At 44.8% G+C, this 72,089-nt stretch overlaps 1 non-coding gene across 1 annotated transcript; it reads left to right on the forward strand.

The window, feature by feature from the left end:
- The first annotated feature begins 678 nt into the window (after positions 1-678).
- On the forward strand, positions 679-782 carry LOC150010703 (U6 spliceosomal RNA). Its single transcript, XR_016511435.1, has one exon. It is a non-coding gene; the product is annotated as a U6 spliceosomal RNA (small nuclear RNA).
- Positions 783-72,089: the final 71,307 nt, after the last annotated feature.

Raw genomic sequence — 72,089 nt, forward strand, 5'->3', positions numbered from 1 at the left:
GTGATAGGACCCTCAGTATCTTGAAATACACTCTTACCTCAGGTCCCACATCAAACCCAACCAAACTGAGGTCAGTCAAGACTCAATGGGGATGGGGAAGTAGAGGGCCCTGGCCTTGAGCAAGAAAAAAGAGGAAATGGTGAGGGTGTATGTAAGAAACCTGGAGCCCCACTCAGATCCAAGTGAAAACTGACCTACCTAGGCACCTCTGGGAGACCCATGTGGGGATTCTGCTAGACCTGTATAGGCACCATGGTCAGGTTGCATCTGAAAAGAACCCATTCCGTGGGAAAGAAAGCCTAGGCAAAAGCTATTGGCCCAGCCCACAGATTTGAGGGAGGGGAGGCAGACTCTGATTTCAGTGTGGGATTTGTTGTTTGCAATGGCTGGTCCCTCAGCCAGCCCATGGATTCAGGACAGAGTTCTACAGAGAGCAGAGCTGGTAAGAGAAAGGTAAATTCGTGTGTCCTCATTAAGAGTCAGGCTCCGAGGCCAGGCAGCCCGAGCCAAGTCTTGCTGCCCCCTCTTAATACCCGTGTGACCTGTAGAAGTTACGTGACTTACCTTGGGTGCATTGTATTATGGGATCAAAAAAAAGAAGAATGATTTTGTGATTTACTGATCCTATCATTCTCATATCCTTGGCATGGAAGTAAGGAGATTCAAAAGTAAGGTGGAGTGCTCGCTTCGGCAGCACATATACTAAAATTGGAACGATACAGAGATTAGCATGGCCCCTGCGCAAGGATGACACGCAAATTCGTGAAGCGTTCCATATTTTTTTACAAGATTACAAAGGGTCCTAATATTTGAGGGGGAGGGGGATAGTTAATTTTTACGAACCAGGGGTATGGACTTGGGGGGGATTGCTGGGGGAGGGGGGTGCTGGGTGGAGGGGAGCAAGGGGGAGAAAATTGGAACTGTTGTAACAATATAATCAATAAAAAACATTAAAAAAAAAAGTAAGGTGGAAGAAATCGTAAAAATCCATAGTTGAATTTGAATATGAAGTATAAATAAGTATTCATAATGTACTTTATATTTACAAAAGAAAAGAGCTACTTCTGAGATTTATTTGCTGAAAAGGCCTAGAAGCAATCACTAACACAAGAGAAATAAATATCTCTCACACCCAGAGAGTGTTTTTGAAATATCATTTCCTACTGAAAGGAACCAGGGCTACTTGGAGAAGTGTTTGGTTGCAGGACTGGCACAAGAAATTTATAAGGTGAGACTAGCTAGGAACCTAGCAAAGACTCGGGGTCATGACAAAGGACCCAGGGGCCGGTGGGGAAGAAGCCCCCACAACCAAGTTTGGGGAAATCTGAGCATCATCAGTAGGGTAATAACTACCATGCATAGAAACACACCAACTATATTTAAATCCATGAGGTATATAATAGTATTAAAACTAACCAGTTACCACTGGAGAATGCTAGAGAACTCATTCATTATTTTGAAAACCAAAAACATTAAAGCAAAGCAATCAAGCATTTAACCTGTCCTTCCTAGAATCACTGTGCCGCTGAAGAACCAGAGTTGATGTAGGGAGTTTCTCATTATAGAATTATCCCAGCCAATAAAGAGCGATGACAGAATTAGAATGTCGCCATTTTGCAATCCCTAATATATTAATGGATGTACATATGCATCGATCCTCAATGGCTCCTAATATCACAAAGAACTATAGAAATAGAGAGGGTACAGAGAGAGAGAGAGACAGACAGGCAGACAGACAGAGAGATACAGAGAACCAACCACTATGTGCTAGAAGAACACAACACCACCTATGAAGTATTATTAACCGCCCCTCCAAATGAACTTGAATCTGATCAAGCTCCTAGATTCAACTGCCAATTTATAGGAAATACAACAGAGAGACATATTAAAGGACACCAAGGGGATGTAATCAGCAAAACCCAGACTGGGGAAGCCCCACAGGGCAAACAGCCTGGTTTCTTGCATGATTAAATTGCAAGAGGAAAAAAGGAGAAACTATAGAAAAAAGAAATTTAAGAGACAAGTCAACCAACCACGAAGTATGAACCTTTTGTGGATCCTGATTTAAATAAATAAACTGTTGAAAAACTATGACACCTATGAGACAAGTGGAAATTTGAACACTGACTTGATGGTATTAAGAAATCATTATTAATTTCTTCCAGAGGTGATAATTCTATGGATATATTTTTTCCCAAGGAGAGTTCTATCTGATGCATCCTTGTCTCAGACGCATGCTGAAATATTTACAACTCTGCAGTTGAACTCTGAATAGTGTTGGTCACTGGGCTTCACTGGGGATGATGGTGCCTGGCCAATACCAGGGTAGTCGGGAGATGCCCCATCAAAGATGGCAGACGCCTAGAACTCTGGGTGGCCCACGGCGTCATCTAGTGGCAGAGCCCTTTACCCTTAGCATGTTTAATTCCTCAGTTTCTTGGGTAGCATCTTAAGGATGCTAGAGATCCTGTATGCACAGCTGGAATACAATCAGGTTAACTGGGATTATTACGTGTAACATCAGTCTTCTATATGCTCAGGTTGGTAAGGTCAACAGGAAGTCAGGGGCTTACTACTTACAAAAAGGTAACAATCTCTTCCACCATCCTGGAAGGACTTTCTAGAGTCAAGTTTCTTGGCAGCTTTCCATGGAGAGAACCCAGTGACTTCTTCTATTAAGGATCATTTAAGGACTTCCAGCCAAGATGGAGGCCTAGACAGACACACTGTGTCTCCCTCCACAACTAAGAAGGAAGACAACTACCCCAAAACTAGAAACAACCAGAAGTTCCAGACCATCACAATAATCTCCACCCCACCATTACCCACTGTGAAACCCAGGCCCTGAGGTATTCCAATGGCCACCACTATTCAGGGTTCAACTACAACACCATTGTAAATATTTCGCTGTGCATCTGAGAAAAGGAGGCATGAGATAAGAGCTCTCCTTGTAAAAAATATATACATATCTATAATAGAACTATCACTCCCAAAAGATACTCAAATCATTAGTCATCGGAGAAATGCAAAGCAAAACCACAATTGAAATACCACTTTATACCCACTGGGATGGCTATAGTCAGGAAGACAGATAACAGGTGTTGGTGAGAATATGAAAAAGTTCGAGCCCTCGTACATTGCTGCTGGGAATGTAAAATGGCGCAGCCGCTTTGGCAAACAGTCCGGCAGTTCCTCAAAACATTACATCGAGACTTACCACATAACTCAGCAACTCCACTCCTAGGTATTTACACAAGGGAATTAAAAACATGTCCACACCAAAATTTGTATGCAGCCAGGGCAGCATTATCATAATAGCAAAAAATGGAAACAGCCCAAATGTCCATCAACTGGTAAATGGAAAAATAAAACACGCTATATACATAAAATGAACTATTATTCAGGCAAAAAAAGAAATGAAGTACTGATTCATGCTACAATGTGGATGAATCTTGAAAACATTACACTAAGTAAAAGAAGACAAACACAAAAGCCACATATTGTATCCATTTATATGAAATGTCCACAATAGGCAAAATTCAGAGAGAAAATAGATCAGGGGTTGCCTGGGCCTTGGGGGAGGGGAAACAGGAAGTGACTGCTAATGGGCATGGAGTTCCTTTTAGGCAAGATGAAAATGTTCTGGCATTCAATAGTGGTGATAGTGGCAAAACCTGTGAACATAATCAAAGCCACTGATTTGTGCACTTTAAAATATGTATGTATGTACTTCCAGCCAAGATGGAGGTGCAGACAGACACGCTGCATCTCCCTCCACAACTAAGAAGGAAAACAACTACCTCAAAACTAGAAACAATCAGAAATTCCAGAAAATCAAACTGTATGGAAGTCCAGCAAACAAAGATATAAAGAAGAGATACTCATCCAGAGAGGTAGGAGGGGCGGAGCCAGGGCAGAGAGGACTCGGTGTGGTGGTGGCAGCAGTGTCAGGCCGGCAGAAAGCACAGTCACACGTTTTAAAGAGTCAGGAGGGACACCTGGGGAGCGCTCCCAGCTCCTCACCAGACTGCGCAGCTCACGGTCCCAGCACCAGGGAAAATCAAGCCTCATTGCTTCTGACTGTGCAGACCAGTGGGGTTGGGGTGGAGGCAGAAACTGCCAGTCTCAGCAGAGTCCGCTTGTTTAAAGGGCCCCCACGGTCCTAGAACGTCTGCAGACCCACCCACTCTGGGAACGACGGCCAGGGCAGCAGCTAGAGGGGCGCTAGTCCCATACAGAAGTGGGAGAAGTGCCTGGAAAAGGGGCGAGTGCTGGACAGGTGGCATTGTTCCCTCTCAGACCCCTCCCCCACATACAGCGCCACAACGTGGTGAAACAGGTCGCCCTGTACTGATGAATCCCTAAGGCTCCACCCTTTACAATGTAACAGGAGCAACAGCTCTACCTGGGACACGGAGGCAAACACACACAGGAGCCTGTCAAGATGAGGAGACAACGTCTGGCCAAGATGGAGGCCTAGACTGACACACTCTGTCTCCCTCCACAACTAAGAAGGCGTGCTGGAGCTTGAACTAGAGTGGAAAATTTTTGCAAAACCTCCATGGTGACAGTTGCCCCCAAACAAGTCATGTATCAGCCAAGCGTGGGTAGCAACTACCCCAGCAAGCAACCCAGAATATGGGTTTATACTATATAAGCAGCTTTGTACTGAGGCTCAGGGCTACTCCCTTGAATCCCTGCGTGGAGTGAGAGTGGGTAGTCGCTGGCCAGCTAATAAAGGCTCTTTAAATGCTAATTTGGTTGTCTCCGACCATTTGGTTCTCACACTTGGTCCACAGGACCCTCAATCTCCTCGGTGCTTCAGCAGAGGGGACTTGCCTGTATCTTAAGGAAAAGTGTTGTTTCACAAGAATAAAACTAATGTCCATTCTAAACATCCTCTTCAATAGGAAAAGAAAAGAAATAATCAGGTAGGCTGCTATAAGAATATGAAAAAGCAAGCATCCTCCCAGTCAGAGAATTGTCCCAGTCTAACAAAAGTTTCCCAGTATAGACCCTGAATGGGATAACAGGCCGGAGGATAGGGCTCAGATGAAAGACCTTAGAAGCCTCATCATCAGGGTAATCAAGGAGTCCATTTCCCAAGCACAGAATGTCTCCAAGGCATTCAAAATACAGCTCCATCAGCATTCCTACAGAATCTCAAGGACCAGATAAGGGAGTATTCTGGTCTAAATCCAGAGAATGCTGTAGGACAGGGACTCTTAAAAGTCACCGTTGTAACAGAAACTGGGCAAATATTTGTAAAAAATTACAAAAGGTAAATGAATGGGCCAAATAGAACAATTAAAAAAACTCCTCAGGAAAACTCAGAAAGTGTATGTTAAAAAAAGGAAGAAGAAGCAGGAACTTCAAAAAGCTGCATAATATCTCTGCAAATCTAGGAACTTTAAGCTGTCAAATACTAAGTTTAAATACAGCCCTTCACTGTGTGGAAAAAAACAAGAATTGGAAGCATGTTATGGGTAAATCTAAAAAAGTAAAGGGTATTTAGAAAGTTTGTGAAAATTACAAAAAGTCTAAGGAAAGTTGTAATAATAAAAAGGAAAGTTATGGAAGTTTTAAACCTGGGAAAAGGAAACCTCAGCTGCTTGTGTCCTAATTTTATAAAAGCGTACCTTCATCTGTTCTGTTGTAGAATTCTCTGTATCTGTTTTGACCAATAAGATCTAGGAAAGGTTGTCTTTAAACCAGTTGGCAAAAATTCCTTTTGCCACCCAGGACCCAGGAAGGGTCATTCAGGGCTGCTACATGCTCCAGCCTGGGCAAGTGAACATGTCTCTGCCAAGGGCACGTGTCTCTAGAAGGCCAGTAGACATACTGGAGAAAAAGGGCCTAGCTATCTATATTTTAAATTATTGCTCTGTATATACTCTGAAAGGAAAAAATTAAGGTTTCCCAGGGAAATTTAAAACTTCACATAAAAAAAGAAAACCAGGAAAAGTGTAAGGTGTGTAAATAAAGGTTTGTAAAAGGTATATAAAAGGTTTGTTAAAAGTTGGTAAAAGTTCTAAAAAATTGTATAGTTTTAATAATCAAAAGTATAAAGCATAGAAATGCAATTTTAGTGAATATTAGAAGGACACGGATTTTCCTTCACACTGTATATTTTTCTCCCTACCTAATCCCTCCAGAATTTGGCAATCTAGAAAAGGAAGTAATAACATTAGGTTTCTTTGCATAAAACTAAGAAGACCAGTTGTGAATAAAGGTATTGTTAACCAAGACTTTGACTGGAATGACATACCTGGAGGAGGCATGCTTAGGCTCTGGTTGTTACCAAAAATCCCTAAGGAACTGGACTTGACTTTTAAAGCTAAAAGAAGCCCAAAAGGAAAAAGCCTGATACCCTAGTTGGTTGTGTGGTTCATGGCAATCTTTCTAGGGAAGGAACGAAGGTTGCTTCCCTGATAGATGGCTAGGAGGAACCTTAAGGCACAATGGAAAACTTAAAGGACTTGTAAAAAGCATGGGTTTTACAGGCAAGGCCAAATAGCAGGAGTGCAGCTCAGCTTCTGTGCCCAGAGGGCAAACTGAAGGTCAACCTGAAGGTTCTTTGTGTAAATTCCAGCAAAGCAGACTTAAAAAATTTATGTAATCAATTGCTGCTCTTGTTGTTTTTATGCAAATGAACAGGCTAAATTAAAACTGGACTTAATGCAGTCCCTTTAATAACAAGGAGGGTAATCTTAAGAAGAAAAATCATGATTTGAGGAAAATCACAATACTCAGTGGTAGACCATAAACTAGTGCAGCTAACTGTGTCTGTAAGTTTATTTTTATTTAAAGTGTGTTTTCATTTAAAAGTTAAACCAGGTCTGTGACATTATCAAAAATGCTTAATTTACAGGCAAAAAGAATATGAAGTGCCTTGCAACTAAATGTCTTCCCAATAAGACAGTCTCTTAAATTTAGAGACTGGTTTGTGAATTGTATTGTATAAATTAACATGTGTGGTCTTTCTGTTTTCATAGGGCATAAGCCAATAGTCTCATTACCCGAGTGATTGTCTGTACATATAGGCCTCACTCAAGAAGCCCATCTGCATGGCTGCCTCCTGAGACTCAACGGTTTGGCTGAACTAGTGGTTGGGTTGGTAAAGTATAGGGTAGTCTATAGGCTTCACTTTAAAACTGGTTTCTCTCTTTTCTATCCTAATGGCTTAGACAGAAAGGGCCCAGAGGTCTGAGAGGGGGTGAAATCCTAAAATATTCCCCTCAGCCCAAGCTAAGTATAGTGGGCAAAAGGGTTTTGGACAGGTGTGACATGCCCTGCACACCTTCCTCCAAAGAAGCCATTCCTTTTCCTAATGTGGGATATTGAAAAATTAATCCCTGCCTTTTGTCATATAGTGGTTGTGGGTTAAATTATGCCTTTTAACCCTGTTGTCAAATCTATTGTCTCCAGAATACGACAAGGATGCCAGCTTGTCCAACAGCGTCAGCCCTTGGAAACCGAGCATGCCACTGCCCAGGACAGCTAACTGACCTGGACTCTGCAAAATCCTTCCCCATGTGGGAAGGCCACTCTCCCCTCCACCCCCACTCTTATTAAAGATTCCTAGACCGAAGGGAAGGTAGGACAACGACCATGTCCAGCTTGAAGCAGCTAGAAAAGCACGAGACCTTCGCCCATTGTCCTCTATAAAATAAAGGGTCTTAAGTCTAAGGAAGGGAATTGTACAGAGGCTTCATTCCATAAGGGCCTAGAAAAGTTTTGGTCCTAAGGTCGCAATATCGCCCTTTAAACACCCAGGACTCAAGGATTTGAATCCCCAAATAAAACCAGTGGGGAATGTGCTGGAGCTTGAACTAGAGTGGAAAAGTTTTGCAAAACCCCATGGTGACAGCTGCCCACACACAAGTACAGAATGTTAGTTTTGTGGCTGCAAACCCCACGGAGACAGTTGCCCCCAAATAAGTCATGTATCAGCCAAGTGTAGGTAGCAACTACCCCAGCTAGCAACGGTTGTCTTGTGCTACTACCCCAGCTAGCAACCCACGATAAAGGTTTACACTATATAAGCAGCTTTGTACTAAGGCTCAGGGTTACTCACTTGAATCCCTGCGTAGAGTGAGAGTGGGTAGTGTCTGGCTGGCTAATAAAGGCTCTTTAAATGCTAATTTGGTTGTCTCCGACCATTTGGTTCTCACACTTGGTCCATAACAGGAGGAATACAACTACCGCAAAACCAGAAATAACCAGAAGTTCCAGAAAATAAATGGAAGTCTAACATATGAAGTTATAAAAAAGTGGTGCTCGTCTGGATGGTAAGAGGGACATAAGCCGAGGCGGAGAGGTCAAGCTGTGCTGGCAGTGGCAGCAGCAGTAACAGCGGAGGGACGGCGGTAAGCACAGACACCTATATTTCAGGGGAAGCAAGAAGCCCCTAGGGAGCACCCCCGGCTGCAGACCAGACCGGTCAGCTTGCGATTCCAATGCCAGGGAAGGCAGACCCCCATTGCCTTGGACTGTGAGGCCCAGAGGGGGTGGGGACAGAGGAGGAGGCTCCCAGTCTCTCAGTGGAGAGTGAACAGCAAGAATCCATCTTGAACCCCCGCCCCTACACAAAACACCACAGCGTGGTGAGAAGGGTTGCCCAGTTGTGACAAGTGCATGGGGCTCCGCTCCCTATAGCGTAGGAGGTGTGACAGCCCCACCCAGGAAGCAAAGGTAAACACAAAATGGTCAGGATGGCACAGATCATGACAGAGATCCCGGTGACACAGCTGACCAGACAGCAAATATCTAATTTAACGAAACAGCAGATAGGAAATCTTTCTGAGGCACAGTTCAGAGCTTTGGTTATAAAAATGCTTACAGACCTAATAGCAGATCTTAAATAAGATGGGGAAGGAATGAAGGCTAGTCCTGCTGAAATGGATGAAAACATATATGAGACAAGTGGTGAGGGCAAGAAAACCAGGTATCAAATCAACAAATTGGAACATGGGGAAGGAACAAACAGTCGACCAGTGCAGAGAGAGGAAACGAAAAGTGGGGAAAATGAGGAGAGGCTCAGAAACCTATGGGACAGCTATAAGCGGGCCAACATCCAAATCATAGGGTTGCCAGAAGGTGAAGAATTAAAACTAGAAATTGAAAAATTATGTGAAAAAATAATGAAGCAGAACTTCCCTAACTTGGGGAAGGAAATAAGACTTACAGGTCCAGGAAGCACAGAGAGTTCCAAAACAACTGGACCCAGGGAGACCCACACCAAGACACATTATAATCAAAATGTCAAAAATTAAGGATAAAGAGAGAATCTTAAAAGCAGCAAGAGAGAAGAAGAGAATTACGTACAAAGGGGTCCCAATAAGACTATCAGCTAATTTCTCAAAAGAAACTCTGCAGGCAAGAAGGGACTGGCAAGAAATATTCAAAGTGATGAAAAGCAAAAACCTACAACCATGATTACTCTATCCAGCGAAGTTGTCATTCAGAATAGAAGGGCAGAGAAAGTGCTTCCAGGACAAAGTAAAACTGAAGGAGTTCATCAGATCCAAACCACTGTTATATGAAATGTTAAAGGGACTTGCTTAGGAGAAGGAGGATCAAAACTATGAACATTAAAATGAAAACTGTATCACAACAACCAACAACAGAAGCTAGGGAACCAAAACAAAGGCAGACTAAGTAGGCAACAGGAGTGGGAAAAGAACTATAGGTATGGGGAACATTATGGGGGGAGGTCAGTGGGGAGGGAGAAGGGGGGAAAGGGAGGGAGATGGTACAGGAGTTAGGAAGCATAGTAGGAGGGAGTGGAGTAGACAGGAAGATGTTGAGAAGAACTATATGCACAACCAATGGGCATGGACTAAGGGGGGGGGACAATGGAAAGGAGGTGGGGTCACTGGGTGGAGGGGAACAAAGGGAAAAGAAATTGGGACAACTATAACAGCATAATCAATAAAGCATATTAAGAAACAAAATAAAATAATGTATGTAAATCATTTATTTTTTAAAAAAGCTGATAAAAAGTCATCCAAGATTCTAATGCAAACAATCAGTCTCTTGCTCCCTGTTCCAACCCCACTGACCATGTTTCATCCCAGCCTGACACACCAGAGTCCCTCATGAGAGGAATTTTGCCATCCAACTCTGCTGCTGAGGGGGTATCTGCCATTTTTTTACCATGTGACTCTGGGGAGGAGGCACCACCCTTCAATTTAACCAGATCAAGGAGGCCCTGGAATACCCACAGGCTGGCATCAGAGCAGTTCTTGAGCCGTTCAGTGGGTGGACATCAGGAGGAAGCAGCAATGATACAAAAGCCAAGGGGGACAGTCAGAGGAGAGCGAAAAGAGTGGGCAGCCAAGAGGCTGTTGTCCTTTCCAATGGCTTCAGCGGCTCCATGAGCTGTCCTCAAAGCCCTACTCTTGGATCCCTGCGGGTCCCCGTCCTATCTTACAGTAAGCACCTGCCCTTCACCTGAGCTCATTTGAGTGAGGTCCGTCCTTGCATGGAAAAGACCCTGAGGACCACACCCAGCAGGCATTTCTAGACGCAGGTCGGGTAGACCAGCTGCCCCTGGCTTTGTGGCCTTAGAGAGGGGTTCCTTGGTGAGCATCCTTTAGGGAGAAAACAGCAAATCTCAAAGGACCTTTTCAGGAGCCCCGCCAAGAGGGCCTGGACCAGCTGCCTGAGATTCTGTGTGTAGAACTCCCAGATTCATTTTAGATACTGGCCTCAGCAGCGCTCGGACCTGTCCAGTAAAGAAAAAATCCTGCTCATCTGACTATTAGTGAGGTGCGGGCTTTCTACAGCCCTGACCAGTTACCATTTTGGTGCCTCTCTTTACTTCCCTTTGCCTTCTGACTTACTGATTTGATTTAACCTCTGCAATCTCCTCGTTAGCCCAATTTATATAGGATAAAAGTTGGGGTGGAATAATAAAGGTAGTCAGACCAGATATCTTAGCTGGGGTGACCTTGAATTTACCAGTATTCTTCAAAGTAAGGAAAGGACATTTCACATCTCACTTTTAATGAGGATAAGAATTGTTACTGGAAATATTTACCTTTCATCTGCTGTGCTGAGAGATGGGGGAGATTTGTCAGCTTTGATCTCCACTTGGTTAATTACTGGCAAATGTGTGCTCAAGCCAGTGGGATCATGAAGTTTCACTCTTGCTGCAAAAGATGGCAGCAGGGGACCCAGCAGCCTGGCCTTTCATTTTCCCAGATCAAAGCTGAGCCAGCACCCTGATGAGAAAGATGCTCCCGAGGAAGAAGCAGGTTGTGGGATCCTGACCAAAGGTCACTGGACCAGCATTTCCCATGGGGGCTTCCTTTCTGCCCCACCCCCCACCCCAAGGAAAGGGAAGGGTGTAGTCCGGGGCACTGTGAGGCCTGAGCAAGTATCTGCCCACATACTGAATGCCAGGCTCCAACTCAAGGCTGCTGGTAACCATGGGAATACAGGTGGGCCACATCTGAGGGAGGGCACTGCCAGTCATGATTGACAGCATCAACCCTCCTTAACACAGGGGTAACTCCATGATAATCATCCCTGAAATGAGATGTTGAATTATACAATCTCTGAGGGCCCTTCCCACTTTACCATCATCTGTCTCTGTCATGCTATTACCATCATCTGTCTCTGTCATGCTATTTACGGAGCCTCTTCTGTAACCAGAACTGTGCTAGCTACTGGAAAAGACACATGAGATGACAGTGATGACACTGACGATGATGATGATGGCCACTAACAGGTACTGAGCACTCACCATGAGCCAGACACTGTACAACAATTAATTCTTTTATCACAAATACCTGTGGGGTCAGTACCGTTATTATTCCAACTTGACAAACGAGCCCAGAAAGGTTGAGTAACTTACTCAAGTTCATATGGATGTAAGATGATGGAGCATGGTGTCAGGATATCAAATTTTCCTAAAAAACAAAAAAAGTAAACTTCCCTTACATTCCAACCAAGGAGAAAAGACTAATCCATATGAAACAACACAAGAGGAAAATATGACGTAGGTTTAAATTGTGCAATACAGTGTTAAGCTCTAGAGCAGGAGTCAGAAAACTATGGCATGTGGACCAGATGGCCGGCTGCCTGTTTTTGTTAATAAAGTTTTATTGGGACGCAGCAGCACCCATTTGGTACATATTGTTTGTGGCTGCTTTAATGCCGAAATAACAGAACCGAGTGGTTGCAACGGAGACCGTGTGGCCCACAGAGCCTGAAATATTTTTATATCATCTGACCCTTTAAAGCTTGCCAGACCTCTCTTCTGGGGTGACCAACTGGCTGGGTTTGCTCAGCATTAAGGGAGTTCCTGAGATGTGGGGCTTTATGTTTTAAAACCAGTAGAGTCCTGGGTAAACTGAGACATGCTGGTCACACTACCTGCTCTAGAGAAGCTCAGAGAAGAGCAAGATCCATGGGCAGAGGTGACAGAGGAAGGCCTTGAAAAACGTGCAGGATTTGGATTCAGGGTGAGTGGGACCTGGGGAGGGTAGAGAGCGGAAGGACATTTGAGACCAGGAAGACCTTCAGGACCCTGGAAGAAAACAGCATGAAATGTCTGTAGGAAAGGGAGGAGAGAGGTGGGTCCCCATGAGCAGAGAGTGCCTGTCAGGCAGCAGAAGTAAGTTTCACTAACGGGAATCTTCACGAGGCTATACTCATTCATTGTCAGCAGTGGGGTCCGCGCGGACGGTTTGTAAAGAGATATCAAACTGGTAAATGTGCGTGTGCTTTGGCTGCCTACGGGAGAGTGACTACGTTCCCAGTCCCCCATCTACACCCACCCTGTATCCAAGCCTTTTGAGAGCTTCCCAGCTTCACCTCCTGTGGTTAAGCTCAGCCACGTGACTTGCTCTGGCCAATGGGAAGTTAGTAGACTTGCCTCAAGGGAAACCTGGAAAAGCCCTTGCACATTTCTGCCTTCTCTCTTGTTCTTCTGAGTATGCCCTGAGAGTATGTCCGGGCCACGGAGCAAAGCTGAGTCACCCAGCTGTACCAGCCGAGGCCATCTGAGCTCACTCAACCCGAAGTCAACCCATAACCGTGTGAGTGAGCCTGGCCAAGCCCAGAGCCGCTCAGTCAAGCTCCAACCGCAGATTCGTGAGCTAAACAAATGCTTATTGCTTTAAGCAACTGAGTTTGGAGTTATTTGTTATGCAGCATTATTATACAAATAGACAACTGACACTACCTTATACTTCTCTATAAACTCACCCTTTGGATCGAATCAGACAGACATGCAAAGATGTGCAAATAAGGATAACCCTTGCTGTTTATAATAATTTTTTAAAGTACTTTTTTAAATGATCTGAATGCTTAATAATGGGGGCTGGATTTTTTTAAAATTAAGACCAGACAATGGAATATCGTTAGCCATTTGGAAAGGGAAAACAGCTTTTAAAATGGAATCTATTATTTTTGTCATATATGAGAGAGAGAGATACATGCATCAAATATTAATGCATATATCTTGGAAGGGTTGTATTTTTTTACTTCATCGTATTCCTACTGTATGAATTTGTAAAATGAAAATGTATTTTCTTTCCAGACAAATAAAAACAGAAATGTCACCACGAGAACCTATCTCTATATGTATAAAAACATAGCCTTCCAGTTCTTCGAAAACCACTGTTCTCTCCCCCAGCTCCCCTGCTACTAAATTCTAGAATGGAATCCAATTGACCTTGAGGTTGCCCTTCCCACTAGCCCAGGAAAACAGAACCCACCTTGGTGGGGGGTGGGGGAGACCATGCCCACGGAGGCCTTCTGTGAAGATGCCAAGATAAAGGTTTTCCTTCCCAACCACCTGCAAATGAAGCAAGGAAATTACCCATAAAACCAAAGCCAAGCATGTTTTTAAAAATCTTTCTATCCAAGTCATAATATTTTTGGAGTGAGATTTACTTTACAATATTTTAATAACTGCAGTGTTGCGACTGGAAGTCCTTTGTAGCTGGTCTCATGGGCCTTCCTGGGATGTTGCACTTAATGAGGTTTATAATTCAATATAACTACATCTGCATCTTTAATTATGCCTAACATTTAATCTTCATCGCTCCACTTGAATTGGAAGAGCTAAAATTGGGCCTGCTGTAGTTTAATCTGATAATAAACATCCATGACATTTGCAGCAAAAACGTACTCATTTCATTAGAGTGGCCAACACTTTTACCATTTGCCTGAACTGAGCAAATACTCTCAACGGCCCTTCCAACTGTAACAGAGAACATTGTTTTAAACAATTTCCCTGTGGACGCCTGGAACTCTAGGGCCGACAAGGACCTTGGAGGCTAAAGCAGTCCAACATCATTGTTTTTCAAGGGAGGGCACCAAGGCCAGAGAGATTAAGTCATTTGTCCAAAGTTGCACAGCCAGTTAGCAGAGAATATTGCAGGAAACAAGCCCTGAATTCTTGAATTCCTGCCCAGGGTCTATTTTTCATTCCTCTCCTGCCACCCTGGTATACCACCTTTCTCTCTCTCTCTCTCTCTCTCTCTCTCTCTCTCTCTCTCTCTCTCTCTCTCTCTCTCTCATCCAGACAAGTACCTATATTGAGCTTCATGCCCCAACTCCAAATTCAAAACAACACCAAATAAAATATAAAAAGGAAAATTTAAAGCTACGCCCTCATTAGAAGCAAGATCAATATCGCCATGGACTGAAACCCACGAAAATAAAACATTAAGCGGGCTGAAAGTTGGGGACCATTTGGCTGCAGGTCTGGAAGGAGGCAGAGGCGGTCACAGGAGCTGAAAAACACTTGGGAATGGTAGAGTCAGACCATCACACTTTGGCACGCACCATGGCACCAGACTGCCTCGGGCAAGAATCATGAACGAATGAGGAAAATTTGTGGGTAAAAATGGGAGGACGAGCAAGACTTCCCCCAAAAATGCTAGTTACGCAGAGAGGGGAAAATATTAATGGGGAAAGCGCGGAGGCCTCGCGGACACGCCCCCAACCAAGGAATCCAAGTTCACGTCTGCGGCAGGGGCACAAGGAAGAGCACGGTGTCGCTTCCCGGACCCTCTCCCCCTCTCCAGGCTTCTTATTTTGCCGCTGGCTGCTTCTCGCTTGCAAATCGCCTGCTCTCTGCGGCTGCACTAGCTTGGGCCACCATCTCTTGGGAAGCAGGGATGCGTCGGTTCAATTTCTGTGGGACGAGCCAGTCCTGAGAGAAACGTTCTTGACACCTCACGCGTGCACCTTGGAAGGGCGTTTCCACCCGATTCCTCATTTGACCCTCACAGTCTAAAAATTAACTAAAACGTATTTTTCTCCCAATTAAAAAAAAAAAATGCCAAAACAAAGGCTCAGAGGAGCAAAGCCATTTGCCCAACGTCACACAGCTAACGTGTGGTTAAGCGGCTGAACCCAGGTCCCTTGGTTGCAGTGAGAAGATGCTGCAGGAGACACATGGCTGACACCCCGGTATCCATCGCCCCTCCCACTGGGTGGCCACAGTTCAGTTTCAGGGGCTGACCCTGCCTCCGTGAGGGCCTCGCTCTGTCACCGCGAATCATGGAATCCCTTCTCCCTTCTTCAGTGGCTGCAGCAAGAGCCCAGGCCATGGCTGGTCAGCATGTGCCACTGCCCTGGGCCTGGCCACTGGTTCCAGCCCATGAGACAAGATGAAGTCTGCTGGGGGCTTCCAGGACGTGCGTCCTTACTTTTAAGAGCAAAACTAGGAAGTTTCTCTCGCTCCCTAAAATAAATGAGGAAGAAGGAAGCCTCATTTGATGTTGGCAGCAAACCTGCAGATATGGGAACCAGCTCTAAAATGAAGCTGATCATGCAAATGACAGAAGAGAGAGTGAGAAAGGACCAGGCATCCATGATGGTCTCATGAAGTGCAGTGCCACACAACCCCGAGGCCACATTAAGTTGGCTCATCTGTTTATTGTGGTCAAAACACTGCTACTGGATGCGGAGCCCCTGTCCCCTGAGACAGCCCAGCAGCAGAGAGCCCAACAGACCGAGTGCCCCATTGAACTCCAAGGTAATAATGATACCTACCTTGCCAGCCCCCATGTTCTTCCCTCCCTGCTCCCCGCCATCCTCCAGTGGCCATTTGCTGACCTTACGGCATCATGATTCTTGAGCTTTATGACCTTTGCAGGGAAGGCTGCTGTACCATGCTGGGAGCTATCCTTTCAAGAAGCAGCCCTGGCCCTGGCTGGTGTGGCTCAGTGGATTGAGTGCCAGCCTGCAAACCAAAGGGTCACGGGTTCGATTCCCAGTCAGGGAGCATGCCTGGGTTGTGGGCCAGGTTCCCCTCTCCCTAAAAATAAATAAATGAAATATTTTTAAAAGAAGAAGAAGAAGGAGAAGAAGCAGTCCTAGTGCTGAGGCAGGATGAAATTAGCCTTCATCCTCCCCTTCTCCCAGCAAAGGGCAGCCGTCCTCAGAATCCTTGAACACACAGTACCCTTCTGACTGCACCAGCACGTTCTGAGCCTGGGGCTTGTTGCTTCTAGTTCTTCACTTGGAATCAGAGCTGCTGGGAGGTCAAAATTAGGCTCATTCTCCCAGCATCAAAACGAAATCCAAAAGCAGTCCTTTGGCTTCACAGAGGCCAGAACCTGGGGTTTTTCTCCCCTTCCCATGACCACCAGGGCTCAGGGTTACATGGGTCTATGAGCACACAGCCGTTTGGAAACTGTGTGTTGGGAACAGCACTGTCATTGACTGCCTGTGAAGAAGAGGCAGCAGGAGTTGTCATCCCAAGGAGGGACACAGGGGCAGCCATCTGATTGGAAGTATTGGAAGTTGTCACATTGACATAAGTTGTCTCTTCACTTGAGGTGGCGAAGGGCAGTCTGCCAGGAGAGGGTGTAAACAACCCTGAGCCATGCTTGACGCCATGTACTAATCGTATGTTTTGTTTTCTGTTTTTTTGACATCACGGGGCCTTGCTGGTCCTAGAGAGACTAGCTAATTCCTGAAGGCAGCAAACAGTCTTGAGGCACACCGTTCACAGGCAAAGCAACCAACCCAAAGCCCATACACCCAACCACCTCCTCTTTCTAATTCTCCCAGACCAGCCAACATTTCCCTGCTGCCAGGGAGCTAGAGACCACCTTTCTCGCCCAGAACCCACTGACATTATTCAAACTGCCCAACCCTAATCTTGTTCAAACTTACCTACCCCGTCTCACCTGTTCTTTCCCATGGAAACCACAGCAAAGCCCTGGCCAAGCTCTCCCCAGCTCCTTCTGCCTCCTGACCCCCCGTTGCTTCCCCAGGGGACCCTGAACAGCATGGCGTGCCTCCTCCTCTCGGGAATAAACTCTTTTTGTTAAGACTCTTGTCCCGTGCCTGTCCTCTCACCATACCTCATTAAAACAGATTCGATAGGAAGAAGAAAATTGCACCGTCTTAGGTAATGTCGACCACACTGTTCCTGCAAAGCAGGACTTATTAGCTTCATCTGATGTGAGGCAAGGGATGCTCAGAGGATTAAGTAACTTGCTGGTGTTTGTTGACAGGAAATATTGATCATGAGCTTAGGGAGCTGCATGCATTAGACATCTTTTTACAGAGAGAAGAGAAATTTTAAAGATAGCGGGAGAGATGGGCACTAATCATCAATGTTAAAATGCTTTATTTTAGGAGAGAAATGTATTAGGCTTAGTTAGTGGAGATGGAATATGTTAAGTGGATCTGTTTAGAGGAGATATTGGGGAAAACCAACAAAATAACTAGCAGGAAATGGCCAGCGTTACTGCATCAAATCTCCCAGGCTTTTTGTTGATATTCTTACAACATCACGAGGAGGTGAGCGGAACTGGAGCGCAGCCAGTCACGCTCGGGTCCAGCTGAGACCGATCTCAGCAGCCCCTCCCCAGGGTACCCCAGCGACAAAACATGCCACCCCCAGCCCCTTCGTGATATAATATGGAAAGCCACAGGCAAGAGGTAAATCGTAATTAGGGGAAGAGCAACATGTGGTTTTACTCCCTGCTACTCAACGTCTGGTCTGCGGACCAGCAGCGTTGGCATCCGTTAGAAATGCGGAGTCTAACCCCACTCCAGACTCACTGAGTCAGGATCTGCATGTGAACAAGATCTATGGACGTCACAATTTGGAAAGCCCTGTGCTTCGTAGTTCCACACTTGGGAATGGAGGAGCGGGGGAAGTGATTAGGATGTGGGTGAAGGATGGGATCAGACACAGATGGACTTAAGTTGCAAGTCAAAGGGCTGGTACTGAGCCTGCAGGCTTGCTACCTCCTGGGCACCGCAGGCCTGACCCAGCTCCCACCCCTTTGGGCATGCATAGGTTAGCAGAGCCTCGCCAATCCAGCCTGAGTAGGTCTTTGTTGTGGGGGGCTCTCTTGAGCACCGCAGAATATTTAGCAGCACCCCTAACCTCCACCCACTAGATGCCAGTAGTTTTGCCAATCCCTCCCCTACCCCCTACACCACTGTGGCAATCAAAATTGTCTCCAGCCCTGGCTGCTGTGGCTCAGTGGATTGAATGTTGGCCTGCAAACCAAAGTGTCACAAGTTCAATTCCCAGTCAGGGCACATGCCTGGGTTGCAGGCCAGGTCCCCAGCTGGGGGGCGTGTGAGAGGCAACCACACAGTGATGTTTTTCTCCCTTTCTTTCTCTCTCCCTTCCCCTCTCTCTAAAAATAAATTTTTAAAATATTTTTTAATTGTCTCCAGGCATTGCCAAATATTCCTGGACATACAGAGGGGAGGGAGTATGTATCCCTCCATTGAGAACCACTAGGTTGGTAAGACATTTTAATGAATTCATGTTGCCTTACCTGTGTTACCTGGGACCCATTCATGAAAGGACACTCCAGGACTGGGAGATAGTGGCATTTGTTTTTGCGGTCAGGGGTGAACGTGCTGCTGCCATTACATTCCACCTCTCTGCTGCCACCAAGGAGAGGAAAGCCACCAAGGGGATGGAAGGAAGATCAACAAGAATTTAGAGGGAAGCCAGGATAAAAAGTCAGTCAGTCTGGCTTCTAGGCCATGTCATTTGGTTGCGTCATGCCACCTCAAGTTAGGGGGAGCAGGAAGTGCTCTGGACCAGGAGCTATGACATGTAGGTTCTAATGCCAGCTCAACCCCTCCCGGCTCTATGCATCTGAGTGAGTCACTTCCTCTCCACAGGCCTCCGTTTCTCTTCTGGGGTGGCCAATGAGGATCCCACAAATGATCAAAGTCGTACTCATCAACCTCACAAGGCTGAATTCCCATTTGGGAGACGTAGATACAAACAAGATCGAATTTGTTTGATGGCCAACTCATTGCTAGGGTGAGAGGCGAGTCCCCAGTAGGACCAAGAAGCCTAGGTGGGAAGCTCCGTCAGAACGTAACCTGGTCCAAAGGAGAAATGGGCAGTGAGGGCAAATCTCAATCGAGACAAACGCTGCCTACGTTTGCAGGAGGGGCATGTGGATGGATGGTTGCCCAACACCCTAACAGACTGGATGTTCTATGACTCTAAGTTTGTTGACTACCCCATCCCAGGAAACGCTCAGTAACCAAACCATCCCCTGTCCTGGGGTTCTCTTCAAATTATTTGCTGGAACCTAAATAAAACTGGGCCTCTTTTAGGACCATCTCAGCATAGGGCTGCATTCAGATAAATCCAAATCCAACCCCTTGCAGCTTTGAAAAGAAACAATTCTCTACAGAAAGACTCCTAAGGAAGTAGCAAACGGGAAGTTACATCTCATGACACATAGCAGAGCTGCCTAAGAATAATTAACATTCTCTCCCCCTAAATTCTCTCTTCAACACACCTCCCGGCCTCCCTCCGCCACCGCCGCCCTGGCCTTAGCCCCAGTCACCTCTGCTTCTTGTCCTTTCTGCAGCAGCCTGTCTCCTGCGGAGCCTTCTGGCTCGCTCCCAGCTTCTATCATTTTCTTTCCCACTGCCCACCCTGCAGACCCTCACAAAATCCCCATGGCTAGTTCTATTTGCTAGAAACAAGTTGACCTGCATGAATCAGAAAATGAAAAGTATCAGTGGCTTAAACACTCAAGGCGTTAGTTTCCCATGTCGAAATGTTGGCAGTCAGCAGTCCCAGGCAGGTACAGCAGTTCCCTCCCATCGGGCCCTCGGCCCTGGGCCCCGGCTGCTGGCGGTCTCTGCTGCCAGGGCTAAGCCCGATGCTATGGCACCAGTCACAACGTGCGTTCCAGCCCCAGGAAGGAGACAAAGGGATGGGAAGGGTACACACTGCCCCTCTCCCACCTTTAAGGACACTGTCCAGTTTTGCTGCTGTTAAGGGTACAGAAGGATGTAAAAGACTCGATCCTGTGGTAACAGCAAAAAAACTTGAACAAAAATAGAAGTCATCCCAGGGGTCTGAGAGGGGGGAAACCTAAAACATTCCCCTCAGCCCAAACTAAGTATAGTGGGCAAAAGGGTTTTGGACAGGTGTGACGTGCCTGGCACACCTTCCTCCAAAGAAGCCCTTTTTTCCCTAATGGTGGACATTGAAAAATTAATCCCTGCCTTTTGTCATCTAGTGGTTATGGATTGAATGATGCCTTCTAACCCTGTTGTCAATCTGTTGCCCCCAGAATACAACAAGGAAGCCAGCCTGTTAAACTGAGCACGCCATGTTCTGGGGACAGCCAGCTGACCTGGAGTCTGCACGATCTGTCCCCATGTAAGAAGGCCACCCTCCCCACCACACCCCCACTCTCATTAGGGAATTTTGGACCCAAGGGTAGGTAGGACAACGACCATGCCCAGCTTGAAGCAGCTAGAGGAGCACAAGACCTTCGCCCATTGTCCTTTATAAGATTATAAAGGGTCTTAAGTCTGAGGGGGGGGGATTGTTACAGAGCGGGGGACCCCCAAAAAATAAATTTAAATAAATAAATAAATAAAAATAAAAGTCATTATTTTCTATGGGTTTAGCTAAGAGGGAAGGATGCAGGGAAGCCTTGGTGAACAGAATTCCACAAAGGGAAGAGCCCTCTGTAGGTGAGCGGAGGCCAAGGCAGCTCCGCTACCCGGAAAAAGGTGGGAAGCTGATCCGGGTCCGTGCGGCACGCTCTGAGGGGAGAGATTTCCTGGGAATGAGGAGGAACCAGCCTAGCTTTAGCTGACTGTGCGGCAGCCAGGGTTGGTCAGAGGAAAGGAACCGCTGCCCTCGGCACAGGGTCTCGAGTTTGACTCTAGCTCATGAGTCTGCTTTATCTCACGAGTTTGACCTTATGCAACATGGGGAGCTGGTGGAACAGTCCTGGCTAGCTGTGGCCTCTGTAACGAGTATTAAGCCTGAAATGACTGGAGGTCAGCCAGACTGGCAGTCAGAAAGGAGAAGTGAATATGGTCAAAGGCAAGGGCAAACTGGGATCATAGCATGAACTGGGACCTATGGGGACAAGTTAGAATCTACGTCTGTTGCCCCCTCTTCCCAAACTTAATGCAATGGATGTTCTATAGGAAAAGCTAATGCCCTTTGCCTCAGAGGTGCACATGCTATTAACCCACAACCCAGAGAAGATGAAGGGGATCTCATGAGAGCTAGAGGAGCTGGGGTCTGGCACCCACATCAGCTGGGCAGGCCTTCCTGGTAAACTCGCTGACCTCCAGAATGTATTGGGTTGGCCAAAAAGTTCGTTTAGTTTTTTCCATACGATGGCTCTAGTAGTGCTTAGTTGTCTTTGACTTCATTCGAAACAATTGTTAAACTGCATTGTGACAGCTGTCATATCAGCGTGTATTTTAAAAAACTTATCAAATTGGTGAATTTTTATGTTGCCATTTTAATATTGAAGATGGAAGAAAACACACAACATTTTCAATGTACTATGCTTTATTATTTCAAGAAAGGTAAAAACACATACACACAAAAAGATCTGTGTAATGTATGGAGAAGGTGCTGTGACTGATCAAACGTGTCAAAAGTAGTTTGCGAAGTTTCTTGGTACTACTGACATTTTGGCCAAACAATTCTTTGCTGTGGAGCTAATGCATTGGAAGATGTTTAGCAGCAGCCCTGACCTCTACCCATTAGAAGCCAATAGTGGGAGACAGCTGACATACTCAAAGTATCCAAATCAATAAAGTTATTGGTGAACATGAAAGTGTGTCTTTTATTTTACGGAAAGAAAAAAAAAAAAAAAAAACGATGTAACAGACTTTTTGGCCAACCCAATAACACAGGAGAGCTGCAGCCTCACTTCTATCTTCTAAGTCTCGTGCAAAATGTCCCTTGTGGTTGTAATGAGCCCAGAAGCACAGAGAAATTCTTAGAAACATAGTTCCAGTTCAGCCACATTTATCAAGTGTCGAGCTATCACTGACCATGCAGACTGGCAGCATGGCATGGAATCGGGAAGAGCCCCAAATGCAGAAGTAAATTGCTCAGCCCAATAATACTTGCCCCTGTCAAAATTTTTGCCAAGAAAGAAGTCGTGAAAAATGGCAGGTGAGCAGAGACAAGTCACCTTGTCCTACCCAGCTTCACAGTGATCGTGGAGACTGGATCTGGAGTAGAACGCTGGGTGAACCAAAAATATCTGAAATGGCAATCAAACCTCTTCCCAATTCAAATACTGACCAGATTTTCTTTTTTTAGAAAAAGGTGACAGGTAGGCTGGACAAAGAGCAGGTGAACTTGACAACTAAGGCTGCAGCCCAGCCAGACCCCAGGAGGCATCGGACTGGTTTAAGCTTTCATGCTACCTATAAGACAGAGGAGGGGTTCTCATGCTCCAGGAAACAAACAACACAAACCAGAAATATTATACTTCAGTCTCAACAACAAAAAGTGTGAAATGTGCAAAAAAGCAGGAACATGTAACCAAACATCAGGAAAATCATAGTCAACAGAAACAGATTCACAGACAAAGTAGCTGTTGGATTAATACACAAGAAATTTAAGTCAACTGTTATACATGTGTTTAATAGTTAGAGGAAAAGATAAATATAATGGCTGAATATGTGGGTTATTTCAAGGCAAAAATTAAAATTAAATAAAAAACTAAATAGAAAGTTGAGAACTGAAAAGTAATGACAATATATCGTAAGATTTATAGTGTATATAACAGTAAAATATGACAAGATTACAACAGATGGGAGGGGAGTTAAGATTTTTACATTATTCATGAATTCAAGCTAGACTTCATAAATTAAGAATAGAGATACCTGAAAATCCAATAGACGATATAAGATAAAATATGAATAAGTACCTGCTTAATCCAAAAGAAGACTAAAAAGAAGAAACAAAGAACAGATGGAACAAATAACAGGAAGGTAAACAAACACAACCATATCAATAACTACATCACATGCAAATAGATTAAACACTCCTGTTAGAGACTGTCGGACTGGATAAAAAAGCAAAACCAAACTATACACTGTCTAGCAGAGACATACTTTACAGAGATTAAACATAAAAGAATGGAAAAACATACCATGCAAAAACTAACTATAAGAAGCCCTGGCTGGTATGTCTCCGTGGCTGAAGCATCATCCCATAACCAAAAGGTTGTCATTTGAGTCCCCATCAGGGCAGATGCCTCAGTTGCAAGTTTATCCCTAGTCTGGTGCAGGCGGGCACGTGTGACCCCCATCACGGCTCCGATCCCGGGTTTGCGTGTGTACAGAGGCAACCCATCAATGCCTCTCTCCCATCAATGTTTCTCTTGCTCCCTTTAGCTCTCTGAAAAAAGCAAATGAAAATGTCCTTGAGTAAGGAAAAAAAGTTAAAAAATTAAAAAATATTTATAAGAAGCTAAGAGGATATACTAATATTTGACAACGTAGACTTAATGGTCAAAACTATTACCAGAGATAAAGAGAAAATTCATCATGATAAAAGAGTCAATTCATTAAAAAGACCTAACAATCTGCAATGCATATGCACCGAATAACATAACTTCAAAATGCATGTGGCAAAAATTGACAGAAAAGGGAGAAATAGACAAACCCATAACCATAAAAAGGTATTTTAACCTTACCTTCTCAGTAATTCAAAGAAGAAGACAAAATATAAGTAGGAATATGGAAAGACTGAACAACACTATCAACCAACTTGACCTAATAGGTATTTACAAAATACACTTAACAATTATACTAGTTTTAAAAAATGTTTAAATTATCAAAATAATTCAGAGTGTGGTCCTCTGAGCAAATGTAATTAAATCATAAGGCAATAATTTTAAAAATGTAGAAAATCCCTAAATACATGGAATTAAGCAGCACTTTTCTAAGCAAACCATCAGTCATGAAAAAAACATAATTGAAATTTTAAAATATTTCCAACTGAATGATAATGATGGGAGGCAGCTGAAGGGGTATTTAGAGAGAAATATATCCTTAAATGCTTATATTAGAGAAGAAATATTTAAAATCATTCACCTAAGCCTCTACTTTAAGAATCTAGATATGAGTTAAAAATACAAAATTATTAGTAAATAATAAAAAGTAGAAATCAGTGAAATAAAAAACATATGGACAATAGCAATAACAGTAAGACCAAAAGTTGATTCTTTGAATTAACTAATAAAATTGATAAACACTAGCAAAGCTAATCAAGAAAATATAAATTACAAGTATTGGGACTAAAAGAGGAACATCACTATAAACACTATGCACATTAAAAAAATAATGAATGATATAAATCACCTTATGCTAATAAAGTTTCCCTTTTGGATTAAATGGACAAATCCCTTGTAAGACCCAATTTCCCAAAATTAACATAAGAAAAACCAGAAAATCTGAAGAGTCCTATATCTGCCCCCCAAAATAAATAAATAAAGTTATTATTTAAAACCTTCCCACAAAGAAAACTTCAGGCCCAAATGGCTTCCCTGGTGAATTCCATTTAAGAAAGAAATAATATTAATCTCATACAAACTTTCACATAAAATAAAAAAAGAAGGAACATTTGCTAAATTATTTTGATGAGGCCTATATAACCTTGTTACTGAAACCATGATATCACAAAATAAGACAATTACAGACTAATATCCTTATGAATATAGACACAAAAAATCCTCAACAATATTTTTACAATATATAAAAGGGAAAATACATTATGATTAAGAGAGATTTATTTTTAAAATTCAGAATTAATTTAATATTTAAAATAATAAACTGACACTATTCACCACAGCAATTGAATAAAGGAGAAAAATCAAATTATCATCAGAGGAGTTTCAGATACAGCATGTGGAAAAATTCAAAACTTGTTAGTTATTTAAAATAACAACAAAAAAATCCCTCTTATCAAAATGGAAATAGAAGAAAATATCCTTAATTTTATAAAAGATAGTTATGAAAACCTTACAGCTAACATCATATTTGATGGTGATATATTGAACACTTTTTTTCTGAGGTCAGGAAAGTAAGACTATCTTACCATTTCTATTCACCACTGGAATAGAAGTTCTAGACAAGGAAATAAGGCAAGAAATTAATAGTATATAGTTTGGAAAGAAAGAAGTAAAATCTTTATTTGCAGATGACATGATTGTTTACACAAAAGCTCCTAAAAGATATTTTAAAAGCTACTAAAACCAAGAAGTAGATTTTGTGACATTATAATGGCAAAGTTCATCAATGGCTGACCAGGGCTGGGAGTGGGAAGCGGGGGTAAAGACTGGCTGAAGAGAGGCAATTAGAGGACTTTATGAGATGATGAAAATATTCTGTATCTTGCTTGTGGTGGCGGTTATACATGTATATGCACTTGTAAAAAGTTCTTGGACTCAACACCAGACATGGATGCATCTTATTGCATGAAAATTATACCTCAATAAACTAGGGTTTTTAAACTATATAAGCAGCACAATTTTTAAATGGGCAAAACACTTATACATCTCACAAAAGAATACATATGGATAGGCAGTAAGCATATAAAAAGTTACTCAACATCATTAGTCAACAGGCAAATGTGAGTGAAAATCACAATGAGATATCAATGTATACCCACCAGAATGGCTAAAATTCAAAAGACTGATAATACCAAGTGTCGGTGAGAATGTAAAGCAACCAAAACTCTCACATATTGCTGGTGGAAGTGTAAAATAGGATGACTACTTAGAAGAACTCTTCAGCAATTTCTTATAAAGTTAAACAGACCCCATCCACTGATCCAGCAATTCTGTTCCAAACACAAATGGAAACAACTGTCCACAAAAAGACTTGTACAAGAATGTTCATTGCAGAGGACTTCTAGCCAAGATGGAGGCATAGACAGACATGCTGTGTCTCCCTCCACAACTAAGAAGAAATACAACTACCTCAAAACTAGAGACAACAAGAAGTTCCAGAATATCGAGCTTCATGGATGTCCAACAAACAAAGATATAAAGAAATACTCATCCAGACATGTGTGACAGCTCTACCTAAGACACAAAGGTAAACAAGCACAGAAGCCTGTCAAGATGAGGAGACCGAGAAGTATGGCCCAAAAGAGGGAAAAGATCAAGGTTCCAGTGGGAGAACTGAGCAACAAGGAGCCAACCTAACAGATGAGGAGACAGACAACCTAAAAGATGCAGAATTCAAGACACTGGTGATAAAGATGCTCACAGGCTTGACAGATATGCTTGAGTATGCAAAACACATAAGAGAAAAAGTGAAGGCTATGCTAAGTGAAACGAAGGAAAATCCACATAAAACCAATAGTGAAGAGAAGGAAATCAGGGTTCAAATCAATGATTTGGAACATAAGGAAGAAAAAAATCAACAAGTACAAAATGAGGAAACAAGAATTGAAAAAAATGAGGAGAGGCTTAGCAGCCTCTGGGACAACTTTAAACATGCCAACATCCAAACCATAGGGGTGCCAGAAGGAGAGGAGGAAGAGCAAGAAATTGAAAGCTTATGTAAAAAAATAATGGAGGAAAACTTCCCAAATTTGGCAAAGGAAATAGACATACAAGTCCATGAAGCACAGAGAGTCCCAAAGAAGCTAGACCCAAAGAGGACCACACTAAGACACACCATAATTAAAATGCCAAAGGTTCAAGATACAGAGAGAATCTTAAAATCAGCAAGAGAAAAACAGAGAATTACCTACAAAGGGGTGTCTATAAGACTATCAGCTGATTTCTCAAAAGGAACTTTGCAGGCAAGAAGGGACTGGCAAGAAGTATTCAATGTGATGAAGAGCAAGGACCTACAACCAAGATTACCCAGCAAAGCTACCATTTGGAATGGAAGGGCAGATGAAGTGCTTCCCAGACAAAGTGAAGCTAAAGGAGCTCATCATCACCAAGCCATTATTATATGAAATGTTAAAGGAACTTACTTAAGAAAAAGAAGATCAAAATTATGAACATTAAAATGACAACAAACTCACAACTATCAACAACTGAATCTAAAAAGTAAAAACAAAATCCAACTAAGTAAACCAGAATAGGAATAGAATCATAGCTATGGGGATCATTTGGAGGGTTATCAGCTGGGAGGGGGAAGAGGAGAATGGGGAAATGGTGCAGGGACTAAGAAGCATAATTGGTTGGTACAAAATAGACAGGGGGAAGTTAAGAATAATATAAAAAAGGGTGAAGCCAAAGAACTTATATGCATGACCCATGGACATGAACTGAGGGGGGTTAGGATTGCTGGGCAGAGGGGAGCAAAGGGAAAAAAATTGGGACTACTGTAACAACATAATTAATAAAATATACCTTAAAATAAAAGAATGTTCATTGCAGTCCTAATCTATTAGCCCAAAAGCAGAAACCTCCTGAGTGTTGATCAGCAGGAGAATGGGTAAGTAAAATGTGATACATTTATATACTACAACACTATTCAGAAATAAAGAACGAACAACTGATAAAAGTGACACGGGTTCAATCTCACTCGTGTTGTGTAAGTGAAAGAAGCCAGATACAGAAGGGTATGAACCGTATAACGGCATTCATAAAAAGTTCAAGAATCAGCTAAACTAACCTGTGAGCTAGAAATCAGAACAGTGGTTGGCCTGGGGTGAGGGTGAGGGGTTGTCTTGATTGAGACATGGAGAGAGGATTCTTTGAAAAAGGGGATGATGCACCCCTATGTTCATAACAATGCTATTTACAACAGCCAAGTGCTGGAAATAGCCTAAGTGCCCATCTGTAGATGAGTGGATCAGAAAGCTGTGGTACATTTACACAGTGGAGTACTATGCGGCAGAAAGAAAGAAGGAACTCCTGCCATTTGCTATAGGATGGATGGAACTAGAGAGAATTGTGCTGAGTGAAATAAGCCAGGCAGTGAAAGACAAATATCATACAATTTCACCTAATACAGGAGACTAATGAACAACACAAACAAATGAGCAAAATTGAACCAGAGGCTATAAACAAGGAGCAGACTGACACTGACCAGGCAGGAGTGGGGGAGGGAGAGAAGGGGGGTAAGTAGGGGAAGGGTCTAGTCAAGGAACTAATATAAATGACCCATGGACATGGACAACGGGGTGGAGATTGACTATGGGAGAAGGGGTGGGCTGGGTGAGGGGGAGCAATGGGGGAAAAAGTGGGACACCTGTAATAGAACAACAATAAAAAAAGGAAAAAAAAAGAGGATGGAGGGAACTTTCATGCATATTGAAAATGTTCCGTATTTTATTTAGAGCGTATACATTTATCAAATTTCATGGAAAAGCATAGCTAAGATCTGTATGTAAATTATACTTCCATTTTTTTTTTAACAATGAAAGAAAAAGAAAATAAAGGCAATTGAAGGCACCACTTCTGCTTGGATCTCATCTCAATGACAAGAATTTCATCACGTGGCCACACTTAACTGTAAGGGAGACTAGGAAATCCCGTCTTTATTCTAAGTAGCTTGGTGCTCAGTTAAAATTGGGGGAGCTTTTACTGTAGAAGAAAACAGACACTTGATTTAGAGGGTTAACTAATGGTCTCTGCCATTGGCCAAGCAAGCAAAGATACGATTCTTCTTTTGGGGGACAGGGGCTTGGGGAAGTTTTCAAATGCGTATCATTTCTAACAGTTCTAACTTACACTGTTATGCTACTTTCTGTAATTTTTCAATGTGTCCTTTTCCTACCTGTAATCAGGCAAGGCCACTCTTTCTGCAGTGACCATAACCTTGAGAGCTTGCCAAGGGCACACCGGTAACAAATGGAAGAGGGACAAAGTGGGGAGCGTAGCAGGGCCGGGCAAGAAAATGAAACGTGCTTGGACGTGTGAATGAACACCTGCACGGCAGACTCGGCATGTGTGACATTTGCCGCCTTCCAGTTAGAAGAAACCACCCTTTGTGCTCAAGGCTCGGCTCGCTTTCCTTCGGGGGCCACCCAGGATTTCATGGGCGTTCGCCTGTAACGAGAGACGCAGCAACAGTCACCAGCCCAGACCCTGGAAGCGTGGGGTCCCTTCCCGGGCAATGCTGGGGATGTCTGCTAAACCCAGGCGATCCTCCCTCAATACACGGTCCCATGCTGGCCCTGCTAACGGGTGAGACTGCTCTGCCACGCGTCTCATTCCACAGGCAGGAACTGGGAAACAGCACAACTGGATTTCCCGTGGGAGCCACGCGTGGCTCGTTTTTTTGTTTGTTTGTTTTTCTTGCAGCATGTAATCTTATCCCAGTGCTTTCTCCATTAGGTAACACACAGTTATTGAACTACCTTGCCTGGCTCTGGGCTCAAAGCTGGGAAAACAGAGAAAGCCCAGAACAGAGGCCTGGGCTAAGGGTCAATGTCCCGTTCCAGGCCCGCCCTCCGGCTTGATCCCCTTTGATACGGAGGACAGCCAGACCCACGCCTAAGGTCCCCAGCAGCAAGCACTCTGCGGTGGGGAGGCCCCGCTGTTGTCCCCAGTCACCTCCCTACCCCATTCCCCACCTGCCACCACCACAGGCCAACGCTACCAGGACGTCAGCCTGTTTCTGCTGGAGCCTGACACAACCTGTTTCCCAACATAGCTGATGAGAGATGAGCAGGGCCTGCTCGATGAAATTGGTTCATGGGCTGCCTCCAAGACGTGGCTGCCGGGAGAATGGACTGGAAATTGCACGGTCATTATCTTCGCAGACAACCTTCTCCTCCCCAGCTCTTCAACATAATGAATTGCGTGGAGAGCGCGGCTGTCACGGAAGCGTTTGAATTCCAGCCTCACCGTCTTTCAGGACATCCTTAGAGGTTATCTCGGCGAGGCAGGTGGAAGAGGAAAGAGAAAAGCTTAACCCTATAAGAATAATTATGATGTATTATTAGCAACCGATGGCAATCTAATGCAGGATTTTCAATATAGACACTGCTGGCTGTAATTTTTCTCTGTCACACACATGTACCAAAAAAGAAGCGGGTGGGGCTACATTTAATGACTCCAAGTTCAGAGCAGTTTCTCAAACTAAATTTAGTGGCTTAGAAGCATTGTTTTAATACAGGGTGTTTTAATAAAATAGAGACACAAAAGTACAGACACTTTTCACGGTAGTTGAAAATGTCATGGTTAGTATGTTTATATGATAAGACCACTAGCTGGCATTCGTGTTGAGTTTATATGGCTGTGCTAACTGTATTATGCAGAGATCAGAGCGGTACTCCGAATGGCAGAATCGCATTTGCCAGGGGATCCAATCAATCACACCACAAGCAATTTGCAGGCAGATAGTCTAATCAGTTTTTGTATCCTCAACCTCTAGCATAATGCTGGGCACAAGCAGAGGTTTGCTAAATGATTGCCGGCTGGGCAGCTGGCTGGATGGGTGGCGGCACAACCTCAGCAGTTTATTTTAATGTTAGGATATCCATCTTGTTCCTAAGAAGCTAAAAGCCTGGGGACATAATTTCAAAACACAGGGATGTGATTGCCTGGAATGTGTTTGACTTGGTTAATAAGTATCTTATACCTGTGTCTGCAAATTAGTCTTTTTTGCCTCTCCATCCTCGTCAGACTGGGAACCCCAAAAATATATAACTATGAAAGGGATTCATTGGCCTTAGCTTGAGCTCGCAGCAGACCCAGGAACAAGGGTGGAGGTGCCGGTGGTTTATTTGGGAGCTGATCCCATGAAGTGTCAGTGAGGCAGTAGGGAGAGTGAGACCGGAGAAGGAGGAAACTCAGAAAGGAGTATAATAATGAGTGGGTTACCCACGTGCGCCAGGGGAGGCCATGCACAGCATGTCCTGGAATTTTCCCACTCACCTGCCAAATCCCATCTCCCGTGGGCTGAACGCTGCCCCAGGACATTAACACCTTCACCCTCAGAACGCCCCTGGATTTAGCAGAGTGAGTGGGGAAAGCTCTCAACCCGAGAGCAAGTTTGGCTCGGGCTCTTCAGGAGGGACGCTGGGGACTGTGGGCCACAGTTCCAGGCATTAAGCGGGGAGCATCATCAGCATCCAGTGCAACATTTTAACTGGAAGAGATTTCATACGCGGAATCAGACACTCATAATGCCGGAAGCGCAAGGGGACCTGGTCTAGGATGGCCTCCAGGATGACCCCCAGCCAAATAGAACTGACCCGGCTGGGACCTGCGCCCCGTGAGGTCACCACTGCTGCCGTGGCCACCTGACTCTCCAGAGCTGGGAGCCTATGGCACGGGCTTTGCCGCAGCGCTGCAGAAATCCTCACACTTCCATGACATTCTTTATCGTCAGAAAACAGCCTAAAGGGGCAGGGAGGGGCCCTCCGCCACACTCCCCCGCCCACATGGGGTATGCCTGTGTCTAATAGAAACGACTGACCCCCATCCAGAACGCCAGCTGCCACGGAGTCTAGGGAACGTGGTGCCCAGCCTTCCAACCTGAGTGGAAGGAGGGCAGGAACACGTTTGGAGAAGCCAAGGTACTGCATCCACCATACCCTAACAACTCACCCTCAGCCTGTGATGTTATCACCATCTGGATGGAGCCCCTCCAAGAGGGGAGGCACCCCTGTGGCCCTGCTCCACCTACCCATGGAAGCTGTATCATTGAGGACACGAGGCTGCCTGCTCTACACTGTAGCCACACCAGCCTTCTCTCCGTCTCTCAAAAGTGCCAAGTTCTCCCCAGCCATGGGGCCTTTGCACACACTATTCCCCCTTCTAGAATGGTCTCCCACCTCTCAGCACCCTCTTCTTCTAGTTAATATTGCCCTTGGAACTGCAATTCAAACACCTCCTCCCGGAAGCCTTCCCTGACTCCCCAAACTAGGTCAACTTCCCCAATTAGAGGCTTACTCAGCACTGTAGCACTTGTGGATTATTAGTGGAAGTTGGGCTCCCCTGGTCAGCCGTACCCTTTGACAGTGTGCTTATGAACCTCTATTGCACCTCGGCTTGTAGGTCTAGACTGAATCTGGTTCAGATTGACCCTCATTCAGACTGTCCCACTCCCACAGCCACAGCCCCAGTCCTTGTTCTCAAAGACGCACGGAAGCTGACAATGACCTTTGCCTACACAGGTAGTACCCTAACATTACAATGGCGTCTTTCTATAAAACAAGGTTGACCAAAATCCCAACCCTGGCACTGACAATAGCCACATCACCTGAAGTAGGTAACTTCACCTCTTTGAGCCTCAGTTCTCTCATCTTTAAACAGGGAAAAGAAACACCCACCTGGGACAGTTGTGATAAGAACTAAGCAAAACACTGCAAGTGAGCGAGCAGGCCCCCGCCTAGACCCACACGCATGTCAAGGTCATCTTTAGCCTTTTGGGGGCACTTAGGGCCTTTGCTAGGGCACCCGTAAAGCCAGGGGTTTCTGATTGAAGATGTCACCTCTAACTCTTTCTTGGAGGCCAGGGATGACTTTTTGAGAAGAGAGAGCTGGGAATCCTTCTAGACTGTCTTCTGCACACGTGGATCTGACAGGCGCCTAGCACCCATGGGCTGGTGGGGTACAGTGGCCCTTTTCGAAAGCAACACAGAAACAGTTATCAGGGGCCGGAGCGACATCTTCACCCTGCGGCCCAATCATCCCCCTCCTGGATTACAGGCTAAGGGAGTATTCGATCAAAGCAATTGTCTTCCTTGGGAAGATGTGCATCACAGCAACCAGAGACTGAACACCTCACCGTAACCAGTCACCAATAAGCAGGCTCAGGCCTGCCCATCAGCGCGCTGAGCGAGATTCTGCAGCCATTGTAAGACGCACCGGGAGGTCTCTATAGAAACACGAAATTTGCTTCTGATAGAACATGAGGAGAAACCGCCGTGTTTGACATGGGCATGGAAAAAAAAAAAAAAAAAAAAAAGAGTTGTCTTGAGAAGGGGGAAGGGTCGCGGATTTTTTAAAATGTTTTTTAGAGTTCATTTGAACACTGTGCTGTTTTCACAGGTTTAAATGCCCAGCCTACTGGGCACCTTCTAGCAGATGACTGGAAGCCAAAGAAAACACCTGGCCCAGCTGACACACGTGAGGGGCTCCTTCCTCGCTAACACAAGGTCGACACGCTGAAGTCTGTCCCTCGGGTGAGCCTCTCGGGAACAGGCAAGGCCAGTAAGACTGGAGAGGCTAGTTAGTGGGGAAACCGGACCTCTCTCGGCCTAGAATGAGGTGGCACAGTTAACATCACTCAAAGGGTCGTACACTGTGGTGACACAAACAGGCTAGGTCCTCCCATTCAGATGCACCGGAAGCGGAGGAGGCCCACTTTGGGCACCACGGAGAGAAGGCAGAAACAGCCAGAAGTGTGCCACCCAAACATTTGAGTGGCGAGACCCTGAAAGCTAGCCGCCACTTAATAGCATGGCATTTACCGTTGACTTACTGTGTTTGATAACCCTGGCTGGTTTGGCTCAGTGGATTGAGCGTTGGCCTGCAAGCTAAGTGTCGCTGGTTCGATCTTCCAGTCAGGGCACATCAGAGAAGGAAAACTCTGACTCCAAAAAACCTCCGCTGCCTTGCGGCATACCTCTTCAGGGGAAAGGCTAAGGGAGTAAACCCCGACAGAAAATCCGGAGCCGGAGTCCCTAAGGCGGTTTGACGTTGTAGTCAACACCGGCAACTCCTGCGGCGCACCTGAAGCCAAGCTGTATTGACTCCGTCTTTCCCTTGGACCCTTCAGCTGCGAAGAGAGGGGGGGTCTGCTGCATGGGCAACAGCAGACCCTCCATATCACCCTGCCCAGGCTCTGTAGCTTCAGCTTCACTGGAGAGGACACTCCAGCGTCATCGCAAGATGTCGATTCAACACGGGAGGAGACAGATACCATGTCACTCCCGAGTCGGACTGCACAGCCATTCTCGGCGGTGCAGATAGACTCTTAAGAAGCTACACCATCGTCTCTCGAGACGGACGGCTGCCGACGACGACGACTGTGTTTGATTCAAGTATTTCTGCCCCAGACCTTGAACCCGAAGCCGACTCAGAGCCGTTCACGCTATGAAAACACCAGAGATGAGCATTGCCCGTGACGTTCACATACACAGAAACATTCTCCAAGTTAGAATGGGAGCTCATGGGTGTTCAGCACTGGGTAGCTTCAATTATCTGGAAGAACATGATGACTCAGAGTCTGGACTTTGAATATCAGATTTCAAACACAATGAAATCTAAGTGCGTTCTTATGCAGGACACACTGAGCTCAGTCTCCTGCTGCTTCTGCCCTCAAATCTACAATAAAAAAATTAAAGGCAATATTCAAAATGGTGATTCTTTGGTCTTGCGACCTCCTCAGTATGGCACCCTGGCTGCTAAAGGGAAAAAAGCCAGAACTGACAGTTGTCTCAGGAAGAGGGAAAAGAAAGCCTGGGTGGGCAAAGAGCCATTCTCAGGGCTGTCCAAGAACAGGAAGTTGGCCCACAGCACCCAGAAGGACCGCGGTGCCAAGTGTAGGATCCTCAGCTCTGAAGCAATGGGGGTCCAAGATGGAGACTGGTCACAAGAAACAAAGCTGGGGCATCGTCTCCTGGAACACTGGCATACTGGCAGGGGGTAGCCTGCAGCAGGGCTGATGGAGGGGCCAACCAGGGCCCAGCTACAAAGACAAAGGGTGTGGGGACAGCAGGAATGGGTTATCAGAGAATTATTTCCATTTTCCTCACGACTGAGAAGGTCCCTCACAATATGGTGCCTGGGATTTCAGGACCATGTTCAACAGTCCTGATTTCAAATATGCCCCATTGTCAGGCCATGGGCCCCTGTATCATCTGGAATAGAATGTCATTATCTTAGTGGGGGCTCCCCTGGAAGCAGACCCTGGGATAAGGCTATGTAGCGCATTTGGGGGGTAAAGGACAATAGAGTAGAAGAGGCGGCGGTGGGGGTAGGGGGGATGAGGCAGAGAAGGGAGGCATCCCTAACCCTAACCCTAACCCAGTACATGGTGCTTTATCAAGCCAGCTGCCGCTGAAGGCAAGCAAAGCTTAATCCCCCGGGGAAACTCTGGGAGCCAGTGTGGATACACGCAGCAGAGTTAGACAACCCAGCAGTCACTGGTTGAGGGTCACAGGGGTAGGGGGCATTAATTCCCTGGCCTTCCCAGCAAGAGCAGCATGAGCAAGCAAAGTGATTTCAGCGCCACAAAGATGCCCTCAGTGCTGACGGTTGGGAGTCAGGTCTTCTTGCGCTGTACTTGTAAGGATGAGGGCATATGGGCGGGTCATGGTGTCACCACATTTAAAAGTTGTATGACTCAGTGATGCCCATTGGTAAGTAGCCCTTCCAAGGGGTCATCCTGCCCCACCCGCCATTCCCCTGGTAACCAGGGACTCGCCACCTACTTCCCAAGGCAGCCCAGCATTTGAATTCTCAGGGAGCTCTCTGGGGTAGAAAGCTCAACTCCCTGGAAACTGACATTAGAATCTTGCCACTCCCCTCTGCTGGTCTTAGCAATGCTCTCCCAGCCACGCGGAGCCACAAGACACCTCCTTCCTCTAGAGACTCAGTCCTGCCCACGACAGTGTTCTTCACTTGGGCAAGACAGCAAAGCAAACAAACGCACTTTAGGAAGAACCCTACAAAGGGCTGTTCAAACCGGAGAAAGATGTGAGTCCATTGATACGGAAGTTTAAGTAATCAGACCAGTCCGCCCCTGGCCCTGCTGGTGACCAGAACTTGCGCTGCAGGGGCAGTAGTCGTTACCAGGTGGGCCGAGGGCTGCCTGCATTTATCATAAACTATGAGGCTCAACTTTGATATCAAGATGAAAGTCAAACGAAGGCTCCCAGGGGACAAGGAGCTGAGCTTTCACAAGCCAGAGTGGAGAATATTGCCTTTGGCAAATAGTACTTCTAATCTGATCCTGCAAAGATTCCTGCAAAGAGAAAAACAACAGCATGTCAGGAGAATACGGTGTGCGTACACTTCTATATGTATTCTTTATCACGGCCACATTCTTGAGGATCTCGGTCATCAGTTATTTGTGACAGGCAGTCAATTGTTTATCTTTCAAGAACATTACCACCTACTTCCCTTTATATATGTCCCCTGTATTACTGGGGGGACAGGATCATCTATTTTCTCCTCCCTTCCAAGCCCTCCCATCACATAATGCCCAGCATCCTGGTAGAATGTCCTGGAACGATGGCCTTTGTGAGGCTGGAAGAGAATTGACTTTGTGCCCCCCCCCCCACTCCCGTCACTAACGGATGCACAGCAGAGCACCAAAATGGGCATTTAATTCAGCCGAGTGTCAGGGCCCCATGCGTGGAAATCACCTCCGCGTGTTAAAACAGGTGTTCCTCAGAGCTGCCCAGAGAAAGTGGAACAGCTAGAAGCAAATAACCCCTCCATCCCTGTTCAGAAAATAGGAGCAAGTTTCTGCCATGAAAACCATTTTTGCTTAAAACACCAGCCTGAAACAATTGCATATTTGTTGGTGATTGACAACTGAGTTTTTCCATGAATTTTGATCTCTTTTGATGGTAGCAAATAAGTAGATAGAGAAATACTCTCTTGGGGCTTTTAATGGGAAAAAAAATTACAGTAGGAAAATTGCACCAAAGAGCAAAGCAATATTTTCATACTTTACTGAACTTAAGGGGAGAAAATGATCATTAAAGGTAACAAGGTGGTTATAGAAACAGTGGTTCTATTTCCAGGTCTTCCACTTGCCAAAGGCCTGGGGTCGCGGTCACCGAACGCAGGAGAATGCCAAAACTGCATTTCTATAATGTGCCTTGCAAACAATTGGATTTATTTTTAATGGGGCCTGGCTGCATTTTTACATTATGCAGCATGTAATTTGCTATTAAACGATTTAGGAATAAACGACTCAGATTTGTTGGGACCAATGCCTGATGAATGATTTCATGCTGTTCTTTTAAATCAGTGCTGGGTGGACTGTAATTCAGTGGTGGATTTGAGGGGAGTTTTTGAGGGGAGGGGAGGCTAAAGATCTCCCAGTTTTGGAACCTGAAATGACAATTCACTATTAACTGAATTATAAACCTTTTAACCAACCTGTAGCCTCTAAGACAGTTCTGCACAGCACACATTGAATTCAATCTCTGTAAATAGTGCTACAGACTATCTCAGATCTTCTGTTCACCAAACAAAACCAAAAATCACACAAAGCCTTTTTTCTGTAATTTCAGGGGACTTGGGGTGGGGGTGGGGGGTGAGGAGCCTGAATTGTCCATCAGTTGGCATGAATTTATGGAAGTCCTACCACGTGTCCAGAATGGTTGATGCTGAGGTGCAAGGCTATTTATTAAAACCTTAATCTGCATTTTGTTCTTGCAATACTTTTCTCACACCCCCACCCGGCCCTCCCAGCCAGGGCCTGAGTATCCCCTCGGCTCAAAGGCAGCTTGCGTACCCAGGGCCTGACACGGTAGCTGTTTGCAGAAACTCTCCATCCAGCTTCTGTGAGCTCATTGAGTAGCTGATGCTAGTTGATCTAGGAAGTGAGATGAGAGAGCCGAGTCTCTTTGAAGAAGGGGGAACAGGAAGATCAGGAAATTGGGAGACAAGAGGTTACTTATCCAAGCTGGGCAGCAAAATAAAGGTCTGCACTTCCTGGATGCAAAGCCAAAGCTGCCCAGAGAACCTCTGGAGAAAGTGACTGTGAAAATCACCCAGGGACTTGGGTGGCAGAGGTACCAGGACTCCTCAGGCCAAGCGTGGGCAGCATAAAGACTGAAGGTGCTTTTGCTCAGTACGAGACCCCAGGACCTGCACATGGCCCTGGGACCGGGCAAGGAGCCCGATCAGGATAGAAGTCCTCACCAGCCCGGAAGGATGAGGGGCTTGGAGTCTAACCTAACATGGTTTTAAAAGGACATTGTGGCATTTCTTACACGCCCAAGTTTGTGGGGCAACAGTCACCTCCACCACAGCTCTCGCTCCTGACTGGTAGCCGGGACTTCACCTTCTCCGGTCATCTTGCTACCGTCTATGGCAAGGGCCAAGGCTGGAACTACAATGACCATGACAGAGGTGACCCCAGGCCACCAGCCAGCATGGCTGGGGATGATGACCTGCAAGCCTGCCAGAGCCAGGAGCTGGGGCAGGGCCATTCCTGGGTCCCAAGTCCCACCATCCCCTTCTGCCTTCTCCCCATAGCTGTAGGTAACTCCTAGGCCTGTGTGTCCACTTTAAGATCTTTCTAGTGTCCTCACTCCCTCAAAAGCAGGTCCCACCCTGAACCCAGGGCCTCTCACCAGGGTCCAGACTTCATGCTCAGAGCCACTGACAGAGATCCTGCCCTCAACACAGACGCATACATTCCCACCTGACTCCACATTACGACCTGCTGCCCTGGGCCCATCTCCAAGTGCTTCGACAGCTGGAGCTTGACAGACAACCCAAACAACCAGGCTTGGTCCCCTGCATTGTCTCCTGCCCTTGCCCTGCCTGCAGGTCCCATAATGCCTTGCAACACAAAACCTGTCAATGCGTGGGAACAAGCTTGACTGCCATCTTGAAATGAGGTGGGACTGATAGTAATCACATGAGAACAAAGCCTAAGTTAATGTCTCAAGGAATCAGTGTAGCACAAAATAATTATAGAAAAATGCAGTGCCGGGAGCAAAGGACTAAATTGAGTCAGGGCGGGTAGATGGAGGATCTGAAAACCCAGAGAAGGCATTCATTGTGATTGGCCTCTTCTAAGACCCGTGCTGTGACTACAACACATACTATGCAGGCAGACCGGAGAAAGCAGCCAACTGCTGCTCGGGCGTGCTGATGAGATTGAAAGAGGCACAATCTTCTCCAAAGCAATTTGTCAGAACATTTCAAGAGCCATAAAAACCTTCTAACCTTTGATCCAGTCATCTTATATCTGTAAAAAGCACATTCAGAAACACAATAAGGAAAACAATAAATTATAGTAAGTAGGCACCTGCTCTGTGCCAGACACCATCCTAAGCAGCTTGTATTTGTGGGTTCTCATTTAATTCTTGCAACCCTCTGAGGTGGATACCACACGTTTATGCTCATTTTACAAATGATAAAACTGAGGCACTATGAGTCTGACAACTTTTTATACAGCAATAGAGCTGGGATGAGAAACGAGCACCCCCGCTGCGCTCCCCAGGCCCTGGGCTTCATTAGAGGCCCCTAAGCTTCCTCGAGGTGTGGGAGCTAGATGGGGCCATGGAGACCAGCTGGCCCAACCCTCTCCTTTGAAGAGAAGGGACTCAACCAGCCACACACAATGGGAACTGGAACCCGAGCTTCCTGATACCTGACCCAGTGTGGAAATATAGTCCTCACTCCTAGAACTTCCCTCAGCTACACCAAAAGTCCTGGCAAGGATGGCTTCCTTTAATTTCCCAAAATGACTACTAAATGGGGGAGCTACGGACTCTGTTGCAAGACCCAGCCATCTTGCCCCCAGTTACACTGACCTGTTGAACACAACTTTATTGAGCATCTACTGTATACCAGGTCTACCCTGAGCTCTTGGAATACAGAGGTGAAGGCAACATGGCTCTGACCTGGAAGAGCTAAGGATCTAGTTACTATCCTTACATACTCTATCAACCAACCATTATGAAATACCTGCTATGGGCCAGGTACCATGTTGTGCCCAAGAATTATGGGACCAGGAACAACAAAGAGATGAGGCCTGACCCACTCTTTTTGCTTTGTGCTTCTGAGCTTTCACTTTGCCCTCTGGGCCTCAGTTTCTCCATCTTGAATACTGACATGTGATGTTTCAAAGAAGCTACATCACATGCTGCTGTTTCTGCCCCTGGGCTTTCAACCCAGACTAATGTGATGGGCCTTGATGAGAGGGGCATCAAGCCACGGTCCATGTACCAGACTGATGAAATAGACCTTTTCACCTAGTGGAGGCAGAAGCCCTTTCTCTTCCACCCCAATCACCACTGAGCACCAGACACGAAAGAGTCCAAATGAATCCCTTCTTTCTTGTCCGAGGGGAGCCCCAACAGGGCACTGCCCACATAACTCCAGGGGGCACCATTCACTATGGGCCAGAAGCAGATGCTGCCCCCACCCCCACCCCAGTAGGGCCCAGCACAGCTGTGCAGCTAGACTCGGCTACCCCGCCCCTGCAATGACAGGGCACACCCCACAGTTTATGGCCTTGGGGAAGCCGGGAAGGGGGAAGCCGGTGGGCACAGGCAGGCGGAGGGCGGATCAGGAGTTGGTGTTTCAGGGCGCAGAGTACACAGTTTGGAGCCAGCCATTTGAGTCCTGTCCAGGCTGTCTCGGCCACTAATGAAGACAATGCTGGGAAGAGGGTTTGCAGAACTGGCTGGGGATGAAGGGGAAAAAAATCAGTTCAGACAGCTCACTTTAAATTTAATTGGTCCATTTCACAAATCTGTCTGGCTGCCAGGCGTTGGACCGTGTGTCTGGGCCCAGCCCAGACTAGGGGAAGTAGTGCTCCCTGACTAGTGATCACATCTCCAGGCGCTCAGGGCAGCAGTTCTGAGCTGGGTTTCGGGGAGTCAATGACAGCTCCCGAGTCCTGCCGTGTCCCCTGAGTCACTGCCTCCCAGCCCACACAGAAAATCTACACAGTTAATTTAATGACAATCTGTGGCCCAGAGCCCCAGAGCAGGAACGTGGCTGAGTGTCTGACTCGCCACCAATTTCAGTTAGTTAGAGCCAGAGAAGGGGACGGAAGGGAACAGGAGAGAAAAGGCCAAGTATGGAGACCTGTTCGAAGGCTTCAGCCAGGTTCTGGGCCCTTCCCGGTGACACACCAGAACTCCAGCACATGGGGCCTGCCGATCTCACCATAATGGGGCAAAAAAGCAACGTCTCTCAGCTTTTTCTCAGGATCATTGTGCCCATAACTGAGCATGTGCACACACACACACACATGCGTACGCACACCCCTTCTTAATTTGGTTGCTCTTTTATCCCTGAGAGGGGCCCTTACAAAGGGCACTTGACTAAGAGAAAAGAGACCAACATTTGGCACAAGGTCTGCCATTTTTAGCTTTTTATTATTGGTTAAATAGCCTTCCTTCTCTGGGCCCTAAAGAGATTGGACTGAATGGGTGGCTTTCAAACTTTTCTTCACATGAAACCATTCATGGAACCCCAACAAATCCCAGAGAGTAAAAAAATACACCTTCCCAGGATTGAAAGTGGGTAGACTTCAGAGCTGACATCTTCTTTCCCACCCTCAGAAAGCCGAGACATTGTAGATCATTCTTTCGGACAACACTGTGCAGATGGCCACTGTGACAGGCTGTATAATGGACCCCAAAGATGCCTGTGTCCTACCCCCCAAGAATCTGTGACTGTGTTAGCTTACATGGCAAAAGGGACTTCACAGATATGATTAAGGGTCTTGAGATGGGCTGATTCATTCAGGTTGGCCCAAGGTAATCACAAGGATCCTTCTAAGAAGAAGGCAGAAGGGTGAGAAAAGCAAAGGCGACGTGATGATAGAAGCTGAGAGAGAGGTCTGAAATGTTATCCTGCTGACTCCAAAAGGGTGGATGGGGCCTGAGCCAAGGAATGCAGGCAGCCTCGAGAAGCTAGAAAGAGCAAGGAAACAGATTCTGCCCTAGAATCTCCAGAAGGCATTCAGCCCTGCTTCCCCCTTGATGTTAGGACTTCTGACCTCCAGGACTGTAAGAAAATAATGTGTTGCCTTAAGCCTCTAAGTTTGTGGTCATTTGTTACAACAGCAATAGGAAACTAATATACTCACATTCTATAATCCTGCAAGGAGAGACATGAACTGGAGAGAATTTCCCTCATCCTTAGCCCCTCCTCTCTCCCTCTGGCCAATCGTTAGGAAAGTTTGCATCAGAATCCATCTAATCAAAGCAGCTAGTCCCTCCCCCAGAGTGGCCAGTGCAGGTAACCCTGTACAAATTGGGCCCAGGAAGAGCCCAGGGCTGCTCAGGTCCTAGTAGCAGGTGGTTGACTCAAGAAGGAAACTTACCCTCACGGGTGCTCCCAAGTCCTCAAGACACAAGAGCTTTAACCTTCTTCCCCTAGGATTTAGTCTTCATTTACTGACTTACGGGGTTTATATTTTTTCTGTCTCTCTCTTCTCTTTTCTCAACTTTCCATGAGGGGAGGGCCAGATGGAAAGGAAAACTTTCCATTTGGTTCAGAGATTAATTCAAGGACGTGGCTACTCATGATCCATTGCCCCTGCTGCAAATCCACTGCTCAGGGGATATTTCCCAGCCACCCAAACCTGGACAGGCCTTTTGTGCCCTTCCTCTAAGGCCCATATGGATCTCAGTGGCAGCCACCAGCATGCACTCACCTATGGGATGACATGGAAGGTGACTACTGGGTCACACCAGGCTGACCTCTGTACAGACAGTGGCATTCGCCAGCCTCAAGGAGGCAGGCTGGGCTGCGGACACGGATGGCCAGATGGCCTATCAACCAGAGGCCAAAGCGCTCCAGGGCCAGAAGACAGAGTGAAGACGGCCTTGCTCGCGGGAAGAATGGAGACCTGAGAAGGAATTGCACGTGTCCACTTTGCTGGCAGATCCTAGCAGAGATGGAACAGTTCCGGAGCCCGGAGCTGGGGCAGGCAGCGTCCTCACTCAGCAGCCTTCTGACCATGGAGAGACAGCGGCTCCCTTGGTGGCCCAGTTCAGCAGTGGGGCTTTGGGAGTAATTCCTGGAGTGTAACCTCCAGTCTGTCTCTTTAGCCATCTGACCATTCTGTGAGCTAGCTTGATTTCCTAGCAAGTCATTCCTATCTAAACCTCCCAGAGTGGGTTTGGTTTGTCAGTGGTTAGAAGCCTAACCCGTCACATGAACACTTGACTTATTTAAAATACAAATCAGGAATTGGATGTTGTCCTAACGTAGACTACCCTTCCCACAATTAGTTCAAATTTGACATGACTGAGCATATGCACAGGCATTTTATGAAACATATACCCAGAGATTGAACACCTCCATACAAAGAAGCCGTAAGGTGCTAATCTGTGTTAACGTGATAAGGGTCATATGTTCCTATTGATTTCAATGATTTCTAGTAGGGAGTTTCAAAATGGTTAGAATCACACCTGCACGCAAGCAAAAATGGTAAGTGAGATCTAACATCTGGAATTGGGTTCAGGGTCCACAGAGATATCAGTTCAAAACTGAGTCACCAGTATGAGCAGCCATTTCCTGGATGCAGGAAGGACTGACCCCCAGTGCTATAGAACAGGGTTGTTTATCTGATGCTCAAGCATTCCAGTCTCCCCTCTTCTGCTATTTACCTCCACACCTGGGACTCGGGACCCATCACAGTATCCAATTCTCCTGGGTGGGTTGGTCCAGAGGAGGCCACGATCCTCAGGCTGGACCAATAAGTCTCCCTCTAACACTTACCAATTTGGAGCTGAAGGCCCTGGTGCCCAAAGAACGCAGAGGTGGGTCTGCCAGTGGCTGCTCACCCTAAAACTTGGAGAAAAAAAAAAGCCTCTTTTCAGTTGGAGAGAATACCCCAAGCCTGCAATGAGATGAGGACCTGCAGGGCAGGGAGCCAGTTGCAGCCATTTTAAGTATAAGTTTAGCCAGGAACCTGATTGCTGTAGCTCTTAGCAGCCCCATGAGCCATCACAGGGCCCTTCCCAGCAACGTAAGCCATGAACTCCTGGTTTAGGACCGTGAGATCTGGTTTCTTCAACCTGGAGAATCCCCCAAACTGGCCATGAAATGTACGAGCCAGGCACCACCAAAACTCTGTTTTCCCCAGAAGATGGAGACAAGGAAAGGGGCCTTTCAACCTATAGCAGCTGCTCCTGGGAGACAAAGAGGCATCGCGGCTTCCCTGAGAGCCACACTTGCTTCAGCAATACCCTGGCACAATGAACCCCATTCCAAGTTCACGCATTGCCGTGAAAGCGCCCACTCACCCACAGCTCCCCTTCTCATACGCCAAAAGCCAGGCCCTGCCAACACCTCCAAAGGTGCATCAGCACCCCCCCCCCTTGACAGACCTTCCCATCCCTTAAACAGCCTGGGTGGGCGGTAACTAGAAGGATGGAATGTATCAACCCCTATGCTTTGTAACCACCCGGGAGGGTAAATCTCATCATTGCAAGACTCTTTGTTCTACTGAGTTTGGTTCCACACCCTGGAAGAGGTGGCCAGGGCCAAGTGCTTGCCCTGAATAAAAGAAAGATGAGAAATGGAAACTTCTAGGGAAGCTAAGAAGGAAGGCTGGACACTGGGTATGGGAAGGGGCAGTTGGGGGGCAGGGGGTCTCCCTAGAGAAGAGATGATGGTTCATGAGGATTTTTCAAGGAAAAGGCTCAGCACTGTGCAATGCGATCCCTTCCCAGACCCATAGATCTTCAAAAGGCCAAAAAGCGCTTGGTTAGCTTGCATTTCTTGTGGAAACTGGTGAAGGAGCTAAACTATATTAATGGGAGGGCCTGGACTGAAGGCCCAAAACAGTCAGGTCCCCTGAACAAGGAGAACCTTGATATCAGGATACATTTCTGCAGGTCTGAATCCAGTAAATCTTAAGACAACCTAGTAAGTTATTGTACTTCTAGTTAATGGGATATTACAGGTACTTACAATGATAACGCTAAATATAGGGGGGAACGTGCAAGGTCGTGTGTTTTTTAAGAAGAACTTTGATTTGTATGTTCATTAGGAAAAGAGCTCCGAAAATACACGGAGACTGAAAGGTGAAATACAAAAATAAGATGAGTAGTATAGGGTAGGGCTATTGTGGTGGTTTTCTATTCTTCTTTGAGAAATTCTTCTAATGTCATTTTAAAACCTAGATCATTAAAAGAAACTTGAATTTCTGGGCATTTGGTGAGCACCTAATATGTGCAAGGCTCTGTGAGGTGCTCTGAGCCTGGTGTGCTTTCCAGGGGTTTGCAGGCTAACGAGGAGAGGGCAGCTCACAGCTAATTAAAAGGAAAAAAGTGATATATACAATGACTAGGGGAGAAAACAAAGTCCCCTGCGGGACACAGAAGAGGAAACACATCCAACTGGCCAACTGGAGAAGGATTCTGGAAGGAAGAACACAAAAACTTCCACCTCCATTTCTGAGGACAACGGGAGCCCCTGACGGGGTATGAGAAGAGGCGGGCATGATCAGAACTGTGCTTTATAGAAACACCATGGCACCAAGTGTAGAACAGATGGCCTGGAAAGAAAAGGATTGTCATAGACCAGGATGAGGAAGGCTTGGCCTAGCATAGTGCTGGCGTTAAGAGCAGGAGAGGAAGAAATACACTCGAGTGCAGGTTATAGAATAGCTCGAAGGGGAGGAAAGCCTAAGGAGGGCAGCGTGAGCAGGTAGACAGAGAGACAGTAGATGTTGGCATAAAGATGGCGGGTATGGTAGCCTGCTTGGGCTGCCATAATAAAAGACCAAAGACAGGGTGGCTTAAACAACAGAAAGCTATTTTCTCATAGTTCTAGAAGCTGCAATGTCCAAGATCAAGATCTCTCTGGCAAGAGCTCTTCCTGGCTTACAGATGACCAGCTTTTCAATATGGCCTCACACAGCATGTCCTCGGTGCATGCATGTGGACACTTCTCACAGGGACACTAATCTCATTATGGGGTCCCATTGTCATCTAAACTTGATTACCTCCCCAAAGCCCCACCTCCAAATACATCATATTGGGGACTAGGGCTTTAGTGTATGAATGGGGGGGGAGGGGACACAATTCAGTTTGCTGCAGCCGGGCAGGACCACCATTCCTCTATTGATGGGTGAGAGGGTGAAGAAGAAATGCACTATGTGTATGTCAGATAGTATTGGTCAGAAGAGAAATTTATTGTATTACAGGATGAAAGTCAATCAAGATTAGTGAGTAAAAATAGAATGTATTAAGTCACAGACTTCAGGGGAATGCATGGAGATCATCAAAACACTGTGGGAAAGCAGATTAGATAAGAGGAGGAAGATAGCAAAGTGTTCTAATTCTTGCCATCACAATGGTGAGTTTAAACCAGAATGTGGGGGAATCCAAGCACATAAAACAGACTTGGACTTCTGCTTCCAACCAAGGTGGAATAAAGCAACCACAATTAAAAAACTGGACAGAATGTTTGAAACAACAGTTTTCAAGAGACTGAACACTAGACAATGAAAGACCGAGGTCCCAGAGAGTCAGGAAAGAGATCAGGTGACGCCACAGTGACCCCTCAGTGGCCTAGCTTGCTGCCTTGGCAGTGTTTCCAGATTTCAGCACTAATAGGGAGAATCCAGGTAGCACCCAGGAGATGCCCTGAGTTGGGGAGACAGAACTGAGAATCCAAGGAGACAGAGCAGGAAGGGTTCACAGGACAAAGTCCCAGAGAGGAGAGAGCTTCACAGAGCGGAGACTCCAGATACCTTCGGAAGGTCTCTGGGGAATGTTCAGCAAAGTACTGATCAGCCCAGTGGGAGGAAACTGCCCAAGGGTAGGGAACAGATAACCCAAAAGGATCAGAAGGAAGAGTATACACAATGCTCAGCAGGACTGGGAATGGTGCCGGTCCCACCAGACAAGAAAACCTCATCATTCACAAGGCAACTGTCTTGCTTCAGTACAGAGGAATAATTACACCAAACTAACAAATCTTAAAAGCAAGACTCAAACTGATCAAATGTTCTCAAGTAATATAACAGAATCCCAGAACTATGCTCAATAATACTTATAGGAAAACAAAACATACAGCACACAAAAGGTAAAAAAAAATGAAAAATTACCACACATGCAAAGAAGCAAAAAAATAACAGCCATGATAAGGGAACTAGTCAATCAGTTTTCACTTACCCAGAACTGACTTATCAAATATTAGATATGGATAATTAGACTTAATAAGTCTAATTTCCAATATTATCAAATGAGAACATTAAGACAATATTAAACTTATTTCATGTGCTTGAGAAGTAGAGACTTGGAAGATATAAAAAAGACCCAAATAGAGAGATTAAAACTATAACATTTGAGATTAAAAATAGGGCCAATGAGATTAATGGGAAACTAAACATCACAGATTTGTAAACTTAAGACAATAAAAACTATCCAAAATAAAAAATAGAAAGAAAGGTTTTTTAAAGTGAGCTGTGAAACAACTGAGAACAACCTACGATATGAGTGGATAAGTCCCCAAAGGAGAACAGAAAGGAGGGTAAGCACCACACAAGAAAGTATTTAAAGAAATCATGAATGAAATTTTCCAAATTTAATGAAAATGATAAACACAAGAGATCCAAGAAGCTCAACATACCAAAACACAAAACATATAAAGAAAATCATTCCAAGACACATTGAAGTCAAGTTATTCAAAATTAATTATGAAGAAAAATTCTTAAAAGTGGCCAATTTTTAAAAAGTATTACTTACACAGGGGAAAAAAGAGAGAGAGATGAATGACAGCAGATTTCTCCTCAGAAACAATGCAAGCAAAAGGAGAGTGGGATTACATCTTTAAAATACAGAGAAAAATCTTCAACCTTGAAATCTGTACCTTGTTTTCTATTTTCTGTTTTTACTTTCTATTGCTGCATAACTATCACAAACTTGGAGTCCTATAACAAAATAACTGTATTATCTCACAGTTCCATGGACCCTATTGGCTATTTTCACATCAGATAAAGTATTGGACTGGCCAAAAAGGTTGTTTGGTTTTTTCCATACAATGGCTCTAGTAGCGCTTAGTTGTCTTGAACTTCATTCAAAACAATTTTGTTAAATTGTATTGTGACAGCTGTCATATCCACGTGCATTTAAAAACAAACTTATTGCCCTGACTGGTGTGGCTCAGGGGATTGAACACTGTTGTGCAAAATGAAAGGTCACCAGTTCTATTCCCAGGCAGGGCACAAGCCTGGGTTGCAAACCAGGTCCCCAGTTGGGGGCACACAAAAGGCAACCAATCACACATCGATGTTTCTCTCCTTCTCTTTCACCCTTTCTTCCCCTTTCTCTATAAAGAAATAAATAAAATCTTTTAAAATGTTAAAATAAAATTTATTTAAAGAATAAAATAAAATAATTTTTAAAACCTTATCAGGATTGGTGAATTTTTGTTGTAGCCATTTTAATATTGAAGATGGAAGAAGATATACAACATTTTGAGCGTATTATGCTTTATTATTTCAAGAAAGGTAAACATGCAACTGAAACACACACACACATACACACAAGATCTGTGCAGTGTATGGAGAAGGTGCTGCAACTGATCGAACGTGTCAAGAGTGGTTTGTGAAGTTTCGTGCTGGAGATTTCTTGATGGATGAGGCTTCACGGTCAGGGAGACCAGCTGAAGTTGATAGTGATCAAATTGAGACGTTAGCTGAGAACAATCAACATTATACCATGCAGAAGAGAGCCAACATACTCAAAATGCCCAAGTCAATAAAGTTATTGTGAAAATGAAAAATGTGTCTTTTATTTTACAGAAAAAAACTAAATGGACTTTTTGGCCAACCCAATACATTTAAGAGCAAACAATATTGCCAGGAATGAAGAACATCATTTCATAATGATAAATGGATCAATTCATCAGATGATAGAACAACCCTAAATGTTTATGCCCCTAATAACAAAGTTTAAAAATACATGAAAAAAATAGAACTTAAAGGAGAAATGGAGAAATCTACTAATATAGTTAAATATTTCAATAATGCTCTCTCAATAATTGATGGAACAAGTGGGCAGAAAATCAGAAAAGCTAGAGAAGACTGAACACAATCAATCAACTTGACCTAACTGATATTTACAGAAGACTTCACAACAGCAGGGCACATTCTTTCCATGTACACACAGAACATTTACCAAGACTCTGATCCATAAAACAAGTCTCGATAAATTTAAAATTCAAGACACAATGTATATTCTTCTTCCACAACAGAACTTAATTAGAAATCAATAACAGAAAGATCTCTGGAAAGTCTTCAAATGTTTGCAGCCTAAATGACACATTTCTAAATAACTCAAAGGTCAAAGAAAATGCCATAAGGAAACAGAAATTCTCTGAAGTGAATTAAAATGAAATACAGCATGTAAAAATGTGTTAGGTGCCGCTAAAGGGGGAATTTCTAGCACTAAATACCTATATTGGAAAAGGTCTCCAATCAATGACTTCACCTTCCACCTTGAGAAATGAGATAAAGAGCACATTCACCTAGTAAGTAGAAGAAGGAAACTGAAAAAGATCAGAATTCAATGAAAGAGAACATAGAAGAACAGAGAAGATCAAAGAAACCCAAGGCTGATTCTTAAAGAACATTAATGGAATTGATAAATCTGAGCCCGGCTGATTGGGGGAACGAACAGCCATAGCAACTACAGAAGGCAAATGACCCATTGTTTTCAGCCTATATTTTGGCCTGTAGGATAGAGTCTGTACTTTCCTTACAACCTTCTATACTCATCACCGAAAATCAGGACTTCTCACAACCTAAGCAGGGATTTCCTGGGTCATAGGCTTTCAGCATTAAAACTACGGCTGTCCCAGGCAAACCTGGATGGTTAGCTGGTCACCCTAAGTTTGTCACATCATCGTGGACATCACTGCAAGGCAGACAGAGTGGTGGCCAGCTAGGTCCGGCATGGTCCCCATTCCCAAATGGTCAACACATGAGGCCTGAATTCAGCACACCCCAGCTGCGGTTACTTAATTACCAGCTTCTGCAGAGCCTTCACTGAATTTTGTCTGACCCTTTCCTTCAAAGGGAGGGGAGCTGGATACCAGGCGGATCGTATGCAGCAATTTAGAATTAATTTATGCTGCCTGAAACATCCTACTAGGTCAGTATTGTTCTTCACTCAGTTAATAAAAGGATGGACTTTTAAGGACACCTTTGATCATTAAAAGCATGAGTAAGACTTCCCCCCTCGTACTGCCCTTCTCAAGGGATGAGCAATGAGTCTTCCTGCAGCAGAACGCCTTGCTTGTCCCAACAAATGTGCTCACTGCAATCTTGGGTTTAATTAGCCTCTCTCTTCAGATGAAATAATTGTGTCCCTGCTCTGGATTTCATTCATAAGATCACTTACTTCGCATATGGCAGGCTTTTTATTGACTCCCTCATTTATTGCAGGGCCATATGGTGCACACAGGGGAACGCAATGATGCGTTAGGCTGAAGCCCAGCAGGGACACGGGAAAAGCCAACACAGTCTGACATCAGTCAGGCTGCCTGGAGACATTTAACCGACCAGCTCCTACGTGCTACCAGGATGGAAAGTTCAGAGATGAGCAAGAGGCACAGATACGACCCTTAAGGCAGAGTTTCTCAACCTCAGCATGATTGACCTTCAGGGTCAGATAATACGCAGTTGTGGGGAGGGGGGCTGTCCTGTGCACTATTGGGTGTTGAGCAGCATCTATGACCTCTACCCACTAAATACCAGTGGCACTGCCCCTCCACTCCCAGTGTGGCAAGTGGCCCTGGGAGGCAGCGTTGCCTTAAGGTGTGTGCAATCTGGAAGAGCAGCTAAGATAAGCACTCAAATGTTCATGTAGCAGAACATCATCAGACAGTAATGGCAGGAATGTAGAGGCTGTAAACCGCCGGGCCCTTGGGGGCAGGAGTAGGAACGCCAGGAAGGCAGTGGGGGCATGCCTAATGGGAGAGGACAACCCTGCCCCGAGGCAGCAGCCCCTTCTCAGCTCCAGCCAAGCGTTACCAGATATTCTGATGTGGACTCTGAAATCAGGACTTTCGTGTGAAAGCTCCCAATTTTGTAATGTTCTCAACCAGTTTTAAAATATTTTAAATATAATGTAAACCAAAAAGTAAATAAATACAAAAAGATCAAGGGTCTAATTCAGTCAGATGTCCTTCTGTAAGAAAATTGGGCCGCCCGTGAGGATTCTGGGCACTACCCCTAGCTCGCCCGCACCTTGGGGCAGCATGGTCTGTTTCCGGGAAGCGGAAAGTGGTTTATATGATTGCGCCCACAAAGTTGTTTCTGACCCCAGATGCCCATTGAAATCACCTGGCAATATTAAAAAGCCCATCAGTGCACGGACACCACCCCAGACCAACTGACCAGAATCTCAGAGGTTAGAATCCAAGTGTCCACGTTAGTAAAAACCTCCCCAGGTGATTCTAACACTCAGCCCAGCTGGAGAACCACTGGTGTAAAGGGAAAGCAACATGCATCAAGGTCGACTTCCAGGTAGTATGTTGATTAAGACCTGAGACTCCAGACTCAGATCTTCTGGGCTCAAATCCTACTCCACCACAGGAAACTACGGAGTCTGGGAGAACATCAACCTGGGTCTCAGGGGCTCTATCAGTTGAGTGGAAATAATAACACTACCTACTTTGGATTGGTGTGAAAAGTCAGAATCGCTGGAAAGTGGGGCCCAGGCACTGGTATTTCTGATTTTTCAAGATGTTTCTAAATAGCAACCAGGGTTGAGAAGTAATAATTAAGCTTTGCCAGCTGCAACATTCTATGAATGTCCCTTTGTGTAAACGGGAAATGCGTCCTAGACACCAACTAAGTATGGAACTGAGATGCCCCACTGGGATCTCTCAAGAAAGATTGGAAATAAGGAGCCAGATGCGGGCTTAATGCAACATAAACTCCAAAGGGACACAACATAACCTCCCACACACAATCATTAGCTGCTAGAAAGAAGTACCTTGAATAACATTCTAAGAGGACTTGGCTTGTAAGGGCTGCCTCCTGCTAATATGAAGAGTCTTCCACCAAAAAAACTCAAAGAGCCCCACCATCCAAACACTGAGTATCTTCAGGCATCTGATCCAGTGTCGTGCTGGTAATATTTCCATTATTCACCTGAACATCTATAATGAGATGGCTAACTATGGGGCTTCCATTTGGGACACACACATTTATCATTTGATTAGGAAAGATTACCTATTTTTAGATAAAACATATAACCCCTAACAGGGGCGGACAGTTACAGATAACTTGGGGAACTCTAGCCGACTCCCAGAACATCATGATTTGGGTTGAAAGAAAAAGCTTTTCTGATCACTGTCCTTTTGTGTTCCACAGCACATTTTTCATGTTTACTGGCTGTCGCCCCAGATAAGTGATCACCTTGGCCGTATCCCATCTCTTCCCAAGCTAAGACAGGAGGAAGAATTGTCTGAATCAAACAGGAAGACTCCAGGCTCCAGGAAGAGAAGGCAGGGGTCTGGGGCCTTTGCTCTGTGTCATCTTATTGGCACATGTCCAGTTCACACAGGACAGCTCTCGTGGGAGCCATGGAACTGGCTTCAAGTTAGGCCTCTGCAGAAGTTGTCGGCGGAAGAAGGGCTTGAAGGAAGCCAAATGTCCCTCCCACACTGAAACAGAGGTCTGCCGCTTCCGTGGGGGTCCTTCCTTCCCTGGCGATTGAAGCAGCTTGGGCAGATTCTGGGGCAAAAAGAAAAGACTCTCCCAATGACTACAGCTGGATAATTTTAAGCAAAAAAAACTAAAAAGAAAAAGAAACAAAGTCATATTGGCTTAGAACCTAAAGTATAAAATAACCATGAGCCCAGAACTTCCACTTGTAGGAAAACGGAATAGACCTACTGTACCCTAATTCGTCCACGATGTGCAACTAAAAGCCTTAAACGTTATGTGTAAAACACACGATAAGTAGCCTGAAGGGTAAAGGGAAGAAGATAAGACCTCAGTATCTAAGGAATGACATTGTGAGTTTCCTGGGTTTCCTTTTTGCTTCATATATCCCAGTCATGGAGTGAAAGAGCCAAACACCCAGAAATGCCGACACACAAACCAAAAAAAAGAGCCCGTTCTCTCTAGCCAAAGGGCTGGAAAGAATCATCCTCGCAAGTCAGAATATTTTTAGCCAATAACCAATCCAGTCAACCCCACAGTAAAAACCGTGGTCCCACCTTGACTCATACCAGCAAAAACCAAGTGGGAAGCTGTAACGAGGTGTCCGCACCCCACTACCCACATGGTATCAAGGAAGACTGAATAGGGACCCAGGGCTCGTATCCAGTCTCTGCACGGAGGTAATGAGCGCATACCTCCACCCAGCGATGGCTATGCGGGAGCCAGAGCTCCTAACCAGAAGTAGCAAGGAGCTCTCGACCTCATATGTCAACGGATACCAACGAGGAAACCTGGGCTTCTACCTCCATCTGGCAGTAACAAGACGGCACTACACCTTCCCCGTGTGCTAAAGCAGTGTCAGAGAAACCCAGCCCCAACAGAGGTTGCATAATGTAAAAGTGCCCAGGTCTCAGTCAAAAACCACTCACCGTACCAAGGCTCAGGAAGAGTTTGAACCAAATTCCAAAAAGATAATCAATAAATCTCAACACCAAGATGATAGAAATGTTAGAATTATGTGACAAAGATTTGAAAGCAACCATGCTAAAAAAAAATTTTTTTAAATGCTTCAATGAGCAATTACAAATTGCACCCAAATAAAATGAAATGGTAGAAAGCCTTAGCAAAGAAATCAAATATATAAAGAAGGATCAGAAATGTTGGAACCGAAAAGTATAATAACTAAAATAAAAGTTCAGTGGATGGACTCGATAGCCAAGTGGGATACAGTGGAAAGAATGAGTGAACTGGATGACAGACTAACAGAAATCATCCAGCCTGAACAACAGAAAGAAAATGGACTTTAAGAAAAACCAGAACAGAGCCTTGGGGCCCTATAGTAGTACAATAAGAGTTCTAGCATTCATGTCATCGGTATTCCATAGGAGAGGAGAAAGAGGGTGAGGCTGAAAAGATACTCAAATAAATAATGGTTGAAAGACTTCTCAAATTAAGCAAGAGGTATAAGCCTACCAATTTGAGAAGATGAGTAAAGTCCAAATAGGATAAACCCAAAGAAATCCACATGGAGACACATCATAATTAAAATTGTGAAGACTAGCCCTGACTGGTATGGCTCAGTTGGTTGGGGGTCGTCCCATGAACTGAAGCGTTGTTGGTTTGATTCCTGGTTGGGGCACATGCCTGGGTTGCAGGTTCAGTCCCAGTCAGGGCACATATAAGAGGCAACCAGTCGATGTTTCTCTCCCTCTCTATCTCCCTCCCTTCCCCTCTCTCTAAAAATAAAATAAATTTAAAAATAAAGAAAGTTGTAAAAACTAAAGACATAGAAAAAAGCAGCCATTGAAAAATGACACCTTGCCTTTAGGGGAAAACAATTAGTGAGTTTCTCATCAGAAACCACGGAGGCCAGCAGGAAGTAGCACAACATTTTTTAGTTGGTGAAGGAAAGAACTGTTAACCTAGAATCCCATACCCAGCAAAAGTACCCTTCAGGAATGAAAGGGAATTAAAGATACACTTCTAAACAAATCATAAATAAAAGAGGAAGTCTCGGGAGAAATTAAAAAATAGATTGAGCTAATTGAAGATAACAATACGCTATATCAAAAATGTGGGGACCTAGCTAAAGCAGTTTTAAGAGAGAAATGTATAAGCTAAATACAGAGGAAACAAGGAAAAGTCTCAAATCAATAATCTAAATTCCCACCTCAAGAACCTAGGAAAAAAAGAGCAAAATAAATCCCAAACAAGAAGAATGAAGAAAATACCAAAGTCGGGAGTAAATAAATGAAATTGAAAAATGAAAAAAAAGAAAGAAAAGCAATAGAGAAAGCCGACAAAACAAAGAGCTGCTTCTTTGGAAAGATCAATAGAATTGACAAACCACTAGCAATACGGACAAATGGGAAAAAAAGAGAAAACACAAACTATCAATATCAGGAATGAAAGAGAGAACATTACCCAGACCCTGCAGACATCAAAAGGATAAAAAGGGAATACTACCAACAACTCTACACACATAAATGTGACCACTTACATGAAATGGGCTACTTCCTCAAAAAGCATAGACTACCACAATTCATCCAATATTAAAGAGATCATATGAGTAGCTCTCTAGCTATTAAGAAAATTTAATTTATAATTTAACCCCCTTCCAAAAAGGAAACAAAACAAAAATAAACACAGACATCTTTAGATTCAGATGGTTTCATTGGTGAATTCTACAAAATACTTGAAAAAAAATTAACACTGATTCTATGCAATCTCTTCAAGAAAATAAAAGAAGAGGGAACAACCCCTAGTTCATTCTATGAAGCTGCTATTACCTCAATACCAAAACCAGATAAAGACAATACAAAAAGAGGAAACTACAGATTAATATCCCTCTGAATATAAACACAAAAATTCTTAACAAAATATGAACAAATAGAATTCAACAACATATAATAAGAATCCCACTCTAAGACCAACTGAGATTTATTACATGAGACAAAGCTGGTCCAATATTGCAAAAAGCAATCTGTATAATCCACCCTATTGACAAGCTAACAAAGAACAATCCCATGGTCATCTCAACTGATACAAAAAAAATCACTTTACAAAATTCAAAACACATTTATGTTAAAAAATCTCAGCAAAATAGGTAGAGAGGGAACTTCCTCAACTTGATAAAGAATATCCACAAAAACCTTATATTTAACAGTGAAAGACCGATCTTTTCTAAAACTGGGAACAAGGCAAGAATACTCACTCTTACCTCTCTTTTTTAACGTAGTGTTAAATATTCTGGCCAGGGCAATGAAACAAGAAAATGAAACAAAATTCATACAGGTAGGAAAGGAAGAAATAAAACAGTCTCTATTCACAGATGACATGAAAATTACACAGAAAATTAAAAGGAATCTACAAAAACTCCTAGAACAAGTAAATGATCTCAGCAAGGTTGTAGGATATGAGATAAACATACAAAAATCAATTGTATTTCTACATACTGCCATGCACATGTACACACCAAAATAAAAACTACAGTATCACTTTAAGTTGCTCCCCCAAGTTAAAATACTTCTGTATAAATCTAACCAAGTATGGACAGGACTACATGTTTAAAACTATAAAATACTGATGAAAGAAATTCTAAATTACAAAAGAGACATACCATGTTTAGACTGGAAGACCCAACACAATAAAGATGTCAGTTGTCCCCAAATTGATAAACAAGTAATTTAATGAAATTACTTTCAAATCCCAGAAGGAATTTTTATAGATATAGACAATGTTATTCTAAAGTGTATCTGGAAAGGCAAATGAACTGCATGAGCTAAAACAATTCTGAAAAAGAATAAAGCCACTGTAATCAAGACTGTGAGGAAAGATAGACATGGAAATCAACTAACAAAAGAGAGAACTCAGAAACATACTCAAATAAATATGTCCAACTGATTTTTGACAAAGGTGCAAAAGCAATTTGATGAAGAGACAATAGCCTTTTAAAAACATCATGCTAAAGCAATTGTACATCTGTAGGCAAAAAAAAAAAATGGACATCTAGTTAAGAAGTCTCATACCTTATGTAAAAATTAAATCAAAATGGATCATGGACTTAAGTGCAAAACATAAAACTGTAAAACATTTAGAAAACAGGAAAAAATCATCAGGATCTAGGGCTATGCAAATAGTTCTTAGATTTGATACCAAAAGCATGATCCATAAAAGGAAAAAATGACAAACTGGAGTTCCCCAAAATTAAAAACTTCTGCTCTATAACACACCGGGTCAAGAAGATAAAAACACATGCTATAGAGTAAAAGAAAATATTTGCAACACAAATATCGAACAAAGGACTAGTATCTAGAATATAGAACGAACCAAAGGTAAAACAGATAATCTGATTTTAAAATGAGCAAAAGACATAAACAGGCATTTCACCAAAGAAAATATGCAATGCCAAATAAGCATACGAAAGGATGTCCAACATCATGAGTCATACAGAAGTGTGAATTAAAACTACAATGAGTTTTCTTGAGTATGGTATCAAAAGCACAAGCAACAAAAGGAAAAATAAGCAAATTAGATTTCAGCAAAGCCAAAATGTTGTGCTTCAAAGCATAACATCCAGAAAATGAAAAGACAATCCACAGAATGGGAGAAAATATTTGCAAATCATGTATCTGATAAGGGACTTTATCTAGAATGTATGAAAGAACTTTCATAATGCCATAACAAAATGATAACCCAATTTATAATTATGAAAGGATCAGACTGGTCATTTCTAAGATATACAAGTGGCCAATAAGCACATTAGAAGTATCAGGGAAATGTAAATCATAACCACAGTGAAGTACCGTTTCACACCCACTACTCGGCAATTCTATTCCTAGTTATATACATCCAAGAGAAATTAAAAGCATATGTCCACACAAAAACTTGTACATGAGTGCTTACAGCAGCATTATTCATAATAGCCAAAAAGTGGCACCAACACTATTATTCATCAACTAATGGTTGGGTAGAATAAAATGTGATCTATCCACACATTAGAATACAATTGGCAATAAAAAGAATTTAAACACTGATAACATGTACAGTACAGATGAAACATGAAGACATTATGCTAAGTGAAAGAAGCTTGCCACAAAAGACCACATATTATGATTTCATTAACATGAAATGTTCCCAATAAGCAAATCTATGCAGACAGAAATTCATTGCCTAAAGCTGGGGGGCTCAGGAGGAAATGGATAGTGACTGCTAAGGGGTACAAGGTCTCTTTCTGTGGTGGTGAATATGTTCTAAAATTAATTGTGGCTATGGTTGTCAACTCTAGGTATACTAAAATCCATTGGCTTGTATACTTTAAATGGGTGAATTTGTGCTATGTGTCAATAAAGCCGTTATAAAAATATACACGTATAACTTGTGCCAAAGAAATCCACGAGTGCATACTGGTATAAATAAATGATTAAATAAATAAACAAATATAAAAATGGGGGGGAAATAAGAGTAGAAAAATCCCAAATAATTTATGTAAATACTTTGCCCTCAGGGAGAATGTCTCAACAATCAATTGCCCACCACCATCACAAAAGTAAAGGCCAAGATTATTTTTTAAAACCTGTATTTCTTCTCAGTCGTGGAGAAAGTGAGGTGAGTCAGCTTTCAGGAAAGCAATTTGGCACTGGATATCAAGAAACTCAAAATGTCAGCCCAAGTGAACCAGTGATTTCACTTCTAGAAGTCAAGCCTGAGAAAATGATCCAAAATGAGGTCAAAGCCCAGGCAATTTTATTGTTAATAATAAAAAATGGCTAAAAATTCAATATCCATTAGGGAAATGACTAAGTAAACAATGGTAGGTATAATTATAGCCATATGATAGAATTTCATGTCATTAAAAGTATTCGTGAAGAGTTCTTAATGACATGTGACTATATGGTGAAAAAGCAGCATATAAAATCAAACTTGACATGACCTCAAATTGGGGGGAGGGGATGTTTATATACAGTGCTAATAATGGTTATCTCTAGGAAGCAGGATTAGTGTTCATTGATAGCTCTTCTTTTTTTGAAAATTGTCAATATTTTTCAGATTTTCATCAATAAGCATATATGGAATTTTTAGTCAAAAAAAAAAAAAAAAAAACAGCCCTGGCTGGTATGGCTTAGTGGATTGAGTGCTGGCCTGTGAACCAAAGGGTCACCAGTTTGATTCCCAGTGAGAGCACATGCCTGGGTTGCAGGTGAAGTCCCTAGATGGGGGCACACAAGAGACAACCACACATGAATGTTTCTCTCCCTCTCTTTCTCCCTACTTCCCCCTCTCTCTAAAAATAAATTTTAAAAATCTCTTTAAAATATAATAAAATTAAAAAATAAAAAAAGTGTATTGTCCAAAGTAAAGTACAATAGTCCCTCTCTATATCGTGGTTCACTTATCGCAGCCTCACTGTATCGTGGGATTTTTTAAAATATTATATTTAATTACTTATCATGGATTTTTCACTATACACAGGATTTTGAGGTACTGTATACATATGTTGTTAAAGTTACGTAGGTTTAAGAGTGTAGAATATGTTTAAGAACATAAGTAGTGTTTATAAAATGTGGAAAAGGTTAATAAGGGAGTGGGAAAGGTTAATAAGGGATTGGGAATGGTTTATAAGTGTGTGGGAAGGGTTTATACAACCTTAAAATATATATAAATACTAAAATAAACGTAAGGTTCCTACTTCGCAGATTTTCACCTATCATGGGGGGTTCTAGAACGCAATACCCACGATAAGTGAGGGAATACTGTAAGGGATATTGTAGCAGACTGCTAATTACCTCCCAGTATCCTCCCAGTACCCCCTTCTCTATTTTTAAAAGAGCCCTTTTTTAGTTGGGCACAAGGACACCCAGGTAAAAGAATAATTTCCCTGCCTCCCTTGCAGCTAGAAAAATTATATAACTGATTGCCAAGAGATGTGAGCAGAGAAATGATAAAGGATGACTCATAGGTAAAGTCTAAGGCTTAAAGTCATTTTGTGTGGGTTCTTGAATATGTGTGGAGGGGGTTACTGAGAAGAATCAGAGGGTGGGGTTTAGTGACAGAGAGATAAGAAGACTATAAGTGACAGCCTGAGGAACAGGCAACCCCTGGCCCCAGGATCCGAGGAGCCCCCTCTGTGCCCAAACACTTCAGGAGGTGCTGCTGGGAGCTAGTCTGAAGATCAGATTTAGCTCTCCGAGACCTGGAAGCAGAGAGAGATGAGAGCCTGCCTGGGGCAGCTGAACCCCTGCCCTGGCTCTCTCCAACCCCCTATTCAGGCAGTCGGTTGGTAGCCTACAGGAATCTCTCACCAGTTGCCTTAAAGGTGACATCCCTTAGGCTCAATGCCTGCGGCCTTTCCTTCCATACCCAAAGTCCTTTGATCAGCCTATCATTTCATAACCAAAATCACAGGACTGTAAAGCCAGACAGCTCTACCCGAGATTAGAGCCCTCCTAAAACCTGTGACTGTCTAACATTTGGTGGGGGACCATGTTCATCAAAAATCACCCAGCGCTGTGTTTCGTGCAATGCTAGCTCCGATAAATGGTTGGGTGGAAGGCAGAACATATTTGGGAAATACTTCATACTCTACCTTCATTTAAGAAATTCACACTGCACATTAACATAGTAAAGGCTCTGGAAAACCCTGCCATAAAGAAAACTTTCATACTTCAGTATTTTTCTAAAATTGTTAACAAGGAACCTTTCTTTAGAGGGCACCTCTTAACTCCTTTTAAAACACACACAACTGGAAATGCTATACAAAATGCTTGAAAAATACTTTATTTTGCTCCCTAATTATTTAAACTTCCCATCTGTTGGAATAACCATTGATGCTTGTCATTATGATTACTTTTGGAATTGCTACATCTTGATCTTGGAGTGAATTCCCTTTTGACTGAAAAATGCCTAGTTCATTGCACTGCAGGGCCAAGGAGAATCGTTCTTGAAACATTCTTTTCTGACTTCGTCAGTGTAGTTTGGAGATTATCATTTGCATCTGAACCATTTCTACTACTTCTGCTGGAGGTGACACAAAGTTCAAAGAACTAGCTCATTCATCATTTATTCACCACACACTTATTAAGCCTCTACTACATTCCCGGACTGTGCTTGGCCCATGATACGCAGTGTTCCAAGTTCTCACAGCATTGAAAGGGACTGTTATTATACCCATTTCACAGGTGCGGCACTGAGGCTGGCAAAGACTGGGTTATGAGCCACACAGGGATCAGAGCCGGAGCCGCATGGCGTGGCTGGTCGGGGAGCCGGCACTCCCCCTCCCTGTCCCGTGTCACAAGGCTCTCCATTATTACCCAACCTGCATTGTTGACGCTGCACGGGTTTCAATTTGGCGCTCCTAATTGGAATCAAATACTTCTGACTCTGGAAATAAAAACTGTTAACCGGTGGCTCGTGCATAGAATAAATGAGTGTCTGTCCTGGAGAGACATTGAGTTGATGAGAGAGTGGGGAGCAGGTTCCAGCCTCGGGTGTGACTGCTTCACCAGAACTCAAAAGCAGGGTGTGAACAGTTGAAGAACTGAACAGAGCACCCAAGTGCCTGGAGGGGACATGCCTGGGAAAAGGACCCACTGCCCCTCCATCCCAGCCTGTTTCAGGCCCACTGGCGCCAGCCAATTTTTCAAAAGGAGGCAGAAATCTCTATACTTTGTGAAATCTACCAAGTTTTAATTACTGGTAACTCTAGCGCAGTGGTTCTCAACCTTCCTAATGCCGCGACTCTGTAATACAGTTCCTCATGTTGTGGTGACACCCAACCATAACATTATTTTCGTTGCTACTTCATAACTGTAATTTTGCTACTGTTATGAATCATAATGAAAATATCTGATATGCAGGGTGTATTTTCATTGTTACAAAGTGAACATAATTAAAGTATAGTGATGAATCACAAAAACAATATGTCATTATATATGTGTTTTCCGATGGTCTTAGGCGACCCCTGAGAAAGGGTCATTTGACCCCCAAAGGGGTCGCGACCCACTGGTTGAGAACCACTGCTCTAGCAGGTTGTATCCAAAAATTCATGTCCCCCTAGAAACTCAGAATGTGACCTTATCTGGAAATAGGGCCTTTGCAGATGTAACTAAGGTAAGAATGGATATGGGATCACACTGAATTGAAGTGGCCCACAGATGCAGTGAGTGCTTTTGTAGGAGACAAATTTTTCTAGTATCAACTAATCTCATTTAATACACAACCACTTCCAAGATCAGCTTAGGATCCCCCTCCTCCAAGAAGGCTTCTCCGCCTCCTCAGGTGAAATTCATCTCCTATTCCGCCAACATTCCCGTGGCACCTGGCCCCATCTACGCATTCTAGAGTGGCATCTGTGCTTGACTGTCTCCCACTGGCCCAGGTCAGCCCCTGGAGGGCTGGCTATCGTCTGGCTTTGAGTGCCCTAGAGCGCCTGACCCAGGGCAGAGCATACTGAACTCCCACTTGTTGAACTGAATGTGTGTGTTGGGTTTTCCTTAGCTCCACCAACCTGATCTGACACGGAAGTCTAGTGATGCATCCTCTGCCAATTACCGGATTTCTGTGAGCTACGTTGCATGGGTGGGGGTTACAACAATGGCATTGCCCTTGGCCAGGGCCACAGTTCACAGAGCCCACCCTTTCAGCTCAGACCGAACATCACACCCCACAGAGTCGTTCAGGTTCTTCCTCTGGACCAGCTCCAAAAACCACCAGGGATGGTATGTTCCTCCCCGAGGAGTGGAGGTCCAGACCCTCCCTCAGTGGAAAAAACTCCAGAAGCTTTACCTCTATGGAGTTAGCTGTGCAGAGTGGGTGTTTGGTCAATTCCAAGTGGGTGACTTTGTTGAACTTGACTTTGCTGATGCCTCTAGCAAATCAGAACCACAATTACACTGTGACTTACAGAGTTAGTCATGCACACACCTCCTGTGCCCATACTTCTCATTCCCCTATTAAAGGAGACAGAGCCTGAGGCTGACACAGAAGATGGAAGAATTGCCACCTCATCCCCTTGGACCCCTAAGGCACAAGGTAAGAGATTTAACACAAGATACCCAGTTAAATTTGAACTTCAAATAAGCAACTAGTAATTTTAGCATAAGTATATTGCATGAAATTTTGGGAACACACTTATGTTAAAAAAAATATTCAAATGCAACTGGACATCCTATATTTTTATTGATAAATATGGTGACCTTACTCGGGCAGGAACTTAAAATGCTAAATCCCTGTCCCCAAACTGCTTCCAGGGAGGGTCCTTATAAGGGACAGAAGGAAGATCAGAGAAACCGCAATATGGCATCATCTCAGCTCTGTGGGGTTCATAAATGAAAATCCAAATATAATATGGCACAAAAAGCCTGATCAGGCCCTGGCTGGTGTAGCTCAGTGGATTGAGCAACGGCCTATGAACCAGAAGGTTGCCGGTTTGATTCCCAGTCAGAGCACATGCCTGGGTTGCAGGCCAGGTCCCCAGTTGGGGTCTTGCAAGATACGACCAGTTGATGTTTCTTTCCTTCTCTTTCTCCCTCCCTCCCCTGTCTCTAAACATAAATACATAAAATCTTTAAAAATTAAAAAAGCCTGATCAGATACTCAACGCAATTCACATAAAATACTTTTCAAGGATATAATTGCTCAGATAAAACCCATTAGTATTAATTCTGCACTTGGCATAATAACACATCCCGTCCCCTTCCTTGCCCTTCCCAGAGGAAACACTTGATCACTTCCATCGTCACCTGCTTGAATGCCCCCGTAAACCAACTGTGCGACAGTTACTGATTTTTGATGAATGACATAGCTCTCTCTTCTGGGCTATTACTGCTTTGTTTTCAAACGTTACTTAATCGTTCGATGATTTCTGATTTCTTTTCCTTTCCAGAGAAATAAATGCAAAGTGTTTATTCTCCAAAGGCCGTAAACAGAGCTGGCGGGTCTGGTTTCTATGACAACCCTACTTGATACAGCAAACCTAGATTATCTCTAATGACAGACATGAAGTTTAAATTGCACATTCTGAACAAACAGTGCTCTGCTGACCTTTTATTGAAAAATGGAATACAGGGTGATTAGCATAATGTGTTATATAAAGGGGGAAACCATGTATTCGAAGGCATTACGTGCCGGCAATTAGCCGCACTACCAGCCTTTAAAACACTGCTCGCTGGTACGGAGCGCTTAGGAAATGAAGACTTGCCATCTATCATTTCCAAATTCAGTAAAGTCTGCAGCAGTAATTTCACTAAACAGTTTTCAAATAACACACGCTGCTGTGTCTCTTGCTTATTCAATTGAGTCTTTTAGCAGGGGAATGAGAACAGAGAGGAAAATTTTACCCATTGTAGCAAAAAATCATCATAAATGTTGACTCCAATAGCTATTCTGGGACGATCTCCACCTCTTAATCCCCTAACATAATTCCTGAAGGAAGCCTGGGGTCCTGCACCTCCTCGTAGCAGTGGTTCAGTGGGGGCGGTCTGCGGCTGGTTAAGCAGATATGGGGTCTAACTGCCCACGGATAACTGGGACCAAGTTCTGTGCTCAACCGCAAAATGAAGGGCCAGGGCATCTGAGCTGTGGAGGAAACCGCCTGGTTCAAATCCTGGCTTTGCCTCTCACCTGCTTGGGACCTTGGGCCAGTGACCTGGCCCCTCCAAGACCTGGCTTCCTTTCTGCACAATGGGCAGTATATGAAATGGCAGCCAGGTTGTCGTGATCGAACCCACTTCACTGTGAGGGTCCGAGAAAGCAATGCGGACTGACTGGCTGCCTGCGCTGCTCAGGGCTCACTCTGTCTTCCACGTCCACAGGAGCGTGCTGTTAACAGGACTCCTCCAAACAGCACTCTGAGCCCTAACAAGGCTCTACGGAATAATGGAATCACATTTTGGGAACCTCTGCAAGAGAGAATACAGAACTAAAGGAGAAAAGGAATCTCCTTCCCGGAGTTCACAGCACCCCACCCCCTATGGAAGGCATGTTTGCCTCCCACCCATCTCTCGAACCCTCCCCCCAAAACACACGCAGACACACACACACACACACATATTTTATTTGCTGTCCTCCACAGCAAATGGTCTTTTGGTTCATCTGAGCAATTTTCTTGCTATCCAGCACTCCAACTCCAGCCCCACTTGGTTGGCATTTAACTTTGATTAACTTTTTTGGTTTGATGGGGGAATGATCTGGCTCCTTAAAAAAGAAGTCAGATTTTCAAAGGCTGAGTCACTCACCCTACAGGGCTATCCCTGAGGGAGAAGTAGGTCAGCCCAGGCCAGAGCCGCCCCTCCCCACCCCCCGACTCCCCCCAGGATGAAAAGCACCCAGCTCGCAGGTGGCTGGGCTCCTCTGTGTGCGCTCTGCGAGTTCACTCATTGAGGTTTCACAGCAGCCCTGCAAGGATGAACTATGATTCTCTCCATCTTCCAGGTGAGAGACCGAGGGGCTAGAAACCCAGCAAGCAGGCCGCTGCTGGCCAGAAACAAAGGGCTGGTCATCACAGACGCCTGAGCAAGAGACAGGAGCTCACCGCTTCCCATTCACTCTCTTGTTCATCAAACACTTAGTGAGCAGGCTCTGCCCTCAAGTTGCTTCCCCTGTGGAGGAAATGGACAAGTAGAGACCCATTTCTAACAGTGGGTGATGAATAGACTCCTGGGAGGAGCATGAGGAAAAGTGCCTGGCCTGGACTTCGGGGTGGTCAGGGAGAGCTTCCTGCAGGAAGTGGTCACCAGGCAAGGTCCTGAGTAAGAACTGGCCAGGTGGAAGGGCATTCCAGCTCAAGGAAGCACATGTATGGCAGCAAGGACCTTTGGGGTAACTAGGGCACAAGAAAGGATGGCAAGAGACTAAAGCCAGCTATACCAAGGAAGCTCCCATACCTACAGTCATACTTCAAGTCAGAAAATCTGGGTTCAAATCCTGACTCCACCTATTTCTAGCTGTGTGACCTTGGGCAAGTTAAACAACCTCTCTAGGCCTCAGTTTCCACAGCAGGAAAAGGCAAAAAGGACAGTACTTTCCACCCAGAGCTATTGTGAAGGTAAAATTAGCTACTATGTATCAAGCAGTTGACCTTGATCTGTACAGAGGAAGCACTCACTGCCCATAGTCAGCCCAGCAACTGAGCAAAGCACACAGCTCCACAGCCCTACAGACAGGGTCTGATAGCACAGAAATGAGCCTCAGGCTTCCACAAAGGACAAGAAGGAGTCTTCAAGCCAGTGAGACCCCAGGAAATCCCACCCTCCCACCCCTCGTTGCCTCCTCCTTCCCAAGATAAGGCTCTGCCAAGAAATACCACTGAAATTCCAAGAAAGTTCACTTTGAGTTTCTCCCAGCACAAGGGAAAATCTGGAGCTTATTTTCCCCCCATGACAAAACCAGCCTGACATAAAAAAAAAAACACAAGTCCCGCCTCTTCAGCAGGCCAGGTCAGGAGGTGCAGGTGGAGTCTCCTGGCTGTGGGGACATTGTCTTGCACTGGCAGTAGGCTGAGGGCAGAGGGACCTCTGACAAGCGGCATCCTCTCCCCAAGCCTTGAGGATTTGGGAGGAACATGTGCTATTCAGCCCATACAAGTACCCAAACAGATCCATGAACAGGGGCGACCTGCAACTGGACCATTTCTATGAAGATTCACGGAAATCCTCCCAGGGGACTTTTGGGGGGCGGGGGGTGACCACTCCAGGCTAGAGCCCAGATCCTTTAAAACGGGGTCCCAGAGCTGATTATCTGCCAGTGTGGGTCTGACCCTTGTCTCCGTATTCACTCAGCCTTTCAGATTCAGTCGTCCCTCATGGCTTTTAGGGAAGCATCAGGCACCTCGGGGAGAAAACATGTACTATTCTGAATGAGCCAACGCTGGTGCTTCAGCTGCCAAGCGCCCATTCTTTAAAATGACCCTGATTACAATCAAGTGTACAGAAGAAACTTTGCACTTGACCCCCCCCCCAAATTTTTTAATCTCATTTTTAAAAAATGACCCACCAACTCATGAATGCCACCAACTACTTTGAGAGCACCACGCTTTAGAGTGGTGCCCTGTCTGTCAGAAGAGAATGGAGGGGATCCCCAGCCCCCTCCCCCTGGCCTCTGATGCCCTCTTTGCCTGCCAGACCCTACCTCTCCTCGACCCTGAGATACCCTAACACGAGTCTCACATCTGTCTCCTCCTGTCTGACAGAGTCCCCTCACTCAGGCCCCCAGCACCCCCTCACCTGGCCGAGCATAGCAGCCTCTTCTCCTGGAATCCATTGCATCATGGAGATTAATTCCTCTAAAGCGCGGGACACTTGCTGCTCCCACGTGTGCCTCACGCTAGCGTCCCAGAGTATCTACTGTCGGGCCAGCACCATCGCTGACCTCCATCTTCCATCCTGTACTGACCACTTAGCAGGAGCCGGTGCCAGTGCCAAAGCCTTTCGGTACATGGCCTATGTTTATCTCCAAAGCCACCTAATGATGCAAGTAGTGTTATTATCCACATTTCCCAGATAAGGAAATCAGGGCTCACAAGTACAAGGTTATATGCCTAGGGAGGGCCAAGGTGCCACAGCCCAGGATTCCCTGCGTTCCCTCCAGCACATCTCCTGAGCTAATTGAGCATCTCGTGCCCACTCTAGATTTCTCCTCCCTTTCCTTTTGGCCTTGCCCCATCACAGTCCCTTTGGGTCCCACCACCCTTAGCTGGGCTTATGCCATGGATTGAATTCTATGTGTACCCCTCCCACCACTACCCCTAAATTCCATACGTTGAAGCCCTGACCCCCAATGTGACTATATTTGTGCACAGGGCCTTTAAGGAGATAATTAAGGTGAAATGAGATCATAAGGGTGGTGTCCTACTCTTATAGGATTGATGTTCTTATAGCAGAGGAAGAAACACCTGAAATAGCTATGGCTTGCTCTCTACCTCTCTCTGAAAATGCACAGAGGACAGGCCATGTTAGGATACATCAAAAACTTGGCCACTGACTTCTGACCAAGATGGAGGCCTAGACAGACACACTGTGTCTCCCTCCACAACTAAGAAGGAATACAACTACCGCAAAACTAGAAACAACCAGAAGTTCCAGGAAATTGAACTGCATGGAAGTCCAACAAACAAAGATATAAAGACGAAATACTCATCCAGACAGGTAGGAGGTGTGGAGCCAGGGTGGAGAGGACTTGGTGTGGTGGCAGCAGTGACAGCAGCTGTGGCCAGCTAGCAGAAAGCACAGTCACACATTTAAAAAAGTGAGGAGGGACACCTGGGGAGCACTCCCAGCACCAAACCAAACTGCGCAGCTCACAGTTCCAGCATTGGGGAAAATCAAGCCTCATTGCTTCTGACTGTGAAAACCAGTGGGGGTTGGGGTGGAAGAAGAAACTGCTAGTCTCTCAGTATAGGCCACTTGTTTAAAGGGCCCCCATAGTCCTAGAATATCCACAGACCCACCCACTCTGGGAACAATGGCCAGCCAGGGTAACAGCTAGAGGGGCACCAGTCCCATACAAAAGTGGGAGAAGTGCCTAGAAAAGGGGCGAGTGTTGAGCAAGCAGCATTATTCCCTCTCAGACCCCTCCCCCACATACAGCACCACACCGTGGTGAAACAGGTTGCCCATACTGATGAATAGCTAAGGCTCTGCCCCTTACAACATAACAGGTGTGACAGCTCTACCTAAGACACAGACGCAAACAAACACAGGAGCCTGTCAAGATGAAGAGACAGAGAAGTATGGCCCAAAAGGTGGAACGGATCAAGGTCTCAGTGGGAGAACTAAGTGATGAGATAGCCAACCTAACAGATATAGAGTTCAAAACACTGGTAATAAAGATTCTCACAGTTTTGCTTAAGTATGGCAAATGCATAAGGGAAGAAGTGAAGGCTATGCTAAATGAAATGAAGGAAAATCCACACAAAGTCAATGGTGAAGGGAAGGAAACCTGGGTTCAAATCAATGATTTGGAACATAAGGAAGAAAAAAACAATCAACCAGTACAGAATGAGGAAACAAGAATTGAAAAAATGAAGAGAGGCTTAGGAGCCTCTGGGACAACTTTAAACGTGCCAACATCTGAATCACAAGGGTGTCAGAAGGAGAAGAGGAAGAGCAAGAAATTGAAAGCTTATGTAAAAAAATAATGAAGGAAAACTTCCCAAATTTGACAAAGGATATAGACATACAAGTCTAGGAAGCACAGAGAGTCCCAAACAAGCTAAACCCAAAGAGGACCACACCAAGACACATCAGAATTAAAATGCCAAAGGTGAAAGATAAAGAGAGAATCTTAAAAGCAGCAAGAAAAAAGAAGAGCGTTACATACAAGGGGGGGGCCCATAAGACTATCAGCTGGTTTCTCAAAAGGAACTTTGCAGGCAAGAAGGGACTGACAAGAAGTATTCAATGTGATGAAAAGCAAGGACCTACAACCAAGATTACTCCATCCAGCAAAGCTATCATTTAGAATGGAAGGGCAGATGAAGTGCTTCCCAGACAAGGTAAAGCTAAAGGAGTTCATCATCACCAAGCCATTATTATATGAAATGTTAAAGGAACTTACTTAAGAAAAAGAAGATCAAAACTATGAACATTAAAATGATGACAAACTCACAACTATCCACAACTGAATCTAAAAAATAAAAACAAAATCCAACTAAGCAAACCAGAATAGGAACAGAATCATAGGTATGGGGATCATTCGGAGGGTTATCAGCTGGGAGGGGGAAGGGGGAGAAATAGGGAAATGGTGCAGGGACTAAGAAGCATAATTGGTTGGTACAAAATAGACAGGGGGAAGTTAAGAATAATATAGGAAAGGGTGAAGGCAAAGAACTTATATGCATGACCCACGGACATGAACTAAGAGGGGTGGGATTGCTGGAGGGAAGAGGGGTACTGGTGGGGGGGAGAAAAGGGAAAAAAGATGGGACATCTGTAAAAACATAATCAATAAAATATACTGGGGGTGGGCGGTTTGACCACCTACAAGTCAGGAAGAGAGGTGTCACCAGAAACTAGTCCTGATGGCACCTTGATCTGTCCTTCCAGCCTCCAGAGCTGAACTGGGAGAAAAGGGCTTTCTGTTGTTTAAGCCTGCAGTCCGTGGTATGATGTTAGGGCAGCCCAAGCCAACTAATGCAGAATACTCACCAGGTAGCCAGAACACCCCATTCTACTGCTTACTGCTGGCCCCACCCCGGGAACACAGGATGGAGTCAACTCAGTGAGAAATAAGTGAGAGGACTCATGAAAATACGAAGGACTGGATGCCTGTTGGAAGAGGTGGCTCTTTAAAAAAAAAAAAATTAGGTGGCAGAAGAGGAAAAACAGCAAGTACATTCTTAGATAAAGCTGCCCCCTTGTTCCACTTCATGGGCCAGGGTTTGGGCCCTGGTATCATAAACACCTGTGTCTGACTCCCTAAGTATTTTTAGGCCTCGGTTTTCTCATCTGTAAAATGACGATATTAATATTGACCACACCAGGTTGTGATGTCAGGATTATTAAGAATAATATATGTGAAAATAAAAAGGTATCAAATTATAAGTTTTTGCCCTCCCCAATCTCCCTATACCCCAAAGAATTCCTTCTTCACCCAGGTTCTCGATGCCAAAATGGCAGTAAATTGAGAAAGAGACAGCAGTATAAAGGGAATGTGTATCGTACTACATCGGGAAGGGGAGGGGAAGAGCTGTACAGGTTTGCAGGGGGAATTGGGCATTAAGAACAGAGTGTGAGGGATTATTTGGGGGATAGCAACCGTGTGAAAGGCATTGGAAAGCTGAAAGGTGTTTCTAAAGAAATTCACACGCTGCATGAAGAATATTCTTTCCTGCCTTTGATATTCCTCAAGAGACAGAGGCAGATTTTGAACTACGTTTAATTACATCTGGGGTGCCCCCCTCCATTCTTTGAAAGCAGTTCCCTGTGGAGACTGGGACCCAGGGGACCCAGTTACAAGCAGGTTACGTGTAGGAGGCCCCTCAAGCTCAACATCTGGCAGAGTAAATGCTAAATAAATGATCTTTCTTTCGGCCATTATTAATAATAATCTGCACAGGCTATTTGATCTGAGGCAGGAGGTTTTCAAATATCAACCTCAAAGCCCTGGGTCTCTAGTCTCCTTCCCCACATAGGAACTCAGCCCAGCCTGTGTCTGACCTGGAGTTCAGATACCCACTGCCCGGGATGCCTCCTGGCCAGGACACAGCACCCTGGAATGAACGGGCCTGTTAGAGCCCTGGTACGTGTGAACCCTGGGCAGCAGGGAACGGTTCCAGAATGCTGATGGATGGAGCCCAACTTCCATCTATCAGGAGTCCAGGTGTAGCCTCAAGCCACGTGATTCATCCGAGGAGAAAGAAGTGACTTAGAGTGATCACTACCCTGCTATTTCTGCAAATAACCTGCAGCACCAAGGCCAGCTGGTGACAATGCAGAGAAATGCTGCCCTTTGCCTCCATGGGGCTGCCTTGAGAATTCAGTGGAAAAAAGAGGAACCTCCAGGTGTGCAGCTTGAGACACCCGGGGGCGGGGGGGTGCATAACCTGTGTATCTGGGACTTCCTTCACATGTGTCCATCCCAGGGTCTGGGAAGGCAGGTCAGTATTTTGTACCACCTCCTTTATGTGAGTCTTTGAGATTAATCGGGTTTTGTTCTAGGGGCTTTTAGTGCTGTTATTTTTCCCTCCGAAAAATATCCTAGCAGTTCCTGGGGCAGTGAGCGACAAGGTGACCCCTGGCCCCACCTCACTCAGGCTACAAAGGACAGGTACATGCACACACACAGAGGCAGCCCATCAGCCCAAAGCCTAGACATACAGGAAGCCACACCCAGTTCTCTGCTTTTAGGAACCAGAGACCCCCATGGGTAATAGGGCCTCAGCTCAAGGCCTGGCTCAACAAAACTGTTCATACCTGTCCCCAAGCAGGTGACTTCTGCCGGCACTTTTCCTTCTTGCCTGGTCAAAGTTCGTAGCCTGTACAGCGCAGCTTGGCATTGAGTTCATTAGATTCTCAGAGCAGGCTCCAGGGAGACACTCCTATTATCCCCATTTTACAGGTGGAGAAATGGAAGCCCAAAGAAGTAGAGCAGTTTCCCCAAGGCCACAAAAATAAGAGAGGGAGCAGGGATTCAAATGACACTGAGGCTAGTTCCAGAGCCCACATTCTCAACCTCCGCCTGATACCATAGGAGGCAGGACGCAACCTGCTTCAGGTACCCCAGGACTGGGGTCTGCAGCACTGCGCACTGGCACCTGCCAGATGGGACTCAAATCCGCAGCTGCTCCGAGCCACTCAATCTGCTTTCCTCTGGCCACCTGCAGCTGCACCGTCCCCAAGAACAGGAGGCTGTGTGGGAGGAGGTGCTGCAGCTCCCTGCGGACCCCTTTTACCCCCCAACACCCACCCATGTAGGGCTCTGGCATGCTAGCTCCAGTCCTCAAGAAACCCCAGAAAACCTGCCCTGGTACCTCTCCCAGGGACAGCTGTAATTCAGAGGGCCTCTAATGCACACCTGGACCGTGCCCCTGAGGACAAAACACTTGTCCATCCTACTTATGA

The sequence above is a fragment of the Furipterus horrens genome, unplaced genomic scaffold (assembly GCF_987537825.1).
Source record: "Furipterus horrens unplaced genomic scaffold, mFurHor1.1.pri manual_scaffold_5, whole genome shotgun sequence".
In the NCBI taxonomy this organism is placed as follows: domain Eukaryota; kingdom Metazoa; phylum Chordata; class Mammalia; order Chiroptera; family Furipteridae; genus Furipterus; species Furipterus horrens.